The following is a 60948-nucleotide window of genomic DNA, read 5'->3' on the forward strand; positions in this document are numbered from 1 at the left end:
AAACCTTGATTTTCCATTTTTTATAAGGGACACCATTTTGCTATGTCATTATATTTAATGGGACTTGATCATCCATGGATTTTGTTATCCACAGGGGATACTGGAACCAAACCCCAGCACATAACAAGGGTCCACTGTATATGTTATTGTTATAAAACAAATAAATATTAATTTTTAAAAAGGTCTCAGTTTAGCCAAAAAGTAGCAAAATGGAAGTAGATAGACTTGGTCTACTCTAAGTGGCTTGAAACAAGATGAAATGACCATTTCCACCTTAAAGCTAATCCATACACACACCTAGAAAATGTTTATCTTCTCCAAAGTGAGCATAAACATTTTCCAGTGGAAACGTGGGTAGTTAGATTGGATCAACTTTGTCTTTATGGGAAACACAAAAAAACAAAAACTGCAGAGAGGCGCTGGAGAGACTATGCAACAAAAACCGCAATTAAAGAAAACAGTTCCAGTAATAATAAACAGAGTTACATATCTTGACAGCTCTATTTGCCATTGTTAATACATTTAATAAAAGCACATTGTAAAAGCTACATCATTAGGGAACTGTTGCAATTTGTCTAAATGCATTAGTATATACTGTGTTGTCATCTTTACTCAATTCTAAGTTGGCTTTTAGTAACTTTGAAGTTACAAGACTGCCATCAAAGCAAAGACACCATGTTCACCTCTCAAGCTTTGATCTTGTGCCCCCACTGTTCACTCATATGGAGCAACCACAACAGACTTATAGGATTCCCAATCATCTGTGGTAATGACAGAAAGAATTGACTAGAATGATGAGAAAAGTCACAGGCTGTGAATGAGCATGAGGGCTTGTAAAAGTGAAGGCCACATTGCAGCAATAACTTTATTTGGACAATCAAAAAGCCACAAAATTGCCTGTGCAAGCTTTAGAAGCCACAAAGCAAAGATGGTGAAAAGCGAAGTATGTGGAGAAAAAGGTAACCAGCGAGCGTTACACTGGCCAGCGACATGTCTGATTTTTCATGTTCTTTTTTTTTGGGGGGGGGGGGGATGGGGTACGTGTAAGTAGAGAACTAAATGTTATTGTTCTTCTTTGATTTCAGGGCTGGTTTGATCCAAGAGCTCTTCTTACATTCTTAGAATAGGAGATGATACAGGTATATCTATGGATATAAGAGTTATCTTGGTCATGCTCCCCAGACCAAGAATTTTGTGTGTGCGCCTGACTATTTGGCACTGGGGGAATAGCACAAATGGGCACTAGTTAACTTTCAGGCAAATGGTGGCTGCATTTCTGAGATGATATCTGACATTCAAATGCTGTTCCATTTAAACCTACTTACCTTGAGCTTACCCACAAAGAGACACTGGAAACTCTTAACTTCCAACTTCAGACTAACTCAAATGTCAAATGCTGTAGCAATTACAGGTACAAAGCCAGTGTGTCTCCTCTCTGTGATTGTTAATTCAAAGCCATAGCAAACGACTTGACAGAACACACAATTTTTACAGGTCATTTAAGCACTCATGTCTAAAACACTGAACTTACTGAAGAAATTAAGACTCTTCCTTCTGACGCAATAAAGAGTCTTACATAGAAGTGTGATGCTGCTGCTTCCGCTGTGATCATATTACATTAGCCCATTGTTTTAAAAGAAATGGAATCTGTCCAGGCAATAGGTTAGCAGCATATACAAGGCACAGATTATAGAAAACAGCTGAAATACATTGACAGGCTCTGGGCAATTTGATAAGAATGTCTAAGGAAGGCTGTTTGCCCATTTGGAGTAATCTAGGGCCAAAACAGATGACCCTAAAAGGGGAGAGCTTGATGCTGCCCCTTTGATTTCCAGACTGGGGCTGCAGCAACCACACAGCACGGCCACAATCCAGTGTTTTTCCAGCTCAAAAAGAAGAGGCAAAATGTTGCTCCTTTTTGTGCTGGAAAAAAGGTGCCTTTGCCACCGTGGCAGCAACTTTTCAGCATTTCTGCAGTACGTCACACCCCCATGCAACCCCAAACAAAGCTATATGACAGACTCATCTTAGAATTGCCATAAGTCAGAAATAACTTGAAAGCACACAACAACAACAACTACTACTACTACTTTAACAACAAAATCCTACATGGATCTACTCAAAAGCAAATATATTAATTTTTAAAAAAATTACTCCCAGATGGAGTCAGCAAGGTGCAGTGGTTTAAGACTATGACTCTGGAGACCAGGGTCAAATCCCTATTCGGAAACCCACTTGGTGGCCTTCAGCAGTCGTACACTTTCAGTCTAAGAAAACCCCACCTTAGGGTTGCCATAAGTTGGAAATAACTTGAAGGCACATAACAACCATGAATGTGTAGCAGGAATGGTCACAGGAGATGGCCACAGGCAGTACCCTGCCTCAAGCCTTGAGGAGAGGCGGGGAATGAATGAATGAATGAATGAATGAATGAATGAATGAATGAATCTACTACTATCCTGAAGGGAATATGGAGCTATTCCAAGTGTACAGTAGAATTCAGAGATATAGCCATGTTAGTCTGTAGAAGCAGTATGTACAGAGATCTTGTAGCACCTTTGAGACTCACTGAAAGAAAGAAAGAAAGAAAGAAAGAAAGAAAGAAAGAATTTGGCAGCATGAGCTTTCGTAGACTTCAGTGTATTTCCAAAACATCTGAGGAAGCAGACTGAAGTCTATGAAAGCTCATGCTGCCAACTTAGTCTCAAAGGTGCTACATACCAAGTATACAGTAGTTATTGATATACCTTGTCCTGCAATGAAAATGTCATATTGTACTGATACATTACTCCACTCTTACTGTAAAAGATGGAGTAGATTATGCATAGCTTCTTTGGTGCCAATCTAAAGACAAATTAAAATAACTAGAATTCCTTTTTCATGAAGTGCCTGTGTCTTCCTGCAGAATGTTACTAGGCCTGTGCAAACATGCCCTTTGGCTGCCAATTACAAAAAGTCTTAAGAAAGTTCTGAGTATTCCATGCTTCCTTCAGGGGTGTTCCTTTCAATTTCAATTTCAGTTTCAGGTTACACTTCCCTCTTGTGCTGGTAGGGACATAGCCCTTCTTGTTGATATTAAAATGACTTCAATTTAAGCAATGCTATGGATGCAAGACCTCCAGGACCCCCAGTTCAACTACCCTGCTGAGGTCTTACAAACTCAGGGCAGCCATGGCATCCTTGACTGAATCAATTTGCTTGTAATACAATCTCCCTCTTTTTCTACTGCCTTCTGCTTCACTGAGGCAGTGAATGGGGCACATCATTTCACAATACATCCAAACTATGACAGCCTCAGTTCAGTCATCTTGGCTTTTCATGTGAGTTCAGAACTGATTTACTCTTGGATCTATTCATCAGTCTTTTAAAGTCTTCTTGGTATCATTAGAACTCACCTCTTCCAGCACTACTTTCAAATGTGTTGATTTTTTTCTGTGTCAGCTTTTTTCACTGTGCAGCTTTCACAACCATACATAACAATCAGAAATACTATGGTATAAATGATTCTGATTATGATGAGCTCAAACCTCATGCTATGAAAACATCTCTAGAACTTGCTTGGCCCTTCCTGGGAATTATTACACAGGTACAGAAAATAATGATCCATTGTTGTAGGGGTCAAGAAGAAAACAACCCTGAATCATTTTTTTTAATCCAAGGGTTATTTCAGCAACCTGCACCTATTTTTCCGTTGCAGTTATGTCCCTGCCTTTTCTTAATAGAGAATATTGCTTGGCAGTTTACTTCTTATATGCCTGTTTCTTTCAGTCACACACACCACTGCACTTTTGCACATACTATATTCAGAGTGCTAATGACAGGGTACACATATATAACAATTGTAGAGAAGTCACTATATGGTTCTAGAAGTGGCACATTTGCTTTTCCTTTAGCTGATACATAGGGATGCACCCACAGACAAGAAAATGCTATGTTGCAAGCTGATACAGAGGAATTAGCTTCAACTATTACAGATTTTCTTTTAAAATGTCTGTTGCTCTCCTTTCTGAGAAAGATCACATTTCTTGTTAACTGCAAGGAGCACATACTCTTGCTTTCAGATTAGGTTCCTCTCTCTATAGACGTCATAGCTGTTTCATTTGCAGTGTTAACAAAAAGTTATTGTTTGCAACACGGTTGGTTCCAAAATTACAATGCAGTTACTAATAATTCACATCAAACAAAGGTGAGAAGGCTCTTAAAATATTTGGAAACCAAAAGTTACATATACAATATGCTCCTTCCTAGAATTGTAATCCTTTCCTCCCCAGATCTCCCCTATTGTGTACATGAATAAACACAAAAAGAGAGGTACCCTGGTTGCCACAGCTTAAAATACTCCAGCTCTCCAGAGAGTGATGAGCACAAAAGCACCATGTTCCAAGGTAGATGTAAGTTACCACATTTATATTTCTATGCCCCACCTTTCATAGCTTCCTTTAATCCAACAATACAATATCTAATTTGGGAAATGCATGGCTAAAAGCTGCCTAAGGAGACATGCTCTCTTAATTCTAAATTTGGGAGATTAGAAGGAAGCACTCTCCTATCCAGAGCTTGAAAAAGTTACTTTTTGGACTAGTGTTGATGCTGGCTGGGAGTTCTGAGAGCTGTATTTTTTAAAAAATAACTTCTCCAGGTTCTCCTCCTGTCAGCCACCCAGAATATTGGCAGGGGAACAAAACTCCAATTTGAAAATGATATTTTATCTTGTTATTTAAGGTGTTTCTATAGTACCTTTTTGAAACCCACCAGGTGGTTTACTGAACAATTAAAAAACAACCACAAACCGTTCCCAGATCATAGTAACATGCTGAAAGTAACATTAAAATGCACAGCAGTAATTTTACAAACTAAGGCCCCACACAGACAGGTCAAAATAAAGCTGCTTCGCGCCACTTTGAAGGTATGCTGTTTAAATGATGCATGCGTCCTAAGAGTACGGAAGCTGAACCAAAGCTGCGCTCCAGGCCTTAGGACTGGATTGTGGCTTTGGCGTGGCTTCTGGACTCTTAGGATGCATGTATCATTTAATAACATACCTCCAAAGTGGCCCGAAGCAGCTTTATTTTGGCCAGTCTGTATGGGGCCTAAGTTAAAAAGATAGGGTATTCTTTATAGGCTTCTTGAACGCAGGGTAGGGGAACCAGCACCTGGAATAGTCAGTTGTTTAGATTAGAGCTCCCAGACCTGTTTAGTCGACATTGCCAGCTGGAAGATTCTGGAATCTGTAGCATCCATAAGTATATTTTCTAAGCTTTGGTAGGGACCAACAGCAATTCCAAAGGGAATGCATTCCAGAGTGAATGAGAAAAGGTCTTTACTCTGTGCCCAGCCAGAGAACCTCTGTAAGTAAAGTAGGATGGCCATATTCTGCTTTCTCTAATTTTCATATCATACAACTCAGAATTTGCATAATGAATTGCATATGCAAATTATGCACTCCTAAGGTCTCCCAATGCTTCTTCTACTCAACTATTGCACTTCCCACTCTCCTTTACTTATCCTTAAATCCTCACAATGCACTCCTTTTCCCTGCACTCTGCCACTCACCCCATTTCTCTCTTCCCTCCTAGCCTCACCTTACATCCTGGCAATGCATCCCTCCCATGCCATAAACAATTTAAGCAAGATAAAACGTCTTGAACAAAACGACTATTGAAATAACTTTAAAAACTTAGCTTTATCATATTATATCGAGTACAAGTGTTACATTTGGCTTAGAGTTCAAGGCCAAGACCCCTGCTCCTGGTGTTAAAATTCAAGGATTTTGAGTCCAGAACTTGTTTTGAAGCCTAGAAACAAACATAGTGTATGGCCTTTCCATGTAAAAATCCACTCTGTGTTCCAAATGTTTCTTCCAGTGGTGATCAGAGGCTTCCATGTCAGAGATATGGTGAATCTATTCTGGGTTGTATTTCATTCTTTAAAGGAGCTGTCCAAAATGCTGAACCTATTTTGAGGTCAGTATCCAGCATCTCGGACCACTTATTTGAAGTGTTGGAGGATGCAGAATGAGAGCAGATTCAGTACACCCCTGACATGGAATTCATCGGTCCTTTTTTTCATCCCAGTAGTTTAATTAAAGATGCTGGACTTAAAAGCTTATTCCGACTTCCGGGTTAGCCGCTGAAGCAAACGGCAGCGCGAGACGGAGGCTCCGCGCTGCTCCCTTCAACTGCAGCAAGCCTATTAACGGTGGGGATACCCTGGAGCGGGGAAGTCCCAGGGTACGAGGCTCGAGAGAGACACTTACCTCCCTTTCCAGAGACAGAGCCCCAAGGGGGGAAAGCAAAGGAAAGAAGGAAGGGTGTCGGAGGGCAGTCGTTGCTGCAGGGTGTTTCCATAAGGTACCAGCTGAAACGGCAAACTTTTCTTGGGCAGATGCGAGGGAGAATGGAGAGTTGACTTACTGAAGACTTGTAACCCTCTTTTGAGTCATCATAGATTCAGAGCAACATCTCCACAACACCACTAATTCGTAAAAAGGCAGCCCTATTTCAGAAGAGCATTGTTTTGTGTATTGTGACCTTCTTTCCTTGCCGGGGACACCTCCAAGGAACATTGCTTTTGGAGCTTTATAGAGGACATATACTTTGCTCCCTTCTTATCTTACTGCAGCTTATCCCTCTTCATATAAAGCCAATAACAAAGCCATCCTCTCTGAAATCTTTGCTTACTTACATTGCTATAGGAATTCTACGGAGGATAATTACTATTATTATTATTATTATTTAATTTCTTTCCCAATTTACCGCAAACTGAAAGCCTATATGGCAACACTTGGATTCTGAGTAAAGGGTGAAATTAACCTATCTTCTAATTTCTAAGGAATCGGTCTGGGATTTAATGCTATGATTTGCAGTGGGTAGAAATTGTGGTTGCTGGATATACTGCTGGATACATTTTTGCTACCATTGAAGAAGTCTTATTTTCAAGGATTGAAATATACAAACGTTTGTTACAATTTGTTTAATAAACCATTTAAGCTCCAAGGATTCTACACCTCTGCCTAAACTGGCTACAGCTGCAACAAATACTACAGCTGAAACAACTCTGGAGTAACTGCAGTTGCACCTAAATTGTAAAGGAGTAAAATTCTGTTAGAACTGTGTTTAGGGATTGTGTTTAACGTTTCAACTGGCTGATATAGCATTAAGATTCTGAAACACAACTCTATACCCAGCGGAAAATAAAATCTCTTCCACGAACTGTGACAAGAGAGCAAGGAACTTAGACCAACTAACTTCGGAAAAAGAAAAAAGTGAATTGGACTATCCTTATTGGTACTTTTGGGACCTTAATGGATGTTTTCTAAGTGTGTTTTTTTTCTTCCTCTTTTTAATTCTTTCTTCTTGCTGATTTAAACGGGGTAGAACAAAATAATCTGCTTACGTGATAAGTGTAACAAAATATCATTGTAAATTGATACTTTGCTTTCCCGCTTTTAGATTTGTGTAAGAGGTATATGCAAACTAGAAGTATGACAGCAAGAAGGGGCTCAGTAGGACAAGCTGATGTTAGCAATACCATACTCCAGGAGTTGAGGGATTTTAAAAAATCCTTCAAAAAAGAGATACGGGACGAATCAAAAGAAAATCGCTTAGAAATTAAAGTGGAATTGCAGAAATTAAGAGATGATGTACAGAAGGATTTTGATAATTTGGGGAAAAAAATCGATAATCTTACCAAAGAAATATCGGGTATTAAATTGGAGTTGGAAGAGGTAGTAGAAAGAACAGATAGCCTAGAAAAAAGAACAGAAGACCTAGAACGGGCCCAGATAAGGGAACAACAAAATGGGCTTCTACAAGAGGTCAGATACAGGGAACGGGCTATTAAAATCAGGGGATTAAAAGAGGAACAGGGGGAAAACTTATATGATAAGGTAATCCCGATCCTAGCAGAATACATTGGACTGGATGAAGACCTCTTAGAGGCACAGATAGACAAGATCTTTAGGGTAACAACAAGAATAGCATTAGAGAGGAAGCTGGATAGAGATATAACAATTTGCTTTACCAGTACGAGAATAAGGGACATAATATTAAAACGCAATTATGAAAAAAAGCTAATAGTGAATGATAGGATTGTGGAAATTTATAAAGATCTCCCAGTCCAAATAATCAGAAGGAGACAGGAGTATAAATTCCTGACTGTACTTCTTCAGAAAAAAGGAATACTTTACCGCTGGGATAAAATAGAAGGACTGATCCTCAATTATCAACAAAGAAGATACAAAATTAATACAGTGGAACAGGCAAAAAACTTCTTTGAAAAGTTAAGTAGAGAATTTAGGGAACAAGAGGAGAAACAAAAGGAAAAAGAGAACAGAGAGAAGAAAGATAGAAGGGAGGAAGGCAACAGTTGCAAGACAGGAAAAGTAGATCCTTTAAAAGAAATAATAGCAGGAAAAGGAGGTCAGGATTTGCCAGATTCAGAGGAGCAACTCTTAGAAGAAGGAGCATTAGGAGGACTGGGTTAAGCGGGGGTTATTACATTTCTCTTTATAAGCGAATTAGTAGTTTTCTTTTGGGGGGGGGGGGATAGAATCTAAATTAATTAAATAAATATGGGATTCAAGATTGTAACATGGAATATCAAGGGAATAAGCCAGGAAAGAAAAAGGAGGAAAGTTATGCATTTTTTGAAAAATAAGAATTTTGATGTCCTGTGCTTGCAAGAAATTAAAATGAAAAACGGGGATGTGAAATATCTGAAAAATAGTAAGCTAGGAACTTTGTTTTATGCAACAATCAATAAAAGGAAAAGAGGGGTTGCAACTTTTGTTAAACAAAAATGGGAACCGAAACTTATCAGCAAGGATATGGATGGTAGGTGGATTTGTATTGAAATTAAAATCGGTAATGTTAAATATATGTTGTGTAATGTCTATGGACCCCTTGAGAAAAAGAATGAATTCTATAGAAAATTAAACGTACAATTAACTGATATAGGGTTGGAAAACTTAATTGTGGTGGGCGATTTTAACGGAGTTCTAAATCCAGTGTTAGATAGGAAATCTACAAAGAAGAAGTCAAATAAATTCCAGGGCAAATTGCCCAGGGACTTCTTCGAAATGAAGAAATCTTTGGGACTTTATGATGCATGGTCCCATTCTAATGGAATTAAAGAGGGATACACCTTTTTCTCTGATGTACACAAATCGCATTCGAGAATAGATTTAATTTTGATGTCTAAATTGTTATTAACACATGTCACAAGAATGGAAATTTGGCCAAGGTCTTTTTCGGACCATAACATGTTAGAATTGGAATATAATATTGGTAATTATGGTAAGAGTGGCTGGAGACTGAATGAAAAAATATTGGAAGATGAGGAATTTGCATCTATCTTTATTAGGTAGAATTAATGCGATTAAAATGTCTATACTCCCGAAATTATTATTCCTTTTTACAAATCTTCCAATTGATATAAACAATACGATAATCGAACAATGGAATAAAGATTTAAGAAACTTTGTCTGGAAAGGGGGTAAACCTAGGATTAAGTGGAGCTACTTGAAAGAAAAGAAGGAAAACGGGGGCTGTGCTTTGCCGGATATTAAGACTTACAGAATAGCTTGCAATTTAACTTGGTTGGAGGAATGGATTAGATTAGAAGATGCAGATACACTTAACTATGAAGGAGCAGAGCTTAGATACGGCTGGCACGGCTACCTGTGGTACAACAAAAGTGCAATCCATAAAGACTTCTGCAATAATCCAATAAGGAGAGGGCTATTGAATACATGGAAGGTAGTGAAGGCTAAATTTTATTTAAAAACCCCGCTCTGGGTCTCAACGCAAGAAGCTTTTGCTAACAGCTGGGATATACAATCTAAGTGGGTAAGGTACAGTGATATCCTTGAGACAAATACCAGCAAGGAGTTAATAATAAAATCTAGGGAGCAACTGGCTGAAGAAGGAAATAGAATCAATTGGTTCACTTATTATCAAATCAAAAATAGATTTCTTCAACATCTTAAATCTACTGGTATAGAAACTCAATTACTAGGAATTGATAAATTGCTTATGGATAATATGGACAAAAAGATCTCTAAATATTATACTTTATTGCGGGAAAAAGATTTTGAACAGGAGCCAATTAAACAATACATGATAAATTGGGCAAGAGATATTGGTAAAGAAATTCCTTTAGAAGCTTGGGAAAGGGCTTGGAGTCGTACTAATGCCTTCACCCAATGTATGAATTATAAAGAAAATTTTATCAAAGTCAGCAACAGATGGTACTACACTCCTGCGAGATTAAAAAAAATGGGTAAATTAAAATCTGATAAATGTTGGAGGTGCCAGGAAGACAAAGGGACAATGATGCATATGTGGTGGGGCTGTGCAAAGGTGAAACCCTTCTGGGACAAAATCCATAATGTAATTCAACAAATCTTTAATATTAGTTATAAAAAAAGACCAGAACTATATTTGTTGAACATGACTTATTTTATTAAAAATAATGATGAATGTAAATATTGGAAAACTATACTATATATGATAACAACAGCTAGACTGATTATTGCACATCACTGGAAAGATACCAATGTAATACAACTAGAAGAATGGCTTATTAAGCTAAATGATATTAGACAACTGGACTTGATTTCCTGTAGCTTAAAGAAGGGAAGTAAAAACGAGAGGACACAGTTGGAATGGGAAAAGGTGGTGTCCTTTTTGAAAAAAAGGTGGAAATTGGAGGATAGTCTGGTCGAAGCTCTCTTATAATGGTTAATCATTAGAAACTCTTCAAAAATAACATTGTTGTGGAAATAAGGTTAATTTTGCTAGGGTTGCAATATTTCGGTACTAGATAATGTTGGAGAAAAACTTATAAATACACCATGGGAAATGTTGATATCAATGGGGAATTTTCAATCAACTGAGTGTATATAAATCTAAGCAAGAATACGCATATAAATTAAGGAAACTTCATAAGAGGGGAATTTAAAGCTAGGAAGTAGAACATTTGTTGGAATTAAAGCTTTGTTATTTTGAAACCTGAATTGTACAGACAATACACGTCACTGTAATTATGTATTCAGGAACAAATTGCCTTTTCTGTATGGAAAATTTAATAAAAATTATAAAAAAAAAAGATGCTGGACAGCTGCTGCTGCTGTTGAACAGAGTCAAAGAATCTTTCGCATATACTATTCACATAAATCTGGAGGGTCTCCAACCTTTTGGAAATAAATTTGGGACAGCTAGCCAGATTGGGTGGTATTTAGGCAAGTACCCTTTCATAAAGTGCTCTAGTCCTACCTCGTATGAACCAAGCTCATATATGAATGGTTACAGGTAGTTACAGAAATAGAAACCTTCTCAGGATCTCAGAGGCTTCAGAGCTCCTCAACACTTCAGCGGGCTCTCCACATTCACTGGGTTTAGAGATGCAGGACCCCCATGGAAGTGTAAAAATTGCAAATAAAAGAACAGTATTTGTTTTTAGCTGAGAGAACATCTCAAGGAATCTCTAGGTCCTCCAATGCCAACATCTGGAGGAAGAGAGACTATAGAATTGCACTAGCGTACCTACAAATGTCTTGAGAAGTGTTTTTTCTAGGAATCTCCAGTTCCTCCAGTGTGACTGTATGGTCAACTTCCAGCAGAATTGCTTTGGAGGACCTATAAATTCCTAGAGAGAACATATTAATCAAATCCACAAATAATCAAAGCTGCAAATGTGGAAGATGGCTGTACAAATTAAGCCATAAAACAAATCCCATGAGCAAACTATTTGGAATCAGACTTTCTCAACATACCAAGAACCACAGGGGCAATGAATTTGTTTTAATAGCATTGTTATAGTTCTAAGGCTTCATCTTTTCTTGCTCCAATGTTGCTTTTTATTTTTAACTACTGAACATTAAAAAAATAGACCTATTATTTGCAATCTGTCTTCACATGCTGAGACACTTGAAAGGAGTGTTTTGAATATGAATCTTGCTTTACACATTTTTCACAATATGGATCAAGAACACAATTGCTTTAAATCTAGGACTCAAGTGGCCTTTGCCATGGGATTAGAATTTACTTCTATAAAATCTAGGATTCCCAACAGTTTCTGCTGTAAGAGATCTATTAAGAGGTTATTTTCCCCCTTTCACTGCAGGAGCAACTAATCAGTTTAGTTGCCTATTTGATACTTTAGTTATGAATTCAATACTTCTACATGAAATGGTTAGTAACAGACAATGACTGGATCCAAACTGCTAAAGTGATGAACCCCTTTTGTTAACTGTATGTCGTTGATGGCCTACTGAAGGTCCTCAGCTGTAAAAGAAAGGCAGTTTGCACATGCTCAGAAAGCATCTCCTTTCCTTCCCCCCTCCACATATTCCAGGACTCATTGAAAGTATTCAGAAAAGGTAAATGAATGAAAGGGAGGTGATGGAGAAGTTCAGAAGTAGCAGAGATCTCAGGGGTCAGGTAATGGGCTGTATACCAGTTTTAACATACACTAGAAGGATGGTGATGTGTCTTAAAAAGAGGTTAAGGAGATGACTGCACTACACTCTTACAGTGCTATTACTCCAGCTTTACTACTCTGGTTGCCTCCTGTTGCATTCTGGGATTTTAAGATAATCGAGAGGCATTTAGAGTTCTAAGCCAGAGAGCTCTTAGGCCTCAGTGAACTACAAACCTCAGAATGCAACAGGAGGCAGTCAGAGCAGTAAAAGTGGAACAGCAGCACTACAAGAGGGTAGTGCAGTAATCTACTAAATTTGTCTGTTAGGGATGCATATATTTGCTAAATTTGCTTTCAAAGGAATGAAGAGGTAATTTTGGCAATTTTCTTCCTGATGTGGGCAAACTTCTTGAAAATTGGTTTTTAAAGACTATTACCAATTCAGGGCACCCCCCCCCCAACAACAACAACAACAACAACCCTGGCAATGAGAGAGAAAAAACAAAGCACTGGGTTCATGGTACTGGGGTGACTTGAATGAAACTTTTCTTAGAAGCCAGCTGCATAATCCCAGTCTTATTCAAAGTCAAGCAAATAGACTGCCCTACTTTTGAGTTGACTGGTAGAGTTTGGCAGGGGAATAGGCTGATGCTGAAGTAGGGTATGGGAATTTAACTAATATTCTAAGTAGTGACCATGTGGGCCGTTTACAGGTCTGTTAGCAAACTAATTAAGCATTTGGCCTTGTGTAGCAGTTTCGTGTTCAGAGGGGGGGAAATTGTCTTGGATTGTAAGACTCATATTAAAGATCTCTAACAGGAATGGGAACCAGCATGGCATGGAGACACATGGAACAGAACCTCCAAATGCTGAACACACCATTGGAGAGAGTGGTAGAGGCTTGAGCATTGGACTACAACTCTGGAGACTAGGATTCGATTCCCAGCTCAGCCATGAAACCCACAGGATGACCTTGGACAAGTTACATGCTCTCACCCTCGGGAAAACAAACATCCTCTGAACAACTCTTTACCAAGAAAACCCATGATACGTTTGCCAAGTTGGTAACAATCTGAAGGCACACAACAGCAGCAGCAACAAGAATGGGAATTTATAGCTGTCCAGATGCAGCTAGACTGTAACTCTCATCAGCTCAAACTAGCATAGCAAATCATGAGGGACTGCAGTCAAACACCATCTACAAGGCCATAACTTCCTAGTCCAATACAGGACAGAGTATGGTGGCTTGTTTGTCTACTCAATATTGGTAACTGCAGAGACCTGGTTAAGAACTGCCCAGTCCTTTCAAGCTTGTCTATAGATCCAGAGGCTAAAAGATTGTATTATTTTAAAGCTAAGATGTCTCCAGTGTGGAAGATGTCTCATCTATGATATGGAATATAGAATACAAATAGTACTAACAACAACTTCCAGAACAAAGAGCTAAAATATATTTTGATTACAAGAGAATTCAAACTTAAAGTGAGTGAGGTGGAAGTGAGGTGGCAATGCCCCGAAATTAAAAAACTCTGGGAAGAAATTCACAAATAAATTTCCCAAATTTAAAAAATAAAGTTACAACGTCTCCTGGAAATCTACTTACTAAATATGTCTAATAAAATACAAGATGCAGAGGCAAAAACAACAACAACAACACAACACTAGAAATCTTGATTATATGTTTCCATCGGCTACAACCCTTGTTGCTCAAAAATGGAAAATAAATGAGCTATCAACTATAGATGAATGATTATTAAAAACATTAGAATACATAGAATTAGATAGACTAACAAATGAAAGGTGTAATTTCAACTAAGTAAGGGACAGCTTAAACAAGTTGGATGTTTCACATATCTCTTACCCCCTGCAAATAGAAATATGAGAGGCCATTGGCCTAGATATGCACTGTGTTTTACATTGTGCCTGCATCTTCCCACCATCCAGAAAGGTAATATTTCTTCTCTGTTCACATGCTTGGTTGTTATGAAAGTTCTTACATACACATTTATCCACATGCAAAACTGCTTTTCATGTGAAGAGACTCCCAGTTTGGCAAGGTCCTCTTGTTGTAGCCAGACATTATACAGGCATCCATCAGCACATACAAAAAGGCTTTTGCTACACCACTCAAACATACTTGGCTGGCAAACTGAGTTTGTTTTGCTGTCCCTCACATATTATTTTCATATGTAAAGAATGGGTGGGAATGTTACTCTCCTTGGCTTCAGATACATTGGCATGGAATCTTAATCAGCAAGTAAGAAGCATTATTGTGATGTTTTATGGCCATACTCCAGAAGACTCACAAGGTTAGCTCCACATGTCTACTGGGATTTTGCACTTCATTTTTCTCCCACAACAGTTCCGCCAAAGCATATCACAAGTTTTTTGTTGAACTTGCAGACATTTCAAAAGCAATTTGTGATACGGTAATAGTTGAAATCCTTCTTTGGCACACATGAACTGTCTTGTCTTGTTGGAGTTGTGACCTTTTGTGTGTGTTTTTTTAATTAAAATAAAAATCCTGACTGTTTGGAGCTTATATTAAGCACAAGTACTGCAGATTTTGTTTAAAAAAATAGAAATAAAAATAAAGAAAGAAAACATTAAAAATTTCTGCCTGTGTAAATGTCTTTTTTGTTCTCAAGAATGAGATGAAATAAAAAACAAAAACAGCATTTTAGGCAATCCAACAGTATATTTAGAAGAAAAATATGCATAGCCACAGATATAAAAATGCAGACATTATCCAAGTTTCTCATTAGGAATTAAATTAACTCATTCTAGTAAAGATGTTAGTGGAAACAAACTAGCTGAGAATTAGTAGACAGAATAAATATTTAACATTTCTCCACAACTTCTCTGATAAAAAGGTAGATCATTTCATATTTGGAAATGAAGTCAACCTTTTACACACGAATTAGTGCAAAACCTGTGTGTACACTGGAAATAACATAATCTGGGTGTAGATTACATATGTGTGATCAGTACATCTTCCAATGTGCATACTGTACATGATGATCTACACATGTTGTAAGTAGAGCATACAAAAATTGCTTCTTTTGCACGACCGTTCCATTGACTAGTGTGGCTGGGAATTTTGAGAACTGCAGTCCTTTTTTTTTTTAAAGGAACAATTCCAAGTTTGTTTGCATGTTATATCCTAATTGGAAGTGCTTTCCATGAGGCATTGAAGCAGCCCTCAAGTTTTTCTTAAGCCAGGAGGAATGAAGTGACTTAACAGTTCCGTCCTCTACATATTTTTTGACAGACTCCACAGGTAGTTGAGTCACATCATTGTTTCAGCTGGCTCCATATTGTTTACATTGATTGACAGGAGCTCTATAGGAGTCTTTCACAGTCATAGATGGAGATGCCAAAATTGAATCTAGGACCTTCCTGCATGCAAAGCACGTGCTCTACCACTGAGTAAATCTTTATCACAGTAGAGCAGTCTGAACAGACAACTGTTAACAATATCCTATAGGTTATGTGTAAATTCCAAGAAATAAAACACAATTAACAGTAAAAGCAAAAAAGGAGCACTGGTTTATATTTTACTGTATCGGGGAATCAGTCCATCTGTGAGAAACGTAAAACAAACAACACCCTAGATTTATTAGTTAACTTAAAGTCAAAATATAATAATAAAAAAGACAACAACCTCCACCACCTGTGCTCCAAACCAAGCATTTTGCATGAAGTGATCTCCTACAGAAGGGTGGGTTGAGAAATAAACCTATTTGCTTAAAAAATGTAGTAAGAAAACCACAGGATCTTAACCACATAATAGCTCAAGGAATTTAAATTAGCATTATTTTGAGGTGGGATCCCCCCCATGATGTAGAGAGTCACTGCACTTTTTGTGTAATACAGATAAGTATTTTAAAAACTACCAAATGCATGCAGGCACATACATAATAGGAGTGGTATTTGCTAGTTAAGCTGCAACTCATTTGGGAACACTCATAATTCCAGGGAAGTGGGGGAATTGAGATGCGATGTAAATAGGTAGAAAAATCTTTGATAATTCAATGAATAAATTCAGGAGAAATCTAGGCAAAATCTACCATTAGTCTTACCCAACCCACTGAAATCAATGGCAGTTAACTTAGTTGTGACCAACAAAGCCCTTTCATTTCAGTGGATATACTTTAAATAAGACTAACATTAGCTGTAGTGCATTCCTAAATAACTTGAACCAGTGACTTTCCCCTTCAATTGAGCCTAGGAATCATCATACCTGAGGTGCCCTTTCAAAATTTGATTTCTAGTCCTTAGAGAATACAACTAGATATAATCTGGTTGCTCAGAATTTGAGCCCTGGTCCTAAACAGGTTCAATTTCAAGCAAGTACCACAAGAATTGCTTGCAGGAAACAGGCCACAGCAGCATTAGTATTACAGCTTCTACTGCTAGAAAACCTGTGTGTGTCAGTTAAATTCAGTCCTTTAACCATCCATTAAAAACCATGATTTTCCCAACTGATTTGTTCTTTGTTGTAGCAGAAACAGCTTCCTCCCACTTTCTCCCCCTGCTCATGGTATGTTTTCAGCATTTCCCCCGAATTCAAACAGTGCCTATTGGTCATTTTGGACTGAACACACGTACATATCCAAACATGGAAGTAGACATCAACCTCCTATACTAGAGGTCTTATGAGCAATTAGTCACCATTTAATATTCGCTCAATTTCTTCCAATCTTTTTAGAGCAGCAACTCTTTTTTTCTCGATGTCTTTAATTTCTTTTGTTGATTTCTTTTTCGTCTCTTTGTCAGTGGTGTTTTTTTCCACATTCTTCTTGGGCTTTGTCTTCCCTTTGTTGTTATTATTACTATTTGTAGTCCGAGTGTTTCTCTGTTCATTCTTTCCCACTTTCAAGTTTTCCAATGAATTTTTTTCCTCCTCAACAGCACCAGCTTTTTCTGCAGGAATCACAGGTGTCTCTCTTGGACCCAGTGAAGCAATTTTACTACGGACTATACTTAAATGGCGCTGGATGTATTCCTCATGTGGGGCTAAAGCCAGTGTCTCCACCAAACATTGCTCAGCTTTTAATAAGTCTCTTTCCTCAAAATAAACTACACAAAGGTTGTGTTTTCCTTGTACATTGTTAGGATCCATTTTGAGGATTTTCTCAAAACATTGCTTAGCTCCCTGTATATCTTTCTTTTGGTTCATCAAAATGTCCCCCTTCAGAATCAAACCTTTGGTATGATCAGGGTAATATCTCAGTAGCTCTTCTAGAACTGGCAAAGCTTTCAGCTCCTTTGCAGTCTGAGAATAAAGCAGTGCTAAATTGAACAAAGCACTTCGGAAGCCCACCTGTAGCTTTATGGCTTTTTTCATCCAGGTTTCTGCTTCAGCATCTTTTTTGTCATCCATGGCAAGCATACCCAAGTTAAAATAGCCATTTGCATCTTGAGGCTCTTCTTTTACATAATCTAGAAGCCTTTTTCTAGCTTCAGGCCTGAGTCTCGCATCACCTAAAGCAATAGGAAAATATGTGTTAATATTAGCCCATTCACTCAGCTGCAGAGATATGTCAGTATTACTACTACTACTACTACTACTATTGCTACTATTATTGTTATTAGTGTCCTGCCTTTCTCCCAGAATTGGGACTCAATGCATCTCTCAGTTTAAAAGAGCTATATAAGTTTAAAACATACAAAAAATGAATGTTAAAAGATAATAAAAATAGTCTCTTTAAAAAAATGAAATTAAAAAGATTAAGAAGCTATTATAGACAATAAGTTTAAAACAATACAGAACCCCCTAGAACTTTATTAAAAACTTGCTGTATTAAAACCCTGTTGGAATAAAAAGGGTTTTGCCTGCCAACAGAAAGGGACCAATTCTGGGGTCTTTCTGGATTCCCTGGGAAGGGAGTTCCAGAGTGTAGGGGCAGCCATTGAGAAGACCTCTCTCAAGGAAGTTTTTTCCCCCACCAACCAGGCTTGTGAAGGTGGTGGAATTGAGAGAAGGGCTCTTCCTGATGAACTCATGGCCCTGGCAGGCATACAGGCAGATAGGGTCTGCCAGATAGCCTGGATCTGAGCCATATATGTTCTATGTATTAATATTTTCTAAATTAAAATTATTATAAGGTTGTAGTATTAACTCAATCTGGAATAAAATTTGAGTTTTAATTCATGCTGCAACAATATCACAGGACAAAAGGAATTTATGAAATGCATCATTTGTAGCTAAATCAAGAGCTATACATTTCCTGTTTGTGTATATTTTAAAAAGGAATGTAATGTTAATTTGTATAAGATGTGCCAATAACCTCTGTGGACATTTTGTAATATATACTCAAACAATACAAGCAGCAGCTTGGAGGTGGGAGAGAATAAACTCAAACATTTGCCAGGCTTAGGTGTTATAAATGAATGTACATACCAGATTCTTGCATTAGGAGTGCAGAATTGAATAGAGCTAATTTATGACTGGGACTGAGTTCTAATGCCCTGTTGAAGTTCTTCAGTGCTTCTGTGGGATCCTTCAACTCAATATAAACAATTGCCAAGTTATACCACAGGTCTGCATTGGTTCTATCCAATTCAAGAGCTCTGAGGTAAGCTTCCTTAGCTTGAAGAGGTTTGTTCATCTTTAACAGCAATTCCCCCCTGTGGAGAATTTAAAAGTTATTTTTTTTACCCTAACCATCTGCTTGCTATTAACCATTTATTTGATGTCAAAGCTATACAGAAATATCATATCTGTGTGGAGTCAAAATTGTGTCAAGCAGTGTAGAAGGAATAGAGAAACCAGAAAATTGGTTCCAGTCATATCTAACTTTTTATTTAATTGATTTCAATCAGTTTACTCTTAGTATGACAACTACACTAAACAATTATTTCAGTTTTCATACTACTTTTACTGTTGTGGCTCCATCCTATGAAATCCTAGGATTTGTAGTTTGGTGAGGATCTCAGTTAGAGAGCTCTAATTCACTTCCCTGAGCTACAGCATTTCAGCAGATAATCCCAAGGGCTTCACCAAATGCAAATCACAAGAGTCCACATGATGGAACCATGACAGAGTGCTGCTAAACTACTATAACTGTATAGTGTAGATATACTAAGCCTGGACCCAACACCGAGGAGATGCAACACAGCCTTCAGTCAGTTGCTTGGGCCTGTGTAATGGAAATTGTGTCCCCTTGGTTCATACTTTCACCTGCTGATTGGGGCCCCTTTGAGGCCTTGGGGTCACATGTGACTCATAGGCCTACATTTTGCCACCCTGATTTAAACACTGTCATTCAGCATTGTCCTCCTGCTTATTTTGTCATTTTTTCAAACTGCATAAAGATTAACTTCACCCCAACTCCTAAAACAGAAATGCAAGGGAATAGCCACAAGGGTATATGCATTTTTCACTATTCTTCCTTTTCTTTTTTAGGGTGAAGTTTTTGACATGAGCAGTAAAGTCAAAACTAAGCACACATACCTACCTATCAAAGCCTAGCACACATTCACTATAACTTGAGTTTTATTACCCTGCTTATTTTTAACTGAACCTCCATTGGCACCTTTATATATATATATATATATATATATATATATATATATATATATTACATTTTTCAGACAAATGAACAAGTAGTACAGTACAACAGTGCCAATCTTCTTTTCTTTTCTCAAAACAAAATAATAAAACACCTTTTCTGGCCACTAACATTAAATAGATAGCATGAGATAGCATTGACTAAAAAGGGTTTTTTGTTCTTGGTTTTTATAAATAGAACGATAGTGCTAGAATATTTCTTTGTAATATCTCAGTAATATTTTAAAATCTTAGCAGTAACACCAATGAATCAGTTCACCTCTCAATCACAGTAAAATGGTGTCCACAGCAAAATATGCAGTGAATACGTGTTAATAGCTGTATTAGACGTTCCTCTTCACTAAGAATGCCAGCAAAATTTGTGTGTAGTTTACAACAGGGTTACCCAAAGTGGTGGTTCATGTACCAGTGTTGATGTGTGTACCACTCTGAGTTCCAGTTTGGGAAAAGGCATGATACAACTGAAGGAATGGATAGATGGTGAGACCACAGCAAGTTTCAGGAAACTATGTGAGTATGATAATAAAATGGCATGAACACAGAATTAGTTTTTGGCATTCTGGGGGAAAAAAAGATACGACAAGCACTGGTTTACACGCCTAATTGTTGCTCTGTGCCTTCAAGTGGTTTCCGACTTATGGTGACCCTGTCACATGGTTCTCTTGGCAAGATTTGTTTAGAGGAGGTCCACCACTGTCTTCCCCTGAGGCTGAGATCATGTGACTTGCCCAAAGTCACCCAGTGGGTTTCATGGCCAAATTGAGAATCGAATCCTGGTCTCCAGAATCATGGTCCAACACTCAATCCACTATGCCATGCTGCCACTCATCTGGAAACAGTATGAAAGTTATGATATATCTTCCCTGTTTTGGATTAATTTGAAGGTGAGGGGGGTGTTCAGCCTGGTTATAAAATATACTTCCCAAAAGTCTCTGTAGGATCATATGTTTCTCATTCTGATCTATGGACTTGTCCATTCCTGCTGATCTAACACCACTAGAAGATAATTATTTGCTCATGTCATATAAATTTTAAGTGCCACAGGGTTCTTGCTTTCATTTCTTATAGTTCATTAGAAGGAGAACAAACATCCACCCTAGCCTTTATAACAGTTCATTCAGCCATCTATTATTTAATACACATTTAAACTCTTGTGGTGTTATGACATGTCTCTGCCTAGAATGTAATGCCTCTCTGTCCAAAATCTACCCCAATACAGATAGGTCATGGTCCTTCTCTAATTTGCTTTAACTTTCTGCAAGCACAGGTGTAGGAAACTTAACAATGCATCATTGCAGTTACTGGATCATACAGTCAAACCTCTGTTTTAACATACCTAGAGGTCAATAGAAGGAAGACTGATCTAACCACTTTCCTTTCAAATGCAGGAAATGCAGAACATGTTTGAGCACTGATATGCTAGTGACTTTCATGCCCATGAATGTCATCTGAAATGTTTTGTTATAGGAGACATCCTCTATGAAAGAGATAAGGTCGAAAAACTTCCTTGACACAAGTTAAGACAAGTAATTATTGGCTAGAGAGCATTACTGTTATGCAGTGGACATGAGAAAGTGTTTATAGTGATTATTGTATTGCTTTTTACTACATCAATTGCTTAAAAAGCTGTACCCTGAAAGGTGGCCTATGAATATTTAAAAAAATTAATAGTCATGGGCTAATGTTATGGTAGGAAAAACAGTTTCCTATCTTAAGAGAAATAGTTTGCATTACCTCTTTTGTTTACAGATACAGAATGAGACCCAGGGTTTGACCACTGTACTACAACTCTGTATATCAGGGTTCAAATCCCCACTTGGCCAAGGAAACCCAGTGAGTGACCATGGGAAAGTCACACTTTCTCAAACTCAGAGAAAGACAAAGGCAAATCCTTTCTGAACAAATTTTGCCAAGCAAAATCCATGATAGCTTTGCCTTAGGGTCACCATAAGTTGTAAATGACTTGAAGGCACACAACAACATCATTCATGAATACTCTGAAAGATTTGAAAAGGAATACCTGCTAATGTATGCCTGCTTGAAATCTGGCCTCATGCTGATGGCTTGGCGATACAATTGGTCTGCTTCTTCAAGGCGAGATTCATTTGCTCGAATCAAGTTTGCAAGGTTTATATAAACATTAAGATGGTTAGGAGCAACTCGTGCAGCGTATTTTTTACCTGGAATGATCTGACAGCAAAAGAAATTTTGTCAGACCTAGATAGCAATCAGAGTTTGCTAATCAGATCAGAAACGCAATGTAGTAAAAAGGTACAGTAGTTTTTCATAAGTAGTACTTAAAACATTAAGCAGAACTTTTTTGAACTGAACCTGCACACCTGTTTTCACAGACATGGCTTTCATATTTTTGCTAATAATGAAGAATGTTTGGCAAAGCAGAGTAGGATTAAACACTGCTGCCTTGGATCAGTATCTTCATGGCTTCTTTATGTCTATTTTCTGCTCCTGATCTTATCAAAAGTTTAACTGGAATAGGGTCAAGGTAAAAGATCAAATATTTTCACTAGCTGAAATTCTGATTCCTCAGACGACACTTATAACTTTGTATGTCATTCCAAAGAAACTGAAGGACTGCCAGTATCACAGGTAATCTAATTGCTAGGGAATCTAAGCAGGAGGCTATCACTGTGCTGCTCATGCCCAGCTGGTGGGACCCCCAGAGCGAATCAACTAGACAATGTGGGAACAAAAGGGTGGATTAGATAGAATAAGAAGAGTAGTGCTGTGTCTATGTTCTAACAATTTCAGTCGTCTTTATTTCAGGATCTTATAAGTCAAACTCTTTGCATGTAGAAGGGACAAATATTCTAAGACCTCTTGGTTTAAGATTAAAGTTCTATTGAAAGTTCTCTAAGAAATTACTTCCAAAGAACAGTCTTTCTACTCACCTGTGGCATCAATGATTTTGCCACCAAGTAAGATTCTTCAGCTTCTTTGGTTCTGTTTAAATTTTTGTATGTTCTTCCTACGTTCATGTGGGCACCAATGTCATCTTCAAATTTAATGATAAATGAAACATTTTCATTCCATCAATGTTTCCCTCAAGAATAATGTAGAACAGTAGTGACTATTTTAAATAGCAGTCAAAACAATACTAAAGAGACACAATTTCTTTCGAGTTTACCACACAGATCCACAATACAGCTGGATGCAATGTCTATATCGTGAATTTGCTAAATTAGGTCAGAAAAGTTTGGTCACTGAGACTGCAAGTGGGTAAATTGTGCAGCGTAATAAGCCAAACATACAGCTGTAAACCATTTTTAAACAGTTTTTGCAGTTTACAGAGAGTTACTTACATTTTAAGAATAATTTTTTACATGATTTTACCTATATGTAACACAGATATATTTGTTTTAATTTTGTTAAGTTGCCTTGAGTCCCAGTTCTGGGGGAAAGGCAGGATATAAATAGATGAAAATGATGACAACAATGATTACAAAACAGTTCTTTGAACGTAATTATAGAAGTTCAGCTTCTTAAGCATTCATAACCAGCTATAAAATACTATCCCTTCCTCAACAGGAACAAAGGTTACTGAATTTCACCTGGTGATTAGTTATTTGTTTACCTAGCTTAGGCTTTTCTGATTACCATACCTATTCATCTACAAGTAAAGAAATTTATGCCCCCAAATTGACCCCCAAATCCCAAGTCGACCTATTTACAGGTCAGTATGGTAATGTGATAGCAGTTCTTTCAGATTGCCCCATGCAGTTGGCAGAGGAGTTTATTTCTCTCTTGTGCCAAGCAGAAAGATTCCTGGGTGACTGATTGCTTTCAAACAAACAAACTGAGTCCCTCTCCTACCCGCTGTTTCGGGAATGAAACAAAAGCTGAAATGCTGAAGCAAAAAGCCTCAGTTAGGGTCTCCCTTGCTGCACGCACACATACACACACTGAAGGAGCCTCCAAGTTTTACCCTCGACTTATCCATGGGTTATGGCAAAATCCATAATTTTGCCCCCAAAACCTGACCTCAACTTATACATGAGGTCAACTTATAGTCAAGTATATATGGCAGTGGCAATCATTCCCAAGCAGAGGTCTTTCCCATTGTCTGCTCCTTAACCCTTTCAACTGGAGATGCCAAGAATTGTACCTGGGACATTAGGCATGCAAATAATTTGTTCCGCCATGAATCTTTCTACATCTTAGCAAAGTTATTTCTATGATTACAATTCTGACATATGCCCCCTCAAGAAGTCCATTACTCTTCTTGACTGGGAGACCTGAAGAGCTGTGGTCTCAAAAAGGTTCAAGCTCTAGTTCCTCCCCAAAGAGAATTATGTTCAAATATAAATAGTCAACTTAGTAATAGGTAGAAGAATAGGCAAAACTCTTTCATCAATATGTTTCTAGTGTTTCTAAGGATGTAAAAGAAGCAAACTAACCATACACACACTATTCCATAATATAATCTGGCCCTATAACTTTACATTATGCGAGTTTACTATATAGGGATAGAGTTTGGTTAAGACACAATCTTCATATCCTGGCCCATTACTCTAGACCTTTTCCCCTAACTCACCTGGCTGTACCTGAGTGGCTTGTATGAAGAAACGCAATGCTCTTTCAAAGTTTTTTTCATTTTCTAAAGCATGACCCACATTATTCCACAGTTTTGCATTATTTTTATTCACCTGGTCAAAGAAAACAAATATAAAACTATAAAATATTTAAAACAAAAACTTGTATTTATATTGAATAATAAATCTGGATTTGGCAGGAGCGGGGAGGAATTGTTTTTGATACACTAATGTACACACAGAAATTCTGTCTGTATAGGGATTTGGGGTACATACATGTGTCTCATATACATACTGAACTTCCTAAGCACTTTTAGAACTGAATTTCTCAATTCAGCAACACAGCTGCATAACTCAATAAAGTTCAGATTCATTGCAGATTCACTTACATATCTTGCCATGATAGCGTTATCCTCCAAGTCTTTGGTCTAAGTAGCCCCACCTAGCATGGTGACTGGTTAGGGACTATGGGAGTTGCAACCAAACATGCTAGAAGGAATAAAGCTTCACCATTCCTGCCCTGAGGCTTTTGTGAAAATTGTTTAAATCAGCACATAACCCCATACGAAATTGCTAAAATCAGTTTTCTTCACATATTATGTAATGAATACATATCTAATGTGTGCCTGGAAATCTGTGTTCTTTGTTTATTTTCTTCCTAAAAATTTACTTCATCTTAAGATGAAAATCCAGTTTCTATAGGCTACTTTACTGAGCAGCTGCAACCAACATCAGCCCATTTAAAAGTGCAATTTTCAAATCAAGATTATAGTAGGGGCTAATCCAGGTAGTGAAGCAGTTTGAGCACTGGATTATGACTCTGGAGACCAGGGATTGAATTCCCACTTGGCCATGGAAACCCACTAGGTGACCTTGGACAAGTTGCCCTCTCTCAGTCTCAGTGTGAGGCAAAGGCAAAGCATATCTTAACAAATCTTGCAAAGAAAACCCTGTGATAGTTTCACCTTAGGGTTGCTGTAAGTTGGAAATGACTTGAAGGCACACAACAACAATCCATTTTAATGACTCTTTGATGGGTTCTAAATGTGCAAGAAGAAAAAAAGCAGCCTTATTTTTCTACACAACATCCTTTAAGACAGTGGTTCCCAACCTGTGGGTTGGGACCCTTTTGGGGGTCAAATGACTCTTTCATGGGGGTCGCCTAGGGCCAGAGGAAAACACCTCTTTAATTATAGTTATGAAGTAGCAATGAAAATAATTTCATGGGTTTGGGTCACCACAACATGAGGAACTGTATTAAAGGGTCACGGCATTAGGAAGGTTGGGAACCACTGCTTTAAGATAATGCAACTCAATATTTTCATTTTTGAAGAAAAATCACTAGAAGTTGGTGCTCATGATTACCACTTTGTGGCACATCCCACCTGGCTTTTCTTCCTATCAATATCTCCTAAAGAATGCAGTATGGCAAGAAATATGTAGAAAGTTTGAATAATAAGGCTGTACCTTTAAAGCTGACATAAATAATGTATATTCTGATTCCCAGTCCCAATTCCTGTGCAATGTTTTTAAGGCATGAATGAACAGCACCAGAGACAGACAAATCCAGGAGAATTTTCTTAGCACACTGTTGACAAAAAAAAAGTGAGAGAAAAGATATTACATTTCCCATAACTTCAGAATTATCAGTCCATTATTAAGGTAACAGTTATTTTTTTACAACTACAACACATGCCAGTATTAATAAATAGAAACTCAGTTTATTCTTTCAGCCCCCTCAGTTTGCTTTATCCATTTTTTGTACACTACTTGTTTCATAATTAGAAACTTGTTACCATGAAGAATCCTTCAACTGAAATCTTTACCCATCACATAGTCTTAATGAGCGGTTTAAAAAAGTACAAAAGCTGTTTTGGAAGGAAAAAAGTGCCAATATATGTTCATTTGGATTGTTTTTAACAACAACAATAAACAACAAAAAATAAAGAGTAATACTGGATCTGTCCTCTTTAATTTAATTTTCTATTTGCACTGTGGTCTGTCAGTTGCCTACAGAGTGCAAGAAGAAAATAAAAGCTATCTAAGGTGTAAGGTGTATCTTAAACAAAGACTCTAGATCAGCATGGCTTTAATTCACAGGTGCCATGATGGGATTTTGCACTGCATGAACCTACAGTAATGAGGTCAGTGTGTCCTTGATGAGGAAATATGGCAAACAAGATGGGAAGACAGCTGTTAAAAATGGATCGCCCATTTGGAGATAGGCTAATGAAGGATGTCTGAAGATACAAAAACACTTCTGACTACGAAATAATACAGATCATGTAAGTCAAAAAATGCTTTTTTAAAAAATGTGTTAAAAGACTTGTAACTTCATTTTTTGTTTGTTTTATTTTGTTAGTTTACCATACAGCAAAAATAAGGTTAAATAAATTTGCTTTTTATTTTAAATCAGTTTGATCTACATACATGTGTCTCTCGTAAGTTTCTTATACTTTCTCTCTCTCTACTGGTAAAGATATAGAATTGCAAGTCTTTGTTTCATTGAAGAGTTGGGTGACATGTGTATGGGATTTTGGCTGGACCCTCAGGAAAATCTTTAGATAGCAGGCTTTCTTGTAACAGAAATTACCTACCGTATATACTCGACGATAAATTGAGAAATTTATGCCCCCAAATTGACCCTAAAATTTTGGGTAGACTTATATAAGGGTCAATACATCAGTAGTGCTTAGAAAGGTCCTAAAGCAAGCAAACCTGATGCCTCAATCTCCACTGAACCAGTTCCTTCCCCCTCCAGTCCGTTTTGCAAGCCCTGACTTCCTATGGACAAAACTCCCCATTTAAATCCACTTGCTTCTCTCTCTGGTCTGTTCTGCAAGACCTGTCTTCCTTTCAAAAAAACTGTCCATTTAAAACCATCTCTCCAGTCTCTATTGCAATACCTTGCTCCTATGGAAAAAAACCTCTCCATTTAAAACCACTTGCTTCTGCCTCCAGTCTGTTTTGCAATCCACTTGCTTCCTTTCTCAATCCGATGTTAAAACCTCTCCTCCACCACCTGGGAATCGGTTGGGAGAGGTCCAGAGAAGGACAAGGAGGGACGGTAGTGGTATTTCCCTCTTTCCATCCTTCCTTATATCCCCCTACGTTTTACCCTTGACTTTATCCACGGGTCATATCAAATCCAGGATTTTGACGCTGAAACCTTCCTTTGACTTATACATGAGGTTGACTTATACATGAGTATATATGGGTAGCTGGAACTGCCTATAGTGACTGGCAAATCCCATTGGTACATGATTCCATAAAATATTACAGTTGGTATAATTCCTTTCCTCTACACAATTTAACTGGGCTTGCTACCAAGAGGATAACAGAAAGGAACTCTTCATTAAAAAAAGGGAAGTAAACAGCAAATCTCTTTTGCACAAGTGCACACAGGGGACAATAGATGTTGAATGTGGTTTTAAAAAAAGGGGGGACACTGCACCAATTAGTCTGGCCACTTGAATTTATGTATTCATCATGATAGAACACACCTATAACCTGTGTTAAGATCCAAAACAAATATCACACACTTCTTGTGGGTTATAAAGGCCATCAAAGCTGGACTGCTTTGAAGTTTGCTAAAGTCATGAACACAAAATGGTGGCAATTTTATATGGACATTCAACTAGAAAATAGAGAAACAGACAGGGATGACCAAGAATGGAAGGGGCTCTTTGCTAGACAATGTGTGCTTAATCTCCTCTTCAGATCTGAATTGTTTAAAATTTATGTTAAGAATCCTGAACTGTTGATAGGAGTGGTAGATAACTTGCTTTTTAGCTGGCAATTTAAAAGTCTAAATTTTGCTAGACTAGTTTGGAAGTCTGATCAAGCTATGATTTAATGTTTGAGGTTTACACTGATTTTCTTAGGCACTTTATGTTTATGGATTTAAAATTTTTAGGAGGCTTTCTGTCTAGAAAGGCTTTATATAAATACATTAAACAAGCAACGTGTAAATTAGTTTAAAAAACATTATTTACCAGATAAATGAAGTCCATCATCCCAGGATACATTATGTGATCTAATCAAAGTTATGATCTCTGACATGCCCTCTTAGAAAATTTCCTTTACTTGTGAAAGCATTGTTTTACAGGAAAGGGGCAATTACAGTACAGAAAACTGGTCAAATTTGCTAGTTCAGTTTGCTTTTAATGTCAAAAGATGGACAACCTGAGCAGAGTTTATGCTTCATGTGATACACTGTAGTTAGTCTACAACAACAACATAAATGGATATAAAGAGCAAGGTACTTGCTTCATATCACAGACCAAATTTATGTCTTTTATCAACAGGAAGTTGCTTTGCTACGTTATTCCATCAATCAAAGCTTTTATGTTTAGAGGCAATTTTTAGTTAAGAAGCATATTTCTTTATCTGTTAACTTGTGGCTGGAAACAGAACAATAATAATGTGTGGTCGAAACCACACTGGATTACTTTTCTACAGGTACAGGATTCTTGGCAAGAATAAATTCACCACAGATATTAGATAGCTTTTTTGTGTGTGTCAGAATGAATTACAATCTCTACGTTCAGGCACCAATGAATTTATGGTGAGCAGTGCACTCATTAAAAAAAATACACACCACCCTACCAAAAATATTGTGTCATTCTGTATCTAACTATATCTGTTCAGGCTGATGGAAAAAGTGAAGCAGATGGCATCTGGCGCAGTCACAAGTCTTATTTTTCCTCTATAGTTCCTGATAACAAAATAATTTTTAAAAATAAAAATGCCAACAAAAACTGTTAGTTATATCTAATACAAAGAAATTCACTTAATAAAAATGTGTTGTTGAAAATAAGCGGCAATTACAAGAATTACCCCCTCTGCAAAAACTTAAGTCATGTTGGAACAAATATGCTTTAGCTATATCTGCTTTGCATTTCTTTGTTCTCTTTCCTACAAAACAGAAACAAGGAATGCTATAAGGGGGGGGGAAATCACTTGATTCTTTGATATAAAAAGAGACTAATTACTAGGATTAGGGCAGCTAAAAGTGTAATTAGTAGGCTCAAACAAATACCATCACACCAAAATATTCTGTTGGAAAACAATTATGGCTGTTTCAAAGGCAGATGTTGAAAACAAATCTGGCTTTCCATTTGAGAAAGCAGTCACACACCCTGATCTAGAGATCTGTGTGGGCATCTAAGCAGATACATTGTGTCAATGCAGAAACTCTTGTCTCCACATGTAGTAGGTTGGGTATAGTATAGTGACTAAGCCTCTCCATTGACATACATGGGGGGGTTACTTTCAGGAAAACAGGTAGAATAGATGGGAGGAAAAAATGAATTATGTTTTCATTTTGAAAAGCATCTTGCCTCAGAACTCCATACATTTTTGAGGCATGCTATGTACTTTAGCAAATAAAATATGTGCGCAAAACCACAGCTCCATTCATCAAGTATGCATGACTGAAACAGAATAAATTTGAAAAATGCACCAAAATAAACTCCTGAGTCAATTGGAAAAATGTATCTCTTATAATTCATAAAAATAAAGTACACACTGAACAAATACACAAGAATATAGGTACAAAATAATGCACAGAGAAAAAAAATCTTGCAGTGGAATGCCAGTGAGATTCTGAGAAATGTAACAATTTTTTTTTTAAAAAAAACATTTTTACATTGCTAGTGGGCAGATTCTGTGGCTCAGTTCACATGAAGGTTGCTACAATGATTCAAGTAAGTGTTCACCTGTTTGTAACCTTGAAAGCAGGTCTGAAGCAATTAGGACCCAATTAGTAGTTTGTTTTATTTCCCAGGCCGAATGCAATCCTGCTTACCTTAGGCTGAGAACATTGATGCTATTAATCTAATTCACCACTCTCTTCCACTTCTACCTAGTGTCAAAGCTATTCCAAAAACTGGTTTCTTGATCTTGTTTGAAAGGTAGGCACAAATCATAGCTTGCCAATTCACATATCAGAAAAAGATGTGATTTGTGTTCAACAAGACTTTAAACATGAAACTACAAGAAAAAGAGGGTGGAACACATGAGTCTGTGGCTTTTTTTTATCACCCTCCAAAGCTTGTTCTGAAGGATAGTTTCAACTGAGCCTTTGATGATACACACCTCTCCACTTCCATAAATTTCAATAACTGGGGACAAAGATATAAGAGGGACAAGGCTTGAAATCAGTGAAACAGAGGTGAACAGTGAAATTATTACAACTAGTCTGCCCTCTGTATCCGCAGATTTGCCATGCGTGGATTTGAGCATCTGCACATGGCAAGATGGAGGGGGGGCAGCAGAAGAGCAGGGAGGAAAAGGATGAGCACCAGCAAAGGAGGAGAGAAGAGGAGAAGGAGAAAGGAGGAGGAAGGAAGAAGAAAAGGAAGGACAAGGAGAAGGTAAAACAGGAAGAGCCATGGCAGTGACAATGGGGGGGGGGGGAGAGGAGGAGAAGAAAGGAGGAAGAGGAAGGACAAGGAAGATGAGTGGCAGTGACAGAGGGGGGTAAGAAGAGGAGGAGGAAGAGAAGGAAGAACAAGGAGGAGTAAAAGCGGTGGCAGAAGCGATGGGAGGGGTAAGAGGAGGAAGAGAAAGAAGGAGGAAAAGAAGCAAGAACTGTGGCAGCAGCAATGGGAGGGGGAAGAGGAGAAGAGGAGGAGGAGGAGGCAGGGAATAGAAGGTAGAAGAGGTAAACCCCCCACTGCCCTCTGCAGTGAGAATAGCAAGGCTGGCTTCAGGGGTGCAGGGGTAAAGTGCCATTGTGCCCAATAATGCCGCAGCTTTGTGGATGCACCACCATTGACTGGTGGTGGGCCCTGAGCATCCGCTGATTTTTGTATCTGTGGGGCGAATCAGGAACGGATCCCACAAGGATACTGAGAGCCCACTGTATTAATAATGAACAACTCTTTCAGAAAAGCATAATAGTGTTTTATAAAGTTATTAAGTTAAATTTCTTAATGTGACAACTCCCCACCTGCTTTTGCTTATTTACTCTGACATATGCCTTGTATTATTCATAATTCAGGAAAGAAAGGGCATACCATTTTTTTTGTGGGTTTTTCGGGCTATGTGGCCATGTTCTAGAAAATTTTCTTCAGAACACAGAACAATACACATGCAAATCACTCCTGCATTCCCAGGCTCACACAGTATATCTACACCCAGCTTTTTCCAGGCAAAGCATTCTCTGAAGATGCCAGGCACAGATGCTGGCGAAACGTCAGGAAGAAAATTTTCTAGAACATGGCCTCATAGCCCGAAAAACCCACAAAAAACCATGGATGCCGGCCATGAAAGCCTTTGACTTCACAAAGGGCTACCAATTTCAAAATGCAACAAAATCAAACTATGTGATGTTTCAGTTATAGTGGATTGTAAGTACTCACATAAAACTCCTAACTGTTTTTCCCCTAGAAGAATCTTTAAAAAAAACACAACCAAGCAGATATTTGCTTGTAATAGCAACAAACACTGAGGCAAGAAAAAAATAAGGCAGGAAACTGAAGAGAGCCACATTTCTAAAAAGGGTATACTTAGATTTTATCAAGCCCATTACATTGTATGTAATATGGGATTAATCTCAATTGTTTTGATACTGAAAGTGCTAATATAATAGACATGAAGGACTTAAGAGTCTTTGAAATGTTTTGTGGTACAGCATACATTCAGGACATGAGAAAATCTTACTTTTAAAAGGGTGTTTAAACATTTCAGGGCTGAAATTCAGATCAAAATAGGACTCTCTTCTGAGTTAAGTCACTGACGACTACTTTTATAAAAGGAGAAGAGGTTTCAGAATACATTTTACTTTATTATTACAAATGGTATTAGATATGAAAACCTTATTCATGGAAAAGATGGTAAAGCAAGGTAAGAGATTAAGCTACTAAAACAACTGTGCCATGCATACAACTCACACAACATTTAACTGCTATCTGAACCCCAGTTCTTCACATCGCACCTAAGGAGCAACTTTTAACCTACCTGTTGCTTGAGAGTTTTTTCCACCCATGAGCTACTAGCATGCAGAATCCCATGCTCGGAACATATAACACTCGCTCTGCTACTACGAAGCCAACAGGAAAAAAAAGGTTTGATGCTGGGATGAATGGCAACACTATTAAACAAAGTGCCTAAAAAAACAAAAGAAAAAAGACACACAAATACTAACTAGTAACCCAAAGCAGAAAATTCGTACACAATCATTTTTTTAAAGGAATGCCTGTGTCTACTTATGTGTATAGACATGGGTGTATGTTCGAGATTTTTAAAATTACACATATTCCACCTGGTTTCTATAGCACTCTCATGGCTTTCGTAAGACATCATGCAGGCCTGAATAGTTTTAGGTAAAATGTCGCAATAAATGCCTCCAGACCATTCCTCCAGCCTCAAACGTATAGTTCCAATATAAACATCAGGTTTGGACATATGATAGAATTTCTAATATACATCAAACATACCCATTTGTTTCAACTCTAGTAACCATTCCCACTTTGGCTGGCTTCAAACAATTATGTCTCAGCCTATTGAGCCAATATATGGTATGTGTGAAACCTCTGCCTGTACACACAGACTTCTTGCTCATATCATCCCAGTGTGCATCAATAAAACCTGAAAGTTGTTTTAACAAACCACAGCTCCCCAGTTTGTTTGAACTGGGAAATTATAGTTATCAGCTTTGGAGCAAACCATACTCTTTAAAAACCTTTGAAAGTGTACTGTTTAATTACAGCTCATCTGAAGGGGCTCCATATCCAGACTTCGAGCTGACTGAAAATCAGAGGGGCCTAAATTAACCATGACTAACCTGCCCAATCATTTCAAGGGGTCTTCCCCAAGGGACCATGAATTGGTGTCCATGGACACCTTCCATGTAGGTATTTTTACACAAAAAACAATAGGTAGCTGCAGCCTGGTGTTTGGTTCTGAAAAATGCCTTGCCATATGGAATAAAACAAAAAATAATGGTTTGGTGCAGTTGGAATGATCCTGGGGGCCTGGGCAAGGGGGAAAATCATGCTCTGGGTGTATTGGCATTGCTGGAGACTACTGAAGACGTGTGTGCGTATGTGTTTTAATGTGAATGTGTTACCTGGTTTGTTTTTAGTCTGCATTGGATTTTGCCTAGTATGTATGATGGATGGGTGTGATAACATATGATTAGCACTGCAGAAAATGAGAAATGCTGGGGGGAAAACCTTCTAAAACAAATCAGTACACAAACTACACAAGCCGTTCATTCCTGACAGTGATAAAACTCTAGTGCTCAGGGACTGATAAAGAAAGGAAGAGGAAGGTTTGTAGTAATGAGAGACAGATAGCCAACTCCTCATCCCCATTCCATACTCAATATTTTCCCTACCAGACTGCATTGGTCTTTGTTAATGAGTGTTGAATCAATACTTTTGCACACAAGTCAGATTTTAGCATGCCCTCAGCGTCCACATATCAAGCAGTGAGCCACTCTAACAAGGGCCATTTTTGTCCCTGTGGTAGGGCACATTCCATATTTTCAGAGGTACAAGTAACTATAAGTCACTTCTGTATTTTTTGGCTGCTGGAAGGGAGGAGGTTTGTGGGTTAATAGGGAAACCACTGCTCTAAGAAGCATCTGAGCTTTTGTACCACCCCTTTTAAAATAAAAATTGGGAGGATCTAGGAAGGTACAAAAATTGGTTGGGGAGCAAGTGCTCAATGGGCCAAGCTTTCCCCATCCCTGCCATATCTATACACAGGCCTCTAAATTCATGCAGAAACTGAACAACTGCAAAATATGGGCTCTTTTAATAACAGCATAATGTTCTTGTCACGCTTAATGTCCCATGAGATCACTTCATATAATATGAAGGCTCTGACTCAATTTGAAGCAGCAAACCAAACTGCTTGAGTTCCACTGAAACTGTGATCAATATAAAGCAAGTGGACTGTAAAATTAACAAAAGAAAACCTCACAAGTTTTCAAATGAACGGATTGCTAGACATGCCTACTCAGAGACCCAATTCACCCCAGGGACTCCACCTATATTGAATGCTGCTTACATTCTCACATCACTACAAGCAATAACTGCTAGTAAAATAATAATGTGTCCTCGAGCATTTTCACTATCTGCAGGTATTTATTCATTCTCTAGAATAAGTGTCTCTATCCCTTTTGGGGGGAGGTGGGGAGAAATCATTGTATACTGATGTTCACTCTGTTACTAGGGCTATTGGCATGACATTGTTGTAACCTGATAAAAAAGGTTTGTTGTCAATAAAGTCCACATTGTGGAACTACACTGCAAGGAGCTGATAAGTATAAAGAAAAAATCTGTAGGTGAAAATTACATTGGAAAGCAGACAGTATGAGCTTAGAGATACACTGAAAACTGGGCACAGAAATGACAAATAACATTTCTTTTTGATAAGCGTAAATGTAACCACACACAATTTTAACTACAGAGGTATAGTGTTACCATTTCATGGCTACTCCACAACATTTTTGAGTGCTGAATAAGCTACAATGTTCAAGGACATAATGCAATGTTAAGACCTACCCATCGTGATGATTACAAACCCAGAAGAAAGTTGCATGCTTCCCCAAACAGAAATAATAATGATCAGCCATGAGTATCAGAGCCAGAACCTGGAAAGACTACTTTTTAGGAGTACAACTCCCAGAATCCCTCAGGCTCTGATTTGGGGGGACATACTGTATGATTTGTTGGATTCTGGGAGTTGTAGCCCAAAAAGAGATGTTTCCAAGCTCTGCTCAGAACTAATGCAGTCAAAGCATGTAATAAATAGGAGCCCAAGTTTTACATCAGAGCCAATACGCTGAGCTGGGAGACAAGACAGTGGCTTACAGAACATCCCAGATGCAGTTCCCACCTTCTTCTGTTTATTTAAGAATCAAGTGATAAACATGTATGTATATGTGTATGTATGTAATGTACATATGTATGATGTCTGTCAATAAAGTTTTTTTAATAATTAAAAAAAAAAAAAAAAAAAGAATCAAGTGATATGAATGAGGCCACTGCCTGAGACTAAAGAACACTGTTTATGCAAATGAACACCACCTAGGTAGATCTGATCTAGCAGAAGGGAATTTTATGTACTCTAGTAAAGGGCTTCAAGAAATCAAATGTGCTGAAGTGAGTGGGCATATGCACAGCAGAGATCAATTATTACAAAGCAGCGGAAGCAGTCAGTGAATGATTCTCAGCACATTGCCCCTAAGAGGTACATGTATGCAGCCCATTCACAAATTATATAAAAAAAGAAAGAATTGCATTTCCCCCCTTTTAACTTGTTTAAGCAGCACTTTAAGAAATCATTCTTCAATATATTAACTTATCTCCATTTTCTGGCACCCAAGGCACTTTGGTGTGTCTGGCATTACATCTGAAGAGCATTTTAAAATCAGATTCATATAGAAACAAAATAACTTATAAAATTAATTTTGTTATAAGCTGATCCCCCACAACCCCAAATTGTATGATGGATGACAAAAGAACAGACTGGGGGAAGGATGATTTGTCTGCAATGGTAATCAAGATGATTTTCTCATTTTAACTTTTCTTATGGATTTTGTTTTACTATTTCAGTTCTAACAGCAAGTTATTACTTACCATCAAAACAGTCTTGGAAGAATCCCCAGGATATCGAAGACTGAAGATAAGCAGAGTTCCCAAGAAGCAGAAGAAGGTTATGGTGGCAATATTTCTTATGTCTAGAAGACACTCTACCAGTGGAATAGTACCCATTGTCCAATCACAACACAATCCAGAGGGATTTAGAAGCAGCCAAGCATTTACAGGTAGGAGGTAGTTAAAAGTCAGCTGCCTTGTTGGAGAGGGACTCACAGCAGCTGGATTATCAAACCTTTATTAAAAACAAGGACAAAACATACACATTTTAAATTTTAAACACACTTGGGTAATAGACATCACCACACCAATGCACAGAAAAAATGTATTTCTTGTTTTAACTCTTTGTTAGATCCAAAGCCATATAGATTATAACTCCAGAAATTAGATAATATTAGATAGAAAGGGGGATATAATTTTCACCTCTCTCCACACACACACAAGCCTACATCTATGCAAATACATGGAGATGTGAACCTTATGTCTGGTGAATGAATACACACACACACGTTTTGGAAGTTTGCGGAACCACCTAAATTAGGGTGTGAAATGACACTGAGGAATGTGGGGTGAGGGTGAAGAGGAAGAATTAGGAAAAAGTAACTGGCCTTCCCCTTATGTCCAGTGAAGAAGACTCTGCTGGATCAGAGTTCCCTCTGTCACTGGAAACAGTCCTCCTATTTATGGAGGACTAGCTTTTTGTACAGTAATTTTCCGCAAGAAGTTTAGAGTAACTGGAAAAAGATTAAACAGGACTTCCCAAAGTCTGCCCTGCTAAACTAATGCTGTTGCTGTGTGCCTCAAAGCCATTTCCAACTTATGGTGACCCTAAGGTAAATCTATCACAGGGTTGTCTTGGAAAGATTTGTTCAGGAGGGGTTTGCTTTTGCCTTCTTCTGAAACTGAGAGCCCTTCCATGGATGAGTAGGGATTGACCCCTCATGTCCAGAGTCACAGTCCAATGTTCAAACCACTACATCATGGTGGCCCTTGCTAAATCAATACATTTAGCTTAAGGGGTGTAAGCAGAATCTTCCTTCTCCATTTTTTTACTATCTTGAGCATAAAGCTGATCTCCTCCTTATGGAAAAATTATTACAGAAGGTCATGGGACAGTCTATATAACGATATGAGAAGTGATGCAGGGAACTGCAGGGGACAGGATAATGGACAAAAACCACCTCTTCCCTCCCTTTTCTCCAGCAATGTGTTCTGTATGATCTTGCTCCCTTTCCTGAAAAGCAGTAGCTGGTTTGTAGCAGAGCAAGTCTGGAATAGTCCACTATATCCATAGCATGAATCAATCAGAAAACCTGATTTTAAGTATATGTCAGAAGAACATTATAATTATATTGTTAGTCTGCCATCAAGAACAAAGTCAAAATCACACTGTATTGTACAATGTAACTTGAAAAATTTGCTAGCATACTGAAACACTCCCTTAATGAAATTAATTTTATTCCTTTTCACAGCACATTTACCACAAAATATCACTTAGATATGCAGAGATTTTTTGTCACTCTGCATTGTACTGACTGAACTGAGGTTATACCATCTTTGTCATTTTTAAAACAAAGCCAAATTATTGTGATATATTTTGCTTTTAGAGAATCATTTCTCCTCTCAAATAAATAGAAATACAGTCAGAATATTTGCTCTATAATAAATAGATTATAGTTTTAAAATTATAATGTATATCTGATTTCTAACATTAGAAAAGACAATAATGAATACTGGATTTTACCTTGTAAATACTGGCAATTGTGACTGAATAACCTGGACTCTGATCACAACAAGGAGTAATGTACTGAACATCAGAACTATTAGTTTCAAAAGCATCTGGAGCATACAATAAGGAATGCTGCCTTTGCCTCGGAGAATCTGTAACACTGTATCCCATAGGATAGGCAAGGTATACTGAAAAAGGAAACATTTTTACAGTTTTCAATAAAGGACATCATCTGCCACATGCGCCAACAGATACAGGCAATGCACTAAAAGTAACTACATTTATCACTAATTAAAATTTATAGACAACTTTTCAGTTTTGCAATATTCAAAATACAAAAGGTGCCTTTTATTAATCTACAGTAAAAGGCAACAACAGATAAAAGAAACAAGAGGCAACATAAAATCTGCACAGTCAGTAAAAGTCTCAACTGATGTCACGGAGTCTTTTTTATTATTTTTAAAAGTTATCAGCAAAGAGCTCCTAGGAGTTACTGTGGATACTCTAATCAGTTACTCTGGATACTCTAATCAGCCAAAGCAATTTTAGTGAAGATTCCATGACTGCAGGGCTAATGGGTACTCCCAAATTCATATACTCCTGAGGTTTATCAGACTGAACTAACTTTACTATCATACTAGGTCAGGGTAACAGACGTCCTCCTTTTCCAAGACATGTCTTATGTTTCAGCATGGTCCAGGAGGAATTTCAAAATGTCCTCCACTTTGAGCATGACTAAGAAGCAGGAATTTCTCTTTATCCGAGTGTTTTTAGCTTTCGTTTTGTAATGTCCTCCATTTTTCTTGAATGTCCAACATTTTACGGTGCCTTGTCTTCCTTTGCAGTTATGATAACTGGTCACCCTGCACTAGGTCAGTGTAACATAGCAGCAGCTGCCAGTGAGTACACACACTCACTGAAATATTAAGGATATATTTCTCTGTGTTGTATTACTTGACAACTGCTGTCTTACAAAATAAAGGACTTATCTATTATAGGGGAAAAAGCTGTATGTACACTGTGCAGTTATAGTAATCTGATACTATACTTTAACTGCCATGACTACATCCAACTGAATCTTTAGATTCCTACCTTAGAGAGGTATGTATTTACTCTCTGATATGGAGCTAAGTGCATTTCCCGAAACTACAGTACCCAAGATATCCTGAGAAGGGCTGAAGATTAATGCAAGAGAATCCACAAAATGTTTCCAGCAGAGAATTCCAAGTACCCCACCAAACTAGAAATCCTAGGATTTCACAGCATCGAGCGTGGAAATTAGTGGTAGCAACCTGACATAACTTTGCACTGTAGACAAGATCATTCCCTCCCTCCCTCCCTCTCTCATACTAGCTTATGATAAAATATGAGAAAAAACTGGCAAAAGCCATTTTATGTGAGATTACCAGTTGGCAACACTGTATGAGCATTTTATTTACTTCTCTTACACTTATTAAAGGGGAAAACACATTAGTCTCCATGAAGATAACTTCTAAGAGGACATAGAAGTAAATGATAATCTATTCCCTTTGTCAGTTTTGATTAAACTGTAAGAAATATACTGTAACTTCCCATTTGTCACTTCTCCTAAATAATGAATGGCAACTACTGGCTATGTTACCTAGACATAATGTGCATTGTAGTGCAACACAATTGAAGAGCAACAGGAAGGTAGGGAAGCTGAGCTTGCCCTTTGTGTTTTGCTAAGAAATATTTAAGGAAATCCTTTCACTATCTTCATTGTGATCAATGGGAGAAAGGTGTGTAATTGTGATTAGATCACATCAAGATCAAATTCTATCAACCTGTAACTTTCACTATCTAAAGCTCGAAAACAATATCAGCGCACAGAGGCTCCTTTTCTCTCTCTCTCTCTGTCCCCATATATAAACCAGTTTAAGTGATTCTTTTTCAGTGAAATGTCACAACCATGAATGACATAAAACTATGCTCTGCTATCCTGGCTTTCTGAGGTATGCTCAGTGAAGCCAGGGTTTAGAATTGGGATGGCATTGTGGTAGGGGAGTCAATAAAATAATCTGTTCAAGTGTTTAAATGGGAGGAATGTTTTAAAACTTCTGAATGGTTGCCATTGCTTATATGTAGTTTATGCTAGGGGTAGCGATCTGGGTTAAAGCCTTATAAAACTTGTCTTTTGTAACCAAATGATCTATAGAATTTACTTGCACTGTGGACTATTGTTGTAGTTTGCATGTTCATTGCCAGCACTCCCACCTACTTAATGGCCTTAGCTATCAGGCAAGAGATGGCTGATCAAAACTAAATTGCTTCTGCACTCTGATGCAGTTATAGCAAAAGTAGTGGGGGGGGGGGGAAGTGGAAAGAGTGAGTGTAGTTAGAAAATGGGGAAATACTTTGTGTCATCAAAACATTTGTCAGTTAAGACATCATTAGGAACTGAATTTTAGTTTGCCACACACTTTGCACTATATAGCAGACTATTTGGTCAGGAAAATACCTTCAGCTTCTCTTTTATTTATGCTGGGTGATCTCAATAGCCATCTGGGAGTGTACCACTGTGGTTTCTGGCCAGGAAATCACTGAACTATGGGCACTGTTGGCATGTTGTATCAGGACTTATGGCATTGCACAATGAGTTCTAAACAGTGCAGAATGTTTGTCTAGTTAGTGTGTTTTGACACAGAGGTAGGCAAGTTTATTGTGAGGTCACTTTCAGTCCTATACTGCCTTGAACATGGGGTGGGTGGGTGGGTAGATATATGCACAACATGAAAGGGCTTACACAAATCTAGTGTGCTATCACCAACATTACAAAGTGTTCCCGAGGGGGGGAAATTATGATTCAAGCTGCACAGCAGATGTGGCTCCTGACAATTCATGGTATAATCTTACTATTAGAACTAGATTACACAAATTCCTTACCCCTTGAGCTATAAATACTTCATAGACACAACATATTCCCACCACTGTTATTCCTTGCTCTTTACATAATGTAGCAACAGCAACCAGAAACACAGTCACTGCAATAGGAGTCCACACTACAATATAAGAGAGAGACCAATGGTTAGCTTGCACAAAACTGGGGAAACAAATGCATGATTTAAATGCCAAGGCACATTAAAATATTTTATAAACCTATTTTTTTTTTTGTAAACTGTACATGATGGATAGCCCTGTCTTGTCAGCTAAACTGAGCAAAACAAGCCTTGTTCAAGACATAAATTTCTGAATGATGCAGAAAGCAAAGGGGGGATTTGAATAATAAATATCTGTTCTTAGCAGCACATTTACAGGGACACATCATTTTAAAGAGTATAAAATTCCAATATTCCACTCCATGTTTTCAAGATTATTGCTGTTTTTACTTTATTGTTGCATTTTATATTTTTAACCAGAGAACTTTTGTCAGTGGGGTTTAAATGCAGAAAGATACATGAACAGATATAAAAGACTGCATTTAAAAGGGATCTACAAGGGGAGGTAACCTGCAGCTGTAGAACTCAGGTGGCCATCAACCTCATTGCTAATTTCAAAGGTTCTCTGGAGGTGGGTCATCATGTCAGACCTCTGGCAAAAGTATTCTATCCCTTGTCTGGCAATCCATTGTGTGGGAAAGAAGAAGGAAGAGTGGGGAAGGAGGAGGAGAGAAACAACTTGGCAGAATGAAAATGAGACTGAAATTGGCAAAGAAAATCCAAGCAACTTTTGGGTCTGCCCCTTCCTCACAACCAACATGCCGTCTCCAACAAATTGTCTATAATGTGGCCCTCAACAGAAAAATCTAACACCAACATACTCAAAAGGAAAGAAAGTTCAGTATGGATCAACACACAAATTGCTGCAGCTTTGATGTGTCACTTTTTAATAGACTAGCCACCCTTAGAACCATTGGTTCCTTAAATACATAGACTGTAAATCATCATTACAAGCTGTCATTTTTTAAATAAATAAAGTGAAGCACACATGCAAAACTGATAGAAAGTATTTACCTATAGTGTTTTCTGGCCCACGAGATCTGGTATATGACAAAAAAGCAGCAAGAAAGAAAATTGAAGAGAGAAGCTCAGCTCTGCCCACCACACCAGTTACCTACACAGAGGAGGAATGAGAGTTAATTACTTCAACAAGTAATATAATGATGCAAAAAAATAAAAATAAAATAAAATACAGACAAGTGCATTACTAATGGACAGCTATACAACTGAACTGTTGTTGGTGTTTGCCTTCAAGTAATTTCCAACCTATGACAACTCTAAGGTAAACCTATTAGAGCATTTTCTTGGAAAGATTTGTTCAGAGGGACTTGTCTTTGCATTCCCCCGAGGCTGAGGGTGCATGACTTGCCCAAGGTCACCCAGTGGGTTTCCATGACAGAATGAGGATTCAAACCTTGGCCTCCACAGCCATAGTCCAATGCTCAAACCACTACACCACAATACCAACCAATACAAAAAGAAAAGTCAAAGAGAAAGTTTTCAACTGCTTTGATAAATGTCAAAGACAGAGTTCTACTGCCCTCATGTGGCCAATATAGAGAAATACCCATATACAGTTTATGATTACTGTAATTTTGTATTTATTTAAACCAAAGCAAAAACAATCATACTGACAGATCATTCAAGGCCATTCTACCAGTTATATTTTTGACAGAAGCATATAGTTAAAATGTAAAAGGGGAGAGACAAAAATTTGCCTCAAAAGAAAAAAAAAGTGGAATAATAATGCTGAATTGGGCCATTAGTTCATCAAACACAGCAGTAGTATCGGTGGATTGTGAGATCAGGCATGTTCAAGATGGTATGGGCTGTAGGCATTTTGTTTCAGGTGTGTAAGATGTATATAACTGTTTGGGTGGCATAGTTGTTGTTTGCCTTATCGTTTGTTGACTGTAATAAAGGCCTGACTGACTGACTGACTGACTGACTGATCAGTGTGTGGCAGGCTGGATTCTTTATTAGCCCTGTGTGGAGATGCCAGGGCTTGAACATGGGAACTTTTAAATGCAAAGAGTGCTTTACAGATGAACCATCTAGATACGCAAATTGTGAGGCACTGCAACTGGGTCATTGAGATTCACACACAGCACCAGAAGAGCTATGTGATTCTTGCTCCTCTTCCAGAATATGTTCAGTCAACTGATCTATCTGAAAATAGTTATGTGATTGGAGTTACACTGTGGTATGCCTTTATTTTTATTCTTTTCAACCAACCTTTTGTTTTAAGTTCATAGTTAAACCTTTGTGTTAGTTTCTTTATTAAACAGAATGCATGCCTAAATCCAACTGCTAGTCCCAACTAAAAGCCCGTTGAACCAATGGAAACTTCTAAGGGTCTCGACAGACCTCCCCAAAAGGGTGGCAGGATACCCCCCCCCCCCCTTTTCCTAACAGGATTGGGGCTGTGGCAACTGCACTCTGCAGCTCCAATCTGGCCTTTCAAGAGCGCAAAAATCAGGTCCTTTCTGCATCTTCAAAAGGGTGCCATAGCTGTGGCAGAGTGGCTATATGGCACTCCTTTGACATTGCTTTGTACAGATGCAGCACCGGAGGAGCACCATGATGCTGCACGCTGTGTGGCATCATGGTGCCCTGGGGACGGAGTGAGGGCATGCATCATCTGGATGCAATGCCCAACTCTGCCCCCAGGCTGGCCTTTCAGGCTGGTCTGTACAGGGCCTAAGCCAGCATTTATACACATTCTATTGATTCCACGAATACACCCTAGTTAGGACTATTGAATTATGGACAAAACTGTTTTATTCTGGCTCTATGATAGGTATATTTCTGTAACTTGAAGGCACTATTTCAATCTATGAATCCACAATCCTAACTCATAGAGAAGATATAAATTAGATTTTTGTTGTGATCCAGCAACTTTACCTAAGACACAATATAGAACACAAAATCTAGGATCACTAAGATACTGAAATAGGCAAAGGATGTGTTTTTAAAAAGCTCAAGAAGGAAATGGGCTTCAGAAAATTCCAGAAACCATTTCAAGCTTACTTACTGCTTCAGTATGTATTGGATGTACAGCAAATAACAAAGATGCAACCCAACTGCTCCTATTGTCCAAGAAGAGTTTACAGACCTTGAGGAAAACTATACAAACAATGGCATGAAATACAATGTTCAAGAAGTGGTAAGAAACAGCATTCAGTTCACTGAACAAGTAGTTCAAACGGAATGTGAGGACTGTGAGCGGCCGATATGATTTATGACTTCTTTCCTAAAAGGCAGAACACAGAGAATTTAATGCAAATATTTAATAAATGCATCACTGCTTTTTTTAAATGAACTCATTCAAAATTATAAAATTGTAATTTAAATCTAATTAGTTCACAAATAGCTTAGATTCTTTGCTTCCAGACATCTGGAAAATTTGGCCTTTTCATCAAGTCACCAGAGACAAGCACCAAATTTGAGCCATCCAGGAGATCCAGCCTCCACAGATTTCTCAATTTGTTTACCATTGGAAGAGCCAACCCCCTCCCAAGCCCTTCTCCTGGCAAACCCAGACCTCCTCCCCTGAAATCTCTATATAGTGTAGAATACTCCAAGGATCCATATCCTGTTTAACTAATAGGCAACTTGAGGCCCTTTAGATGCTGGACTGCATCCCTCATCAGCCATAGTCAGAAAGGTTTGATGGGCAGTGTAGTACACTAGGTTTTGGAAAGTCACGTATTCCCAATACCTGGTTTACTTTAAAGCTGAACACAATGTAACTTTCCTCCCTTGTGCACAGCAATATAAAAGGTGAAGAGCTTCTTTATGTCCTTCTGAGCCTTGGCTGTATTTACTGTAACTTTGCTTCCTGAAAAGCTCATTAAGAAAGTATAAAACCTCCCACCTTTGTTCTGAGCATATTCAAAACTATTCATTCAGACTGCCTATTCACTCCCAGCATTACTGTTATGCAAAGTTTGGGCAAGATGCATTGAAACCAATACAGAGCGTATGCTTCTCAATTAGTGGTACTCTAATTTGAATGACATAAATATTCCTGTACTCTCAAGGTTTGTGACTGGACATCAGAAACACTATCAAATCACATCGATGCTAGACATAATAATAATTAATTGTTGTTGTTTTAAAAAATAGTATGATCTGCAAGAAAACAGTTTCAGATAAGCCTGCTGAGCCTATGTGGTAGCATATAAACATTCTTTAAAACCTTTTGTATTTACAGAAGAGATACAATTACCTCAGACATAGGAGTCCCCCAGAAATCATTCTGAAAAAGACTTTTTAAAGGAGTAGAAGGATGCAAGTCTTTGTTGTCCAGAATAGCTGAAACATCATCAAAGACAAAGCCACAAAAGAGACTGTTCCAATAACATGATGCAACTACTCCAACAATTAGTGCAATTTCCTTTAGATTAACATAAGCCATCTTCTCCGAAATTCTTATGAATTGTATCTGTAAAACAGATCCAAGCATGTTTTTCAAAAATCTGTTCTTATTAAAATAAGCAGCTGCAGTCAACATTAATTCAGAACAACATAACAGATATACCTAGAGACGTGGAACACAAGTCTTCCAAAACAGTACAAACTTAATGCACCCAAATCAATTAAAATAAAAAGAATACTTAGTTCAGTTCATCTTTATCACGGTCATGAACCAGCACATAAAGAATGCTTAAAGCCAGACAATATCATCTGAAAGTCATGCCCACTTGTCCGTAAATGACCTGGTCTTTTACCATATTGTGATTGTTGTCTTTCTCTCTCTCTGGCTTTGCTTCGCGAACGAAGATTCAGGAAGGACTCATCCCACGCTTTGTACAAGCGCACTGGTGACTAAAAAGGCCAATCCCGGATAAACAGGTCCGGTTGCAGAAAGCACAGCGGAAAGTCTCCTTGGGTGATGTTTCCAGGTTGCGGTTCTTTCTGCGTTGTCGTTTCTCTTCGAGACTCATTTGGCGTGAGTTTTCGAAAAAGGCTGCAGCATCGTGGATAGTGCGTCTCCATGCCTCCCGATACGAGGCCAGGGCGGACCATTGTTGGTGATCAATTTGGCCAAGCCTGAGATGTTGTTTCAGGGAGTCCTTGTATCTCTTCTTTGGGGCACCCCTCTTACGCTGACCTGTGGCGAGTTCACCGTAGAATACTATTTTGGGGAGGCGATGGTCCTTCATCCTAGAAATGTGTCCTGCCCAGCGCAGCTGCGTCCTCAATAGCATGGCCTCAATGCTGGTGATCCCTGCTTGCTCAAGGATAGCAACATTTGTCATATAATCGGTCCAGTGTATATTTAGAATTGTGCGTAAACAGCGCTGATGAAAGCGTTCAAGGAGTCGTAGGTGTTGGCGATAGGTGACCCATGTTTCAGACCCATAGAGGAGAATAGACAGTACAATGGCTTTATACACACTGATTTTTGTGCTTCGCCTCAAATGTTTGTTGCTCCAGACTCTTTTGTGAAGCCTTCCGAATGCACTATATGCCTTTGCTAATCTGTGATCGATCTCTTTATCAATCTTGGCATCTGAGGAGATGATGCTTCCCAAGTAGGTGAACTGCTGGACGGACTTAAGCACAGATGCACTTACAGTGATGTGGGGATGGTAGTGTTCTTCCTGTGGTGCAGGCTGGTAGAGAACTTCCGTTTTCTTCAGACTGACTTCCAGTCCAAAGAGGTCTGTGATTGTTGTATAACATAAATAAACAGTCTACTGAAATGAACCCTTAGAGAATCAGTAGTGAGTTCTGTTGAACTTGAACATAAAAGCAATAACTACTCTTAGGCTGCAATTCTGTACAAATGTATCTGGAATAAGCCCATTATACAAGTGTCTCTCTTACTCCACGGGCTTGCCATCCACAGATTGGAAAATTCATGGGTGGCCCAGCCTGGCTCTGTTCTCCCCAATGGCAGAGCATGCATGTGGCCATGCCAATGTGGTTGCTTGTGTCACACTGCCATTGCAAACAATGGGACTTGAGGTCCTGTGGATTTTACTATCTGTGTGAGGTTGACCGGAATCGAACCTTTGCAGATGCAGAGTCCATTGCATATCCCAGTGGTCCCCAAACTGTTTTAGGCTACTGCCCCCTTTCCACTTGAGTAATAACCCCAGTGCCCCTTAATACCTATATCTTGATATTAGATCTATCTTTGCACAGCAGCCAGCCAGCCAGTGGCATCTACTTCAGCTACATCCAGCTTGCCACCATTGCCTCCTCCTCAACCTCTCATGTGGGAATATAGCAGAAGGCCTGCTTCTCCATGTTACCCGAACCAGCTTTACAGTAAAGGGAAGGCTGGCTGGCCAGCTGCTCATTTGCTGCTCCGAGGGTGACTGGGTACAAAGGGAACAGCGCTGGCTGAGAAGAGACCAAGAGGCCTCTCACCTGTGCTAGGTTTGCAGCAAAGACCAACATGGGCAAGTGGCTTCTTGGTCACTACTCCATTTCGCCCAGTCATGTTGGGAGCAGCTACCAAGTAGCTGGCTGATCAGCCATTGAAAATCCTCTTACCCATGCCAGTCTTGAGGCCAAGGCCAGCTCAGGCAAGAGACTTTTCAGTCACTACTAGACTGACTGTTTGATTGCTGCTCCCTTTGTACTCAGGCACCCTGGGAACAGCAACTGAGCCGCTAGCTGAGCAGTAACTGATAAGCCTCTCACCCTTGCTGGCCTTGCAGCAAAGGTGGATGCAGTTGAGAGGTTTCTTGGTTCCTACTTGATCGGCTGCTTGATTGCTCCTCCCAAGTGACAAGGAAAGGGAGAAGCTTCTTGGTGAGGAAGGACTCTCAGTCCTTCTTCACTGGGGCAGATGGGGTGCAGCTAGGGATGCCATAACCTGGCTGCACCCGTGCTTGTAACGGTTTTTGCGGTTTGGCACGGTCACAGTCTGGTTCACTCTAAATCCTGAGTTTGGGCCCGGCTGGCAGCCATCATGCCTAAAGGGAACACTCGTCCCCTTGAGGCTGGCTGGCCAATGGCTGAGCAGCTGGGGTGGAGCTGTTTCCAGCCCCACTCTGCCATTGGCCAGCCTCAAGGAGGAGGTGGACCCTTGGAGGAGGAGGAGGAGTGAGACTCTGGGCCAGCCAGGGGGAGGGAAAAGCGCCCTTTCTTAGTGCATGGCGAGGAGGAGGAGGAGGAGGAGGAGGGGAAAACAGGAGGAGGAGGAGGTGGGTGCCCATTTTCAAAGGTTCCCCCCCCAAGTGCACTTTCTGTGTACAGTAGAGTCTCGGTGAAGAAGCATGGGATGCAGATTGGGGACAAAAGTCCCTCGCCTTGCCTCCTCCCTCCCTCCTTCCCTTCATCCCTCCCTAGATCCCTACTTACCTTCCCTGCTTGGGTCAGGCTTCTCCCTTTGGCCTGAGAAAAATGAAGCCGCCAAGGAGAGGCCTGGGGCTGTCCTCCACAGCCGTCGAGTCCTCGCCTTCCCTGCTCCTTTCCCTTCTCTTCAAAGGGCTCCAAAAAGAGCCCTTTGGAGGAAAGGGGAGGTCTGGGAAAAGCAGGAACGGGCAAGTGCCCAGGTCTCTCCTCTCCTTTCCGGCCTCCCTTCCCTTCCCTTCAAAGAGCTCCAAAGAGGAAAGGGGAGGTCTGGGAAGAGGAGAGTGGCCTCAGAGGACAGGCCTGGGCCGAGCACACAAGCCCCTCAGAGGAGCCTGCGTCCTCGGTCTAGGCTTGTCCTCTGCTGCCCAGGCTTTTCCTTTCTGGGGATTTCCTCTCCCCCGAAGGGGTTGGGGGAAAGGAAAGTGAAGCTGGGAGGGAGAGGCTTGGATCTGTTTAAAAAAAAAAAAAAAAAAAAAAAAAAAAAAAAAAAGGGTCCTACATTTGAAAATGTTGTCCTACATTTGTCCTGGTTTGGAGGTCCTGACTTATGGCAACCCTAGGTGCAGCCAGCTTTCCATTTTTCTATCCAGTATGGAAGGACTATCAATCCAAAAAAGGTGAAGGACTCTTTTGGAGAACTGAACCTGGATACTCTTCCCCTGCCTTTCCCCCACACATTGTTTTCTGTTACCTCCTCTCTTGATCTGTCCAAAGAAAGAAAGCAAGAGCAGCAATGCAGCTTCAACTGACCAGCCAAGCCCCAGGAAAACTCACAAAGCTTAAGTAGGGCCCCAAATGTGAAAGTTCCTTTTTGCTGCTGCTTCTCTCCTGATGCCATGTGCTCTAACTCTGCATCTCTACTATGGCTCTAAAGGCTGCCTATTCTCCTTGCGCACCAATACTTTGACTGGAGGGTCCTTTGCTGTTCCCCTTTTCTTCAGTGTCCCCCTGCCGCTGCCTTTTCCCACAGATCCTATACAGCCATAGCACCTAAGTTATGGAACAACTTGCCGAAAGAGATCCATCTTATTACTACCTTAGATGCTTTTAGGAAGGCACTAAAGACAGATCTCTTCCAGCAGGCCTACCCACCCGATCTTCTATGAAGAACCTAAGAAAACCCTACTTTTGGCTGTAATACTGCATGTTAGATGATGTTTTTATTGTTCTGAACTGCATTTTTAAGTGATGATTTTTTATTGTAATCTAGATGTTATTGTGGTTTTATGCTTGTCATTGTGGTTTTATGCTTGTAATCCCGCTTTGATCCATTGGGAGAGGCGGGAAATAGAAATAAAATTTATTATTATTATTATTATTATTATTATTATTATTATTTTCCCTCACGGCCTCCCTGAATTTTACCACTGCCCTCAGGTGGAGCAAAATGCCCACTTTGGGAATCATTAGTATAGCCCAAGGAATCTCATTTCTGGGAGGCTTGCTTAGGATTGCACCATTAGGCTAATTCTATAAAACATGACTAATTGCTTTCTAACTCTCAATGTTTCACTGAGAAAGAAGGAAGTAACTGGTTTCACATTCATTAAAAACTAAAGTGATAAATGATAATTATGCACTGTGAGAGTAATTGACAAGAGTACAAGGTTATTAAACCCCTCTCTCATTCTTATAAGTTTAATTTCTTCTTTGCTTCATTGGACATACCAAGGCCCAGGGAAACTCACCAGATATAGTTTCTTTAGCCAGACTAGAAAAGGATGCACAAAGTGTAAGTTAGGAATTGGCCGTGAAATGGCCCTTGTTTTGCTGGATTCCAGTCACTGAGAAATACTGAAACTCTGGAGTTCAGCGCTCAGCTAAATAATCTGGTTTACCTTGTCAGGTCTGAATCCTCTTCCAGGATGCAGCTGGATATTATCATATGCATTTTGCAGCCGATGCCATCTCCCACCTAAAACATGGCTAGAATCTGAGCTCAGCCGGCTGATTTGCAAAACTGGGAAGCTCCTGACTTTGCAAATCAGCCAACTCAGTGCACTGGGAGCTCGGCTTTAGGCAGGAGGTGGCATCAGTGGCAAAATGCATATGATAATATCCAGCTGCATCCCAGAAGAGGATTCAAACTAGGCAATGTAAACCGGATTATTTAGCTGTGCACTAAATTCCTTCTCAAACAGCTTAAACAAAAAGGGGTAGGCATAAATCAAAATACATTTAACATATGAGGACAGAAAGTATATAATAATCAGGACCAAAAATGTACCTCTTGCTGTAGGAAGATAAATTGTCTTGAAAGATGGTTTAAAAATCTATTAAATTAATCTGATCATCTAACTTTTTCAGATTACTGTAGTTCATGCATTACTTTGTAACAGGGCATGAAAGCATCTCTCTGTAAATATTATAGCTTTCTATCATCATACTGGAAGAAGAGTTAGCACTGGTTCATGATTAGAAGCCAATGTAGTTCATGCATTTTAGGAAAGATATGTAGTGTGAATGTTGAACATACCTATTCTGGTCCCATGAACCAATATTAAGTTTAGAGAAACATCTCACCACCTGTTGCTCAAATAAGGTATCAGGCCATTTTTAAATTATCTTGTTAAGATTCACTGGGGCAATGTGCATTTAAAAGAAGGTGCACACCAGCTGTCTATCTGCAACTGTAGTCTCATGTTTTAATCAGATGCATAAGATTAGAATGAAACAAATATAAAACAAGCAAGGTTTAGGGGAGACAGGTGATTTAAAAGCATTTCAAACTTGATATCCAGGAGAACTTTTAAAAATAAAAACTTACCACTCAAGCATAGTATTTCTTCATTTATATGTGCGTCTTGAGAGAAATCATTTTTAATTATGCATGTATCTATATCACTGCCAGTTACTGTGATCGATGTTATGATCTTTACTAAAAAGAAAACACAGGGGTGGAGGAGATAATATTTAGGAACCATGTCATCAATATCACTGTGATTTTCTATACTGTTACTCAAGCTTTTTAACACCCAAATAGTTGAAAATTCATGGGAGAAAAGCCTTTTATACCAATTAATGACTTTGTAACACAGCACATGTAAGCTTCTCCCCTATGGAGACAATTTAAAAGTTAGTTATACTTGAAACCTGTTCACACATTACTGCCAGACACTGTGATCTGACTAGGTGAGCAATTTAGTATTCTTGCAAGTCAAAGTGTACAGTAAGATTGGAGGAGAGGTCCATTAACATCTACTTCTCCCAAAGAAATCACCTCTAAGCCTAGTGAAGTATCCCTACTTCTTTTCCTCCCCTCCAACCTGGTTAGTTAAAAGAACCTCCAGTAGTACAGCTGAAAAACACACCTGTCTGAAGCCCATCAGAGCAGACTGAAGTGGTCAATTTTGGTGGGTTTGGAGGCCATACACCATTAACAAAAATATGTTTTAACATTTCCTTTTTTAAAAAATTTGGAAGTGATTGGAAATTCACATACATCCTTGGGGAAGCGAAACAACTTGAAAGCACCTCTTCACACTAAAGTGAGATTCAGCTGCTTGTTCTAAATGAGAATTTTTTACACCTGCAAGCTTCCAGCATGGTTTACATGTTAGACTTATTTGCTTGGAAAAATGAATGAAGATGAAAGAAGGATTGATATGTGTCAAGACAATTAATTCCTTCAAATCTGCCAATCTATGGTGACACCTTGAGCATACACCTTTTCAATGACATTCCCACATGTACTAGGAAATCCCATCAAACATATTCTTACTAGACACTTAAAGGAACATGCTTTCCCTGTTAAAGAGCTCTATCTATCCATTGCTTCACCATGAAACCCACTGGCTGACCTAAGGCAAGTCACATGCTCTCTGCCTCAGAGGATAGGGTTGCCATAGTGCCGGACCTCGAAACCGGGAAAAATGTAGGACAAAATTTTCAAATGTAGGACACACAAAAAGTGTGTCCTACATTTGAAAATTCTGTCCTACATTTTACCGCGATCGCAGCGGAGGCCAAGCGGCAAGGGAAAGCCTCCACTTAAGGAGGCTTTCCCTCCCCGCCTGGGCCCCGCCACGATCGGAGGCCAGGATCGGGGCCTCTCCTCGTTCCTGGGACCCTCAGGGCCCAGGAAGGAGGGGAGGAGGCCGGCGGCGATCGCCGCGGCCTCGGCTCCTTCTTGGCCCCGGCTGGGACCAGGAAGGAGGGGAGGAGGCCGGCGGCGATCGCCCCGGCCTCGGCTCCTTCTTGGCCCCGGCTGGGACCAGGAAGGAGGGGAGGAGGCCGGCGGCGATCGCCCCGGCCTCGGCTCCTTCTTGGCCCCGGCTGGGACCAGGAAGGAGGGGAGGAGGCCGGCGGCGATCGCCCCGGCCTCGGCTCCTTCTTGGCCCCGGCTGGGACCAGGAAGGAGGGGAGGAGGCCGGCGGCGATCGCCCCGGCCTCGGCTCCTTCTTGGCCCCGGCTGGGACCAGGAAGGAGGGGAGGAGGCCGGCGGCGATCGCCCCGGCCTCGGCTCCTTCTTGGCCCCGGCTCCTTCTTGGCCCCGGCTGGGACCAGGAAGGAGAGGAGGAGGCCGGCGGCGATCGCCCCGGCCTCGGCTCCTTCTTGGCCCCGGCTGGGACCAGGAAGGAGGGGAGGAGGCCGGCGGCGATCGCCCCGGCCTCGGCTCCTTCTTGGCCCCGGCTGGGACCAGGAAGGAGGGGAGGAGGCCGGCGGCGATCGCCCCGGCCTCGGCTCCTTCTTGGCCCCGGCTGGGACCAGGAAGGAGGGGAGGAGGCCGGCGGCGATCGCCCCGGCCTCGGCTCCTTCTTGGCCCCGGCTGGGACCAGGAAGGAGGGGAGGAGGCCGGCGGCGATCGCCGCGGCCTCGCCTCCTTCTTGGCCCCGGCTGGGACCAGGAAGGAGGGGAGGAGGCCGGCGGCGATCGCCGCGGCCTCGGCTCCTTCTTGGCCCCGGCTGGGACCAGGAAGGAGGGGAGGAGGCCGGCGGCGATCGCCCCGGCCTCGCCTCCTTCTTGGCCCCCGCGGAGGCCAGGAAGGAGGGAGGAGGCCGGCGGCGATCGCCCCGGCCTCGGCTCCTTCTTGGCCCCGGCTGGGACCAGGAAGGAGGGGAGGAGGCCGGCGGCGATCGCCCCGGCCTCGCCTCCTTGTTGGCCCCCGCGGAGGCCAGGAAGGAGGGAGGAGGCCGGCGGCGATCGCCCCGGCCTCGGCTCCTTCTTGGCCCCGGCTGGGACCAGGAAGGAGGGGAGGAGGCCGGCGGCGATCGCCCCGGCCTCGCCTCCTTGTTGGCCCCCGCGGAGGCCAGGAAGGAGGGAGGAGGCCGGCGGCGATCGCCCCGGCCTCGCCTCCTTCTTGGCCCCCGCTGGGACCAGGAAGGAGGGGAGGAGGCCGGCGGCGATCGCCCCGGCCTCGCCCCAGGCCTCAGAAAGGCCTTGGAGCCGCGGCGGCGGAGGTGGCCGCGGTGGGCGGGGCCGTCCCGGTTTGGGCGCCAAACCGGACCGGGACCGGGATGGCACCGCCCAAACCGGGATTGTCCCGCCGGGGGGCGGGATATGGCAACCCTATCAGAGGAGGGCAATGGCGAACTTCCTCTGAACAAATCTTGCCATGAAAATCTCATGATAGAGTCACTTTAGGGCTAAACAAGTCAGAAATGACTTGAAGGCATGCAACAACAATGAACAGGAGAAAGATACAGGCTTCCTCTGTCTGCTCTTTTCCAACTGAAGAAGCAAAGCACATTTCATTTACATAGCCAGACCTGCATATTAACAAAGAGGTCTGCATCTTTTTTTAAAGTTCCAACTAACACTTGGGGCTCTTCCTAACTGATTCTTGATTAAGAAGAGATTGAAATGTGCAGAAACAGGTTCAACATGGTCTGCCATCCCCATGGAGATGCCCATGGACAGTCAATGAACCATAAGTTAGATTGAAGATGACAGAAAACTGAGTACCAATGTAATGTGTAATGGAGTGCCCAATCAAAATGTTCAGCCCAGCAAGATATAGAAAAATCAGACAGGTCAGAATTGAAAATCCCATAAAGTAAGTTCTCCCCACTTGCCGTGAGCAGGAAAAATTGCTTTCTGAACTTACGTATTTGAAAAAAAAGCCTACTGTGTTACTTGTAATGTGGCAGTACATGCAATCTTCAACTGGTCCAAATTTACAATGGCCAGCTTTTTCTCTGACAAGTGACAAATCATGGTCAAATTTATCTGTATCCTATCCATGCTTAAGCCTCACTCTTTGTTCTGGCTACCCGAAAGAGTGCTTGCTTCTAGGGTGTAAACTGCAATGAAGAAGGCTGCTTATGCCACAATCTCAGACTGATGTGCAAGTGAGCACAGTAGCAGTGCCTTGCCTCTGCAGTACCCTTCCTGTAGAAATTGGTCCTACTACAACGACGACGACTACTACTACTACCTTTTCTAAAGAAAACATCTATAAAACTTTTTTTGTTTTGCAACGTCTATTATTCCTAAACTGATTTTTATCTGGATGTCTACTTTTAGATTTGCTGCTCTGGACATTTACAAAAAGAAAATTGGGATGAAAAGTATTTTAAAAATATGCCAAAAGCTTTGGGAGACAGAGTATGTATGCTCTGAAAAACAAAGCACAGGGTGACTTTTTAATTCACACATCCAGATTACAAAACAGCACTGAATACCATGCAAGTATTTCAAAAGGAGTATTTAACTTTTACACAGGGAAAATAATAAAAAAATTAATTCCAAAGATGGGAATGAGAAATCTGTGTCCCTCCAGCTGTTGTTGGACCCCCAGTTTCCTTCATCCCAGACCACAAGCCATGCTGCCTGGAAAGATGTACAGCGCGCCCGCGCCATACGCGGGCGCACCATATGCGGCCTTGAGCATACGCGCTCAAGCCGCAGGGTGCACGTGGGGCGGAAGGGGCGGCGCATCCTATTCAATTGAATGGGCGCGCACGCCCGTTGCGCCCCGCGCGCGCCCGCGCCGCCGCGCACAACCCTCATTGTTTCCAATGGGGCTCGAGCATAGGTGGAATTCGCCTTACGCGGAGGGATCCGGAACGGATCCCCCCGCGTAAGGCGAGGACGGACTGTACTGTATATACTCAATAATAAATCGACCTCATTTATAATTGGGGGCAAGTTTTGGGGACAAAATTATGGATTTTGATATGACCTATGGGTAAATCAAATGTAAAACCTAAGGGCATGTAACAAAGGATCTAAAAGGGTGAACCAAAGGAAAACAAATGAATTTATAAAATTCTAGCAGGCTGTGCTCAGCCTAATGGATGGATGAGCAAGAGAGTGAAAGGGGGATCAGTGCTTCCAGGACAGACCACACTCTTGCCTTTTACCAGGGGATGTTTCCTTTTTAACTACGAGTTAAAGTACAGACTTTACACTGACCCATGGATAAGACGACTCAGATTTTTGGGGTCCTTTTTTGACTAAAATTTCTGGACTTATACATGAATATATATAAAGAAACTCAACAACATATGGAGGACTACAGTTTACCAGCTTATGATACCACACATTTTCAAATGCTGGAGTACTATGTCGGACATGTGGGAGGATAAAATGTTCATTTGCCATAACTAACCATTCTCTACTGGACTATGCATCTAGATTCATTAACAGCAATAGCAAGTACATTTCTATCCTGCTTATCAGTGCACTTAAGCACTCCCCAAGTGGTTTACAACTGTAAGTTAATTGCCCCCAACAAGCTAGATACTCACTTTAGCAACCTCGGAAGAATGCCAGGCTCAGTCGACCCAGAGCCTGTGGCTAGTATTGAACTCACAACCTTGTGGTTTGTGAGTGAGTGGCTGCAGTACAGGTATTTAACCACTGTGCCACCAGCACTAGTGCTTTCATGTTTAGCATTCAGAAAGGATTCAAAACATGAAAGCTTGCTGTTCAAAAGGGAAAAACTTTAAAAGTTCCACTGGGGGAGCAGCTGCGATTAAGCTTACCTAAAATACTCAGAACAGTATTAGACTGTGGCCTTAACCACTGTATACAGTTACACGGTACATAAAACCAGCTTTATAGAAGAACAACAACAAAAAAAAGGTCAGATCTACTGTTGCACTGATTGCTAGACATTCTGCATTACTTTCATTTTGAAATGTTTATTACCATGTAATTAGTGATAAAAGGTTCACAACAAAGAACAATCTTTTCATGAGCAAGCTATACTCTATTTAATAGTACTGAAAAGCACTCTTAGAAGTGACAGAGTGATATCAGAAATACTTATATGTAGCAAATTAGTATTTCCCCAGTCTTATGATCATACATAGCTAAGACTCACATAAATAATGAAAGAAGACCATTAGAAAGGGTGTGCTGGTTCAGCATTGTTGAATAGCTCAATTGCTATGCTGATTTTCAGCCAAATTGCTCAAGGCAGTTTACGATAACAGGTCAAATAAAACAGCACAGTATTTCAGAGTATCAAACTAAGACTCCTAATCTCAATGACATATATTGCGGGTGGTGGAGGCATCAAGTAGATGTACTTTTGCATAATATGAAACATGCTTCTTCAAATACTCATAGAGAGATAGTCAAACTGTATGACCTACAAGCATCATGAATCTATACATAACCAAATACAAGTATCAACTTAAATGTAGTTGTGCCCTTGTCTATAAAAAATGTTTTCCTCCCTGTCTTCAAAGAAGTCTGCAGCAATTCACTTTTAAGGTTTAAATGTTATATGTAGAATAATAACAGCTATCATACTTATAATGTGTATTATTATTATCACTTGATAAAATCAGCACCATGTAGAGAAACTTTACCTATTCTATGCAAGCTTCACACACTACTTTTCACATGTTCTGCAAAAGCGCCATAGCTAGACTGACAGAAGTCAGTCTGTTGTAGTTATTTGCCATCAAGTAAACTTTGACTTAAGGCAACCTCATGAATGAGAGACCTCTAAGCACTCCAGTCATCAACTGCTCAGGTCTTGAAAATTCAGGGTAGTCGTGGCTTCCTTGATTGAATCAACTGACCTTTAATGTAGTCTCTCTCTTTTCATACTGCCTCCCAATTTACTGAGCATTACTGTCTATTCAGTCAGGTACAAACAAGTAACCTATGCACCAATGAAAAAATCAAAATAGTTAGAGTTCTCATACCTAAGACAAACCATTGATTCGAATGGGGACTGCAGTCAAGAAAAAGACTAGGAATGGGAAAGGCAGCTATGAAAGAACTACACAAGATTCTAAAGAGAAAAGACATACAACTGAGTGTTAAAGTTAGAATTGTCCAAATCATTGTATTCCCCACATACAGATGTGAGAGCTGGACAGTGAAGAAGGTAGATAAGAGGAAAATCAACAAATTTGCGATGTGCTGCTGGAGAAGAGTGTTGAAGATACCATGGACAGCAAAAAAGACAAACAAATGGGTTCTAGAGCAGATAAAGCCCAAAATTTCATTGGAAGCAAAAATGATCTAATTGAGATTGTTGTACTTTGGCCACATCATGAGAAGGCATTTTGTAGAATGTACACCGGATGGATAGATTCAATCAGGGAGATCATGGGCATGGATTTGCAGTACCAAAGCAGAGCAGTGGAGGACAGGAGGTATTGGAGATATCCACAAGGTCGCCATGAGCCAGGGACAACTCAAGGGCAGTTAACAACAACAATGTACCATTCACTTCAGCTGAGCTGAAGCAGCAGCGGAGATGGAAATGTAATGGTCTGAGTGTTGGACTAGGACAAGGACAGGATTCAAATCCTAGCCGAGCCATGGAAACTCACTGGGCAATCACACTCTCTCAGCCTCAAAGGATGACAATGACAAACCTCCTCAGAAGAAACTTGCCAAGAAAATCCCATGAAGGGTAACCTTAGGGTAGCCGTAAGTCAGTAATGACTTGAAGGCACACACAACAGCAACAATGAAAACAATATGCCACTACACACATTGTGACTTACTTCTGAGTAAACACGCCTCAGACTGCAACACCCCTTTGGCTTTGGCTCTCAGTGCAGTAGGTAGCTGGATATCAATTAATGGTATCTTGTAGCAGATAGTTTCTTTGCAAAATCCATGCAATCAAAATAATAAATAAATAAAAATAGTAAAAAGCTTTTATTTGAACAAGTACAAAGAATTCAGGTTTTCACCAGCATCAGATGTGAATTCTTTCATGTGAAACCACAAGTCTTTTTTGACCACAATAGATATAAGGAAGTACTCTTCTCAATTAACAGGAACCACAAGCTGATCAACTACACACAAGCAGGGGCATCTCTACCTACGAGGGCAACTTAAGGGGAAGTGACACCACTACACCTCTAGTATCTGCCTTTTGGCAGAATGGGCTGTGGCATTCGCCTGTGTCCCTTTACAATGCTGAAGAGAAGGTGTGAGTAGGGCAAGGCAAAGTGGTAGGAGAAAGGAGAGGCCCTGGGACTTAAAAGCAATTTAAACATTCTTTTTTTGAAAAAATAAGTTTTAAAATTCATTTTAAAATTTTCTTTAAGAACGTCACATCTTACCAAATTTTCATTTTAACCACATGGAACTTTGTTGTGTGCTTCCAAGTCATTTTTGATTTATGGTATTCTTTGAATGTTTCTCCAGAGGAGGTTTGCCATGGTCATCCTCTGAGGCTGAGAGAGTGTGACTTGCCCAAGGTCACCCAGTGGGTTTCCATGGCTGAGCTGGAATTCAAACCCTAGTCTCCAGAGTCACACTTCAAAGCTCAAACCACATGCTGGTTCTATGTACAAGTAAATATGTTTAGGCAGTACAAATGTTATTGTCATGTCAAGGTATAATTTTAATTTGGTTATTAGTTTCAGCCGTCCCTAGATTATGGAATGATCTGCCGGAGAAGATTAATCTGAATTTAAAAGAGCATTGAGTCTCTTCCAGCATGCCTTTGATCATAGAATCATAGTTGGAAGAGACCAAAAGGGACATCCAGTACAACCCCTGCCATGCAGGATCTCTCAATCAAAGCATACCTGACAGATGGACATCCAGCCTCTGTTTAAAGACTTCTAAGGAGGGAGATAAGAGTTACAAGTTTGGTAGATGAAGGGAATGCTGTGGGTGTAGCATATCTTGATTTATCCTGATGATTTTTAAACTGTGAATTTTAGATGATGTGGATTGTTTTAATATGTGTGCGCCTTATTTGTCCTTTTAAACTGATGTGTGTTTTAATTGATGTGTTTTAACTGATGTTGACTGCTGTTGTCCTCTGCCTTGATCCATGGGGAAAGAAAGGTAATAAATATCATCATCATCTTTTTCTGCCACAACTATTGCTGCTCCATTCAGTGATGCTACGGGAATTACAATTTTTGAGTAACACGAGTACAAACCCCCCCCCCCAATCTCTAAGGAGGATTCTGTATGGAGCGATATGGGAGGATGAGGTCAACGCCAGGGTGACCAGAGGTTCTCCTTTTCCAGGACTTGTCCTCCATTTCAACCTTCTGTCCAAGAGGAATGTCCAAAACATCCTCCATTTTGAGAATGACTAAGGTCCAAAACACACTGCAGAAACAATCCAGACCACTTTACCTGCCTTGGCTCAATGCTAGGAATCCTGGGAGCTATAACTTTGTGAGACCTTTAGCCTTTTCTGTCAGAGAGCTCTGGTGCCAAAATAAAACTACAGTTCCCAGGATTCCCAAGCACTGAGCCGGGGCAGTTAAAGCGGTCTCAAACTGGATTGTTTCTGCAGTGTGTTTTGGACCTAAAGAGCATGAACGCATACATCTATGAGTGTTTTGAGCTTTCTATTTAATCATGTCCTCCATTTTTTTCCACGAAAGCCTTCCATTTCCCTGTGCCTTGCCCTCCTTTGCAGTGAGGTCAACCTGAACTCCCCCCCCTCGCCTGTGACCAGGCATCCTCCTTTTCCAGGACATGCCTTCTATTTTAAACCTTCTGTCCAGAAGGGAAGTCCACAATGTCCTCCATTTTGAGCATGGCAAAGAGGCATGCATTTCTGAGTGCCTGTCAGCTTTTACTTGGTCATGTCCTACCCTTTTCTTGAAAGCTCTGCATTCTTTTGCAGTGCCTTGTCCTCCTTTGCAGGGAGGAAATCTGATCACCCTTGGCTCCTAGCCCACTAGGGTGGACAGGCGTCCTCTTTTTCCAGGACATGCCCTCCATTCCAAACCTTCTGTCAAAGGGGGAAGTCCACAATGTCCTCCATTTTGAGGCATGCAATGCTATGAGTGTCTGTCAGCTTTTACTTCCTACCTTTTCCTTGGAAGCCCTACATTCTTTTGCAGTGCCTTGTCCTCCTTTGCAGGGAGGAGACCTGGCCACCCCTTCACCCTCCTCTTCCACCAGGCAGCCCTTTTAACTCCCCCTCATTACCTGCCCTGGGATCCTGGCCACCTTCCTCACTCTTCATGCCCCTCTCTCTTTCCGGGGAGGCCTCAGCTAAGCATCCCCTCCGCCATGTCTCCTCCTCTTCTTTCGCGGTACCTCACCCTTTCCCTCCCTCTTGTGCAACCTGAACACTGATGTAGCAACTGGAGACTCCCCCTCACACTGCGCAGGCGCAGGCTCTGTCACCGCTAAGCATGCTGGGAAGCGGCTCGAGGAGGAAAACTCCAAATCCCAGCATCCCAAGCGGCGGATGTTGGGGAACCTCTGCCTCTCCGGTGAACAGGGGCACCATGGGAAATGTAGTCTTTGCGCTTCAAAGGCTAGACGGCCCTACTCTCTTTACACTTGTGCCTCCGTATTCGCACATGCCCCCCGTGAATATGGAAAATCCGCACATAACAAAAACGCCATGTTTTTACACCTGAGAGGATGCCTCTCT

The 60948-nt window shown here is 40.2% G+C and overlaps 1 protein-coding gene across 3 annotated transcripts; it reads right to left on the minus strand.

Moving 5' to 3' along the window:
• Positions 1–15112: 15112 nt before the first annotated feature.
• Positions 15113–60634, minus strand: TMTC3 (transmembrane O-mannosyltransferase targeting cadherins 3). 3 transcript variants are annotated; one of them, XM_089523997.1, is made up of 15 exons: positions 60495–60634; positions 58085–58186; positions 50935–51045; positions 43885–43976; positions 41865–41964; positions 40798–40913; positions 37909–38081; positions 36147–36399; positions 32515–32663; positions 26017–26137; positions 24552–24663; positions 22909–23012; positions 22020–22189; positions 18830–19056; positions 15113–17910 (listed from the first exon to the last, which is right to left on the minus strand). In XM_089523997.1, the coding sequence occupies exons 1-15, from the start codon at positions 60529–60531 to the stop codon at positions 17090–17092; spliced, it is 2688 nt and encodes an 895-aa protein (XP_089380123.1). In that variant the 5' UTR covers positions 60532–60634; the 3' UTR covers positions 15113–17089. The 3 variants fall into 3 exon arrangements, with proteins under 3 accessions (XP_089380123.1, XP_089380124.1, XP_089380122.1); XM_089523998.1 differs by lacking the exon at positions 58085–58186; XM_089523996.1 differs by lacking the exons at positions 58085–58186; positions 60495–60634 and adding an exon at positions 45082–45297 and having other exon boundaries at positions 43885–44103; positions 50935–51023.
• Positions 60635–60948: the final 314 nt, after the last annotated feature.

Source organism: Sceloporus occidentalis, unplaced genomic scaffold (genome assembly GCF_023333645.1).
Source record: "Sceloporus occidentalis isolate IW3139 unplaced genomic scaffold, rSceOcc1.0.p SCAF_5, whole genome shotgun sequence".
NCBI lineage: Eukaryota > Metazoa > Chordata > Lepidosauria > Squamata > Phrynosomatidae > Sceloporus > Sceloporus occidentalis.

What these genes read in the sequence shown, in the direction of transcription:
- TMTC3 (XM_089523996.1), bottom strand. Translation starts at nt 45,270, where the DNA reads ATGGCTTATGTTAATCTAAAGGAAATTGCACTAATTGTTGGAGTAGTT. An exon ending in CAAAATCATTGATGCCACAG is followed by an intron (nt 22,190 to 22,908) that starts GTGAGTAGAAAG and finishes TTTTGCTGTCAG; the next exon opens with ATCATTCCAGGTAAAAAATA. An exon ending in AAGCAGGCATACATTAGCAG is followed by an intron (nt 19,057 to 22,019) that starts GTATTCCTTTTC and finishes AATTCTCCACAG; the next exon opens with GGGGGAATTGCTGTTAAAGA.